Here is a 72,089-nt window from a genome sequence, read left to right as displayed (position 1 = left end):
TTATATGTAAAGATTACAACATCAATATTTTAGAACCTAAAGAGTGAATATACATTTATTAGATTGAAGCGTTCATGTAAATCTATTTTTACAAATAAAAAATTGAATGAGAAAGGCTGGGTCTGACCGCTAGGTGCATTAATTTAGGTTTTTTATTTATATCCGTGCTTGTGTGTGAGAGTTACCCTTTCATTTCGAGCTTACTGCACTACTATACCGAGCCTCTTTTCTATCCTACCAATATCGCCAAATTACAATTCCCTGAACTGAGGCTACACCTAACGTTCCTCTCTGACCAGGTTTATTCTAAGAGGGACTTATTTTGTCAAGAGGAAGGAGTCTTATCGAAACCTCGTTCCTCCAGCCAAAACCGCGTCATAGTTACAATTCCCTGAAGAGAACTATTATACGTTACTCAGAACAGTTTTATTATAAGAGGGACTTTTTTGTTAGAATGAAAGTTAGCAAGGGTACTATAGAATTCAGCTTGAAGGAAGTGTATGTTGTGGAGAGCTTGAGAATAAACCCATGTTAAAATCCGTTGACAGCCAAATGGCCTGATTCTACTAAGATTCGAACCCACGACCACTCGCTTATCAAAGCGGACTCTGTAACCTTGCGGCTACCCTATATCACCCTATATCTTTGATTTTGTGTGATTCCAAGAATGACCAAAAATTTTCAAATCGTTCCAAATCGCTTGGTCGCAGCCCTAGCAACAATATTGGTTTTATCATAGATTTATAGCCTAGGTGGCCACAGCAAAATTCTCACGAACTTGTTTGTAGAAACCTGAACCTGGAAAATAAGCAAGGACCCAACCCCGAAGCTCCTGAGAATAGAAAGATGCCGTCCAATAAAGTTGAAGATGAGGTTTTTTCTCATTTTATATTTTTTGTTATGCTTTATCTTCTTATTTTAACCAAAATTTTTTTTCGTTTTGGTATCATGATCAATTTTTTTTAGATTTTGTATATTTCTTATGCAAGCCAAAAATTTTCAAAATGGGTCGAAACGCTCGGTAACAGATGATCACATCTGCGTTGTTTTGAAATGGTTAGCACACACCTGATATTTGAGAAAAAACCTAAAGGGTGAACCAAAGACGACCATTGAATTAAAGCTTGACGTGGTTTTCGCAAATATTATGGATGTTGTCACTGGAGTATGTGAGTCTTATTTTTTCGATCCAAAACCAGCTGGCTAGAAGCAACTTAATTTTTTTGAAATGATCGAACGTGGTGAAACAGTAATAGATAACAATGATGCTGATTTCATTATAGAACAGCAAATATGTATGTTAGTTCGAGGCTGTTCTAATTTTTCAATTCCCCATAGTCCAGGTTTGAATACCACATTCGCATTATTTTCAGAATTCGCAGGACCTAGAATTATGAATCAGCATCAGGTATTTGATTGAAAAGATTTTGATTGAGAAATCGAACATTGACAAAAGTTTGCCAATTTTCAGAGTGTAATCGAGAACATTATTCTTTTCGAAGGCCTAAGCTGTATTATAAAATCCAAAATAGAGACTTTATAAAACTTCCTGCGATAACGAGAAGTGGAATAACATGTTTGAACTTTGTCTGAAATTAGAAAGCAATATTCATATCTTACATGAGCATAGTGTATCATATCATAGAGATAAGATACTTTTCACCTGCGCACACTAGTAAACGTCATGTCTAAAATAAACTTTGGTCAAAACTATACAGTTCAGGCAACCAATAAATAATCGTACTCAGTATGATCTTCAAAGAGCTCTGGGGCTTTCATTGGAGCAAGCGAACATCACAATCGGAATATGCATTTTGTAAAAAGAGTGTTTTTTGTTATTTTTATTGGTTCGATTCGGATATCCCGGACGAACACATACGATTCGCATACATTCTCTAGGATTCCTCACATTGGATTCGTGAGCGTCCTTGAAAAGGATTCCTGAAAAAAGAATCCTCAGGAAAACCCTGTATATGGCACTAGGATTCTTGAATAAGAATCCTGAGTGGGAATCCTCCGGATCGTGTTTGCGATTCCTTTCACGATTCCGTCACCGAGTTAAAGGTATCCTGGGGATTCTTACTTAGGATTCTCTGCGTGTTAGTAAGGGATACTACACATATAAACAACATATGGTCAGTTGAATTCAAAACTGGCACAACTCAAAATTTCGCAGTTTTGAGTTATTGATGGCAAACGATGCCAAATACTATGAAGTTTCATCTCACAAAGACCCGTTTCAAAATTCAAAATATTTCCAGAAATATAAGTAGATGTGCCTTTATTGCACAAATTTAAAATATTCCTTAAAAGACAGAAAAATGAGGTTGAAATTCTTATAACTTGCTTATTAAATGCACATGATATACCCAAACAAGTTCAATAAATATGGGAAATTTTAAAATTGGAATTTTTCACGAAAATGAAAAAAAGAAATTTCCGACGCAAATTTTCAAACGCGTTTTTCTCGAAACTATGAATTTTGAGTTGTGCCAGTATTGAATTCAACTGACGATATTTACACATACATACGTACAGGCACACATACACAAACATACATAAATTGTTCAATTCGTCGATCTGAGTTGATTGATATACAACACATGGCCCTCCGTGCCATAAATTTTGCCTTCAAAGTTAAATGTCTCATATAAAAAATACTCTTTGATCAATATTTTAAAATCTAAACCACTTATCAAAAATCCGCTCTGTAGCGTTCTGGGAGAGCACAGTAGCTTTCGTTTGCGTATAAGACCATCGAAATCGAATATTGCATTCTGTAAGAAAGGTGCGTTACTATTTTGCAACACATACATACAGACAACACACATACACACGAACAGACATTGCTCAGTTCTACGAGCTGAGTCGAATGGTATACAGTAACTGTTCGCTTACTGGGTGCTGTTTAACTGGGCTGCTTTTTAACTGGGCGTTCGCTAACTGGGCTGTAGCCCAGTTAAAAAGCAGATGAACGTCAAAAATTGGCGTTTGGCATGTTGCTGTCAAAGCGAGATAGGGGCACATGAATAGTAAATTGAGATTAATTTTTTCAGTTCAATGGATTTTGGTTGTCATCACACATGCGATCCATTAGATATTCATCTATTCGTTTCCAGGTGAAATAAATGTTTTATGAAAAGAACATGTTTCCAGGCAACAGTTAGTGCAAATAAAGCACACGCAAGGCTAACAATTTATTTTTTCTCATTATACGTTCAGTGATCAGGATTTTTAGTGTATTTGTTTAAAACATTTTCCAATTTTTGCTGAGAGTTTTGCCTAGCGCCATTACATCGAAACCCCCCTCGATATTTGACGACATTTGAAACGTCAGCCCAGTTAGCGAGCGACATTTGTTAACTGGGCTTGGCCCTAAGTCCAGTTAGCGAACGAACAGTGTACTCGGTTTTGCCCTCCGGGTCTACGATCTATTTTGCGTTTTTCGACCGATTTTATAGCCTTTGTTTAGTATAACAAAGGTAAAAAACAAGGGCCCGGGAATTTCCTGGAGTCATATTTTAAACGCTTGGTCGCGGGTGGTCGCAGCTAAATTTCTTTGATACTGTTTGTAGATACCTGAAACTCAGAAAAAACAAAGGCCCAGGAGCTCCTGGGAGTAAAATAGTGCCGACCAACAAAGTTAAAAATAATGATTTTTTTTTTCTCATTTTCTTCTTTCTTTCATCCATAAAACAACCTAACCACATGTTTCGACGTAGAATTACGTCTTACGGCAACATATACAGAGTCCAATTTAAATACAGGGATCCAATTTCAAAAAACCGAAAACAGCGAGAGCGTCACGAAAATTATCCTAATTCAGACGTTTTAAATTCAGTCAGTTTCCAACCGATTTCCGTCATTTTTGCAGTAATCGATTGGAAAGTCATCAAGCACCCGTCCATATCTAGAAAATTGTAATCTGATTATTTGAACTATTGTACAATTGAAAATTGTCGAGCCTCGTCGAAACGCAAATGTCAACGTCTGATTGGTCGCTTAACCCTTAAATGCGCAATGTTGCTTTAAAACAACACTACTAAAAAAGTTTTAAAATATACGTATTTTTGTATTTTTTAAAAATATAATTCATTAGACCAGCTCTCTTGACTCTAACGAAGAAAACTCAACAGCTGGAAGTACTGTATTTGAATGTTTTGTTTTTATTTTTGCTGTCAAAATCTCGTAAACGAAAAAAAACATGGCGAGATTCCCGACTGGTGCTGACTGTCTTTGTAAATAAATTTTAAAATAAGGTTAGTGGTTAGTGGAAATGTCTGAATTATCAGTAATTATACTAACAAAAGGTCAATTTTAAAGTTACTGTTAACAAAAGTAATTGTTTCGACTTTATTCTGCGATAAAGTCACAGTGTTGTTTAAAAACAACATGGTAATATTTGCACATTAAAAAGTAAATCTTTCAATTTTTTTATGCATATTGGTTAGTTTTAGAGCAGTTAACCTGTTAAACAAAGATTTTATGTTTTTAGATGATTTTTTTTACGTCGTGCGCATTTAAGGGTTAATGCTTCTTTCCCTAACAAAGTCGACAAAATATACCTAGATGACTAGGAATACGCGCTTTGTGTTTTTTTGTATAATTCATTTCATGGCTGCACCAATACCACACGAACGTTGAATGCTAATCGTGGCGAAGAAAGAGAAGCAGGGCTTCAATTTCTGACTGATAGCGCTGAGCGCGTATATTTCCGTAAAGACAGACAGGAAACACCCCCTCTTGTGGTGAAAAAGGTAACTAAACTCATTGCACAGTGGTACAGTAAGGCAATTTATGCGGACATAAGCTTTTCGTTGCGATTTTTGTTTGCGGTTTAAATCCATAGTTTTTGTAAAAAATTGTTTCTTATACTTAGTCCTCTATTTATTTGCGAATGAAAATTAGGGTTGTCGTAAAATCAACGAAATAAAAACAAACTAACTTGTTTTTATTTGCATAAATAATTGTAAACATTCTTTGGCAAACTTGTAGACCAACTAATTCTAAGTTACTTTGTCAAAAAACTTTTTTGTAGACATTAAATTTGGTTTCCAAAAACAGCCTTTTCGCTCTATTTTTTCAATTCAAATTTAAAAACAAAGTTTTCTTCGGTAACTTTAATCAAAAATACGCCAATTTTGACGAAAAAACATTGTCGATATATTGTACAGATGGACTCTTCACTATTTCTATTTTAAAAATAGGCCCTTTTGATAGATTGATGTTTCCGTTTAGGGCAAATATAAATAATTTTTTTTTGTATCATATGAAAGAACAAATATTGTATAAATATTGTAAAGAAATACCGAAATTTGCTCAGAATTAGTTGATCTACAACTGTGCCGATGAATGTATACATTTATTTCTGCAAATAAAAAAGTTAGTATTTTTTTTAGTCGATTTCAGGACCACTCTAATTTTCATTTGCACATAAAAAATAGACTAAATATCAGAAACAAGTTCTTAGAAAAAATTTTACTCTAAAACCACAAAATCGCATCGAAAAACTCATGTCCGCCTACATTGCCTTACTGTACCACTGTGCATTGTTGTTGAATTTCTGTGAGCGTGTGACATATTCACACACAAAACTGAATTTACTCAATTTTAGATTTAGTTGACTCAATTTCATACTTTCACAGAAAAAAAATATGTTGCAGATTTCGTGCGTATATTGTTGGTATGTAAAACTAACGCTATTCCAGGAGTTAAATATTGATAATATAATGTGATGTAGCTTATCGAGGCACTAAGAAGAAATATTCGAGTAATCAGGCCATGACGTGTAAATGGTAAACTAATCCCAAGTTGCTATATACATGGTTCCCTGTGTAACTTCACTAGCTCAGATCCATCATGGGAAGCAACTACGAAATGTGCGGCCGTCGAGCTCAAGCTCAATGATCAGGCCGCGAAGTGTACAATTAAATAAATGTTTCAATTACCTCGTGGGAAAGATAAAAGTAGAAACCAAGTGCAACTTTCAGCTTAGATAACACTTAAATGTTCTGTCAATTTAACAATTTAAGTATGGATACATATAATGATGTAATTGGTTTTAAAGCTTTATTATATTATATATAAAAGATGTTCAACAAAACAAACATAATTAGTGATAACAACTGTTATGCAAAAACTATTATTTAATGTTTAGTTTTCTTCGCTTTGAAAGTTTTTTTTATCCATCCAAATTTTTTGCTTTCGAGTTCTAATCTTCGTACTAATCACTTGCAGCTTTGCTTTAACCAGCATATATATGTATTTACTAGCTGACCCGGCAAACTTCGTCCCGCCTATTTTTGTGTTTAATTTAATAATTTTCAACATTCCAAATTCATTGATTTCTTGCGATTTGTTTATATCGTTTGAAATTATTGGTCGTAGTATTCGGCTGTTTTCCAGAAGTTGCCATCTTACAATTCAAAATGGTGTCTGAGATCAATTTTTAGCTCCATGCATCATTCTGGTTAAAGAAACACTCATATTGGGTGGTATTTGGTCACTTAAGGCTATTTTCCAGAAACCGGAAGTCACCACCCTGGATTTTAAAATGGCATTTGGAGACAATTTCTGGCCCCTGAGCGTCATTCTGGTTTAAGAAACACCAATAATAGGTGTTATTTAGTCATTTTCGGCTGTTTTCCAGAAACCGGGAGTCACCATCTTAGAATTTAAAATGGTGTCTGTGGTCGATTCTAGCTCCTGCGTTTCATTCTGGTATCGAAGCATCTCACATTGGATGGAAATCGGCCGGTTGAAAAAATACCCATATTGGGTGGTATTTGGTCATTTCCGGCAGTTTCCCATTCACCGGAGGTTGTCATCTTACAATTCATAATGTTGTCTGAGGTCGATTTGTAGCTTCAGTGCATCATAACAATCCCGGAAATACCCATAATGAGTGTTATTTGGTCTTCTGCCACTGTTGTTTAGGAACCGGAAGTCGCCATATTGGATTTCAAAATGGCATTTGGAGACAATTTCTGGCCTCTGAGCATCATTTTGGTCAAAGAAACACCCATATTTGGTTGTTTTTGGGTCATTTTCGGCAGTTTTCCAGTCACCAAAAGTCGCCATTTTACAATTCAAAATGTTGTCTGAGGTCGATTTGTGGTTTCAGTGCATCATCACGATTTCAGAAATACCCATATTGGGTGGTATTTGGTCATATCTCACTGTTTCTTAGAAACCGGAAGTCGCCATCTTGGATTTCAAAATGGTATTCAGAGACAATTTCTGGCCTCTGAGCGTCATTCTGGTTAAAGAAACATCCATATTAGGTGGTATTTGATCATTTTCGTCTCTTTCCAGTCACTGGAAGTCGCCATCTCACAATTCAAAATGTTGTCTGAGGTCGATTTGTGGCTTCAGTGCATCATAACAATCGCGGAAATACCCATATTTGGTCATTTGCCGCTGTTTTTCAGAAACCGGAAGTCGCCATCTTGGATTTCCAACTGGCATTTGGAGACAATTTCTGGCCTCTGAGCGTCATTCTAGTTAAAAACACTCATATTAGGTGGTATTTGGTCATTTTCGGCAGTTTTCCAGACACCGGAAGTCGCCATTTTACAACTCAAAATATTGTCGGAGGTCGACAAACGTGCAAACCGTGGAACACCTTCCATGGATTGCCTCATACATAGGCGAACTTTATTATTATAAAATATTCGGCCGAGTCCACTTCAGAATAAAATGTGCATTTTTTTCAGTGTACCCATTAGGGTAATATTATTGTTAAAAGTTACTCTTTTTCGCATGTCGTGTAGAACAAAATCAGAAGTGGCGCACCTAGCGGTCGAAAAGGTGACTAACGCTTCTGTCATCTTCAATTTGTCTTCATAATTTCACGTAAGTGAACTATGTTGGTATTTAAGATATTTGGCACCTGTCTATCTGGCGGCTGTTATGGAGTTTTATTTGAACAAACTTGCCAGTGTTGTTACTGTTATTAAAATAATAGCACCTTGCTTAATAATTCTGTGATTTAAGTAGTTCAGATTTTTCATCGTGTGTAACAAACGTAAAACTGCACATTTCAGCAAGAAAAATTTAAAATTGCCACAAGAACGTGTTGGGGGCCTTGCGAAGGGCCGGTTGTAATTTATACTTGTTCTCGAGCTGGATGGCAGCTGATAATAGAAATGTAGCACTTACGCTAATGCGTTTTAAAACAAAACGGTCATAATTTGACATCACAGCAGAATTTCGACCTTCATACTCATGTCCACCGTCGGTAATATCAAACACGCAACAACCTGCTTCCATTCGACACGGGAACGGGAACCTTGTCTCCTTGCAAGCCGCAACACGACACGATTCAATGTTATTTTGTTGCCTTTATGAGAGCACTTTCGGTCCGGCTCGACAGAATGTCCACAAAAAATCATTTTTCGTACATCCGTATTACGAAAATGAGACAAACTGTGGGAATTTGAAATTAAGGCGAGGCTATCAGAATATAGCCTTAAACCAGGATAAAATAAGATTCATTTTTCGTACATTAGTATTGCGACATATGAAGAAAATTTTTTCGAACGTTGGAGAATGGTATGACTGGAAATAAAGGAGTGACTGATTTATTATATCAGTGCGGATACCGTACGCGATTTTTCGCAATTTTTCGAACATTGGAGAAAGATATAACTGAAAATAAAGATGTCATGCCTCTATTCCCAGTTATATCATTCTCCTACGTTCGAAAAAATTATTATGTCAGAGCGGATATCGCACGCGATCTGACCATGAAGCATTTATGCGATAATTGAATGAAAATTGAAATTGCAGTATCCAAATACATGGCAAGAGCATAATGAATGGTTATTATTAACTGCAACTTCGTTTTGATGTTGCTGCAAATGCATAGCAGTGGGATGTTTATTAGGATTCGTTGATACTGTGCATAACCGGTGGTATATACGAAACAAATCCGATTTCAAACAGAAAAGATCGGCACGTTTTGCTCACGGTGCTGAGTCCGTTTAAGAAAATTCACAATACTTCATTAACAAGGATGTAACGTTTAGAATAAGACGGCTATAGATTGACATCACAGCAGAGTTTCGACCTCCATACTCATGTCTACCATCGGCAATATTAAACACGCCACAATATGCTTCCATTCGGGAACATTGTCTCCTTTCAAACTGCAACACGACACGATACGTGTTATTTTGTTGCCTTTATGAGAGCTCTATCGGTCCGGCTCGACAGATCTGACTTGATTTTTATCAGAGAGCCTTTAATCTGAGGGGTCATTCAGCTGCATCCGTATTTTGTGCATCCGTATTACAAAACTTGGACTAACTGTGGGATATTGAAATTAAGGCGGGGTTATTCAGAAGATAGCTCTAAACCAGAATAAAATGAGATTCATTATGCCAGAGCGGAGTCATTTTATTTTCTTTTGATTTTTCATTTTTCTTTCAACAGAGTCAACTTAAGCACATCGATAAGTGTGCTTTTGACGTAGAATTACGGCTTATGGCAACATATATAGGGGTACAAATTGTGAAACCGAAAACATCGAGAGCGTCACGAAAATTGCTCACTTTTAAACGTTTTGAACTCAGTCAGTTTCGTTTTTTTGAAGCAAAAATGGTATAGAAAAAAAATACGAAAAATATATACTAAAAAATATACCGCTTTACACCATTCGATTGATTAACCCCAATTTAGTGTATTTCCGAACCTATTGTAAAAAACTTAATTGACATGATATAGGCTGTCGTAATTCTACGTTAACCTTGCGGTCGTGTCTTATAAACAACCTCATCAACTATTTTTCAAGAATCAATAACTTTTGAAAAAATATAATACACTTAATACTTATTCTGTTATTATGATCGAAAAATATTTTTAAAATTTTGTTTTTCTCAAAAAAAGTGCAATTTTACACCATTTTTCATCTTCATTTCTCGATATCTCAGGTATGGTACCTGATACAGTCCTGAGAGTTGGAACTTGTCCTAGTTGAAGTGTCTACTTTCTATTAAAAAAATATAAGAAAATAGATAAGCGGCAGTCACTTTTCCGTTTTTTGTTCGTCTGAAATCCTATAGTGGGTGTTTGTCTAGCAAGGAGCTGCAGGAAGCCGAATTGACCTTCGGGCGTCTTTTACAGCAGGAAACTTCTGAGCAAGATGTTAAATACACTAAGGTCGCTTTTTACGCGGCTTTTTTACGCGGATTCCGGAATTTACGCGGCACGTATCCCCCGTGTAAAAAGCGACTTTGGAGTAGAAGAGAGCGAAGCAGCTGGTCAAACTGCGCGAATTAAATTGTGTTTTTAGTTTTAAGACTTTATCGTTATATCAGTTTACCAGTTTGTAATAAGAACCCAAGAACTGACCCATTATGAGCCCATGGTTCATATTTGCTTTTGTACATTTTCCGTATAGAACTTCTGTGGCTTCACTGGTATGATGAAATTTACTTTGAATGAATTTAATTTAATTTTAATGCCTAGAGATATTTTATTCTCTTAGTGGACCTGAAACATTCCGCTCTGATCCTGTTATGTATTTCGCATTTTGAGGATTTTACCTAGGATTTTATCCTAAATTTAGCACAATTGATTTTCAGTACAGCTTTGTCCTGCTTCCGAAATGTAACGTTCACTCTGCCATTGTCGTTATCTGAGTCAAGTATTAACCCTCAAATTAATTTTTAGACGGACTTCGAAAAAATCACTATGAAGCTTTATAAACATTTTTTAAGTTCTTATTAAAGCTTTTTAGAGGTTCAACTGAAGACCGTCTAAAGACGGCACTGGGCACTAGAGGATTAAGGGGTTATTTACCTTTTTAGTTTTCAAAAAACCGAAAATATTTTAATTGTATTATCTTCAAATACAACATCTTGAGAACGTTTTCACAAATTTTGATAAAGATCTGAGCAATAGGAAGAAAGTTAGAGCGATTTGCAGCGCGCTTCGCCACGGCCGCATAGGCTAAACTTGAACCTTCACACGCGATTATCTCGGAACTGTGTTTTCCGAAAAATGACTTTGCCGTGATCCTGATTGCGGGAAAACTACTGAACCGATTTCCTTCATCTTTTTTTTTTTTTTTAAATTTTCGTTATTAAATTCGCCGGTCCTTGAACGATCGCTTTTTGAAACATACAGTTAAATTTTGCCGCAAAAAAATTTTCAATGCAATTTTTAGCGCTCAAAACGTGCATTTTTTGGGAAAAACGTTCCCATTTGCACTGAAAACAAAATACTCATAAAAGCGATCGTTCAAGGACCCGGCACACTTCTAAACTAATGAAATAATATGAGTTTTTTGATTTCGGTTGAACCGCTGAGTCTCTATCAGGATCACCGCAAGCCTCTGCAAAAAAATAGCGTTCCGGGGAAACGGCCATTACTCCAGTAATAATTGGTATATCTCAAAATCAAACGTATTTTTTTGTTGTTGATAAACTGTACTTTTAGAAAAATACCCCTTTGATGCAATGAAAATGGTGCTATGCACTTAAAAATAGATTCGAACTTCCCTAATTTTTCTCGACCAAAAAGGTATATAACCCCTTAAGGACGATATAGGTGCGCCCTTTTTAGTTAGAAATCTTTGTTTAAAAAAAGAATGCTTATCTGACACATCACGTTTGCTCCTGCACTCTTTCTCACTTGGCCTGATGGTGTTAGATCAATACAAACAATCTTCTTCGTCCGATTTATAACTCTTTATAATCATGTGGTTATATTGTTCACTGAAAATGAATGATGACTGGATGGCTCTCACTCTCCTCCACTTCTTGCCATCCACTTTGATTTGAGCAATTCTCGCTGAAACTAGGCCACTAGGTGCACAAGGTCTTTCAAATTTTATATAAATGCACATAGTTATTATAAATAGAGAAAAAATGATAATGCCATTTTTGTTTGATCGAATTTGTTGACCCCTTTGGAAAAGTTGAAATTTTAGCAATTCTTGATGTATTATTTGAGCTATATCTCTAAAATTCGTTATGTAAAGTACTACAAGTAGCACTTTTCTGTAAAGAAGAATGATATGGCTTTCATTTGAAGTGATCAGAATTTGGGCCGCCATCTTGAATTTGGACGCCATCTTGGAATATATCAGAAAAATGCAATTTTGACCGTGTTCGCAACTACCGATTTTCGATCTGAGACCAACATTGGAAAGCTGAGAAAAAATGCTATAAGATGCAAGAAAAAAATTTGGTGAGCATCAGTGTTAACCCATCAATTGAACCTATTTTCCAAGTTGAGTTTCAAAATATTCATCGTACAACGCGCGATCAACGTAGTAACCTGTCTACTTCTTGCATCTTATTGCATTTTTTCTCAGCTTTCCAGTGCTGGTCTCAGATCGAAGATTGGTAGTTGCGAACACGGCCAAAATTGCATTTTTCTGATATAATCCAAGATGGCAGCCAAATTCAAGATGGCGGCCCAAATTCTGATCACTTCAAATGAAAGCCATATCATTCTTCTTTACAGAAAAGTGCTACTTGTAGTACCTTACATAACGAATTTCTGAGATATAGCTCAAATAATACATCAAGAATTGCTAAAGTTTCAACTTTTCTGAAAACTGTTCCGCCCCTTGGTGACCAAGGGGTCAACAAATTCGATCAAACAAAAATGGCATTATCATTTTTTCTCTATTTATAATAACTATGTGCATTTATATAAAATTTGAAAGACCTTGTGCACCTAGTGGCCTAGTTTCAGCGAGAATTGCTCATTTCTACTTTTAGTCTGACTACATTTTTATTGCCTTCTTGGATTACGTTTTTTCAACTCGTTCTTTTCGATAGAAAAGCGTATTTCCTTCTTACAGTACTCTACTTGTTCTGTAAACTACGGCGTTAAGAGCCAGTTCGCGAAGACCGCAACTAGGTCTTGTTTCGAAGTTCTCCGATCGGACTGAAACTTCCAGGGTTTGTTTATCTATATAATAGAACAATGTTTTGCATAATGTCAGATTTTTTTCAAAAGGGGTAAGTGGGGTAAAAAAGCACGTCAAAAATTGATGTCCAAAAATTGCTAAGAACTTAAAATTGATATAACTTTGTGAAAACTGAATTGATTTTCATGAAAATTGGCATGTTTATTCTACTTTATAAAGGGAACAAAATGAAAGTCATTGGAAGTTGCTATCGAGAATACATGATGAGATATTCCCATTTTTCTAAAAAATAAAGTGATTTTCACAGCAGTTTTTCTCTTGCCAACAGATCTAGGATTGAAATCCAAATAATACGTTTTGTAGTGCAACTCAAGAGCTTTCATTAGATATATTTCAAAAATGCGCTGCTATGAAGATGCCTGAGAAAATCCAGTTTTTCTATAACATGGTATTGACCATCATTTCGAACCCATTGTGCGAGAGGCGAAACTCCGTTTTGTGTCGTTGTTCTTCCATTGGGCTATAGTTTTCAGGTTATGTTTGTTTATGGACTAATGCAATAGTTTGAAGAATTTGAGGTTTTTGGAAAAGGGGTTAGTGGGGTAAACAGGCTCTTCAAAATCTTGTTCTGAATACACTGCTCAATCCGCAAAATCGGCTTATTCTTGAAGCAAAGATAACTAGAAAAAGTAAAAATCGGGTGCCCCGGCGAACCTGACCATATGCACAATGGTTCTAAAACCTGGCTTGCGACATATCAAACTTTAAGTTTTAGTAGAATGTAACCTGAAAATAAATATAACCCCTCAATATAAACCCCCACTCTGACAGTCAATTTCACACTTTTCTTTCGTACTTTGAAATGCAAAAAATATGGCAATAGCATTATGTGCAGAAAATGACAATATCATTAATCTGCATGTTATCTTAAGCTACACCTGCTACACCTTTTTCATATACAATCTTGAACAGGTCAACGATCGATGACGGACTATACACGATAAATCGGTTTTGCTCATTTTATGAGAATTTAAGTCATCAGTTGGCAGCACTAACCGTCGGAAATCGGTCGTGTTCAAAATGTATGAAAAATATGGAAGTTAGGTACCTTGTTCTAGTTATCTTTGCCTGAAGTTACACGATGAAATGAGAGGTTAGTTCTGGTTATTTGTTCTACCAATAAATACATTTCCGGTTTGAATTGCCTTATTCCTGCAGAAGGGTGTACTTTTGACCTCATTCCTTCATGAGCATCTTCCGGTGAAGCTTTTTTCTTATGGTAATTTAATTTTTAAAAAGCACATTTAAAAAAAAGTTCAACAAAAAGTATCGCGTGGCATTGTTGACATTCGTTCATTCTCTTGTTGGCTTCAAAATAACCTCTCATTCCATCGTGTAACTTCGAGTGTAAGCCGAGAGTAATTATTTTACGATTTGAGCAGTTTCTGAATATAAAATTTTGAAGAGCCTGTTTACCCCACTAACCCCTTTTCCAAAAACCTCAAATTCTTCAAACTATTGCATTAATCCATAAACAAACAATACCTGAAAACTATAGCTCATTGGAAGAACAATGACGCAAAACGGAGTTTCGCTTCTCGCACAATGGGTTAGAAATGATAGTCAATGACATGTTATAGAAAAATTGGATTTTCTCAGGCATCTTTATAACGGCGCATTTTTCGAATATACCTTATGAAAGCTCTTGAGTTGCACTACAAAACATATTATTTGGATTTTAATCCTAGATCTGTTGGCAAGAGAAAAACTGCTGTGAAAATCACTTTATTTTTTAGAAAAATGCGAATATCTCATCATGTATTCTCGATAGCAACTTCCAATGACTTTCATTTTGTTCCCTTTATAAAGTAGAATAAACATGCCAATTTTCATGAAAATCAATTCAGTTTTCACAAAGTTATATCAATTTTAAGTTTTCAGCAATTTTTGGACAACAATTTTTGACGTGCTTTTTTAACCCACTTACCCCTTTTCAAAAAATCTGACATTATGCAAAACATTGTTCTATTATATGCATAAACAAACCCTGAAAGTTTCAGTCCGATCGGAGAACCTCGATACAACCTCCCTTGTAAAGGTGGTTGCGGTTCTCGCGAACTGGCTCTTAAGATTTGGCCAATAATGTTGTCCCAAATGGAATCATTTTTAATGGATGATTCACGAAAAACTTAACGAGCTGTCCAAATCGCTGAGTGACGTAATTCACTATTGGTAAAAAAATCTTTCCGATATGAACTTGGAATTGTTTTAAGTTATGTATAGAATTTTAAATTACTGCTTACGATTCTCTGAATCCTAAAAGACTCTTTTCATTTAGTGTCACTACTTCCCATTTTGTACTGTCGGATTACGGATTCTTTTTCGAATGTTTATGAATTAGAAACATCAATTTTGTTTTCAACCTTTGGGGATTTCATGTTTTGATTTAAAATCTGAGATTTTAGAATTTTGTTAGAATATTCTACTATAAATAGATTAGGTTTTAGATATAGGTTTAGATAACAGATTTCCAATAACGAATAACGCAATGTTGGGTTTTCAATTCCGATTTTTAAATAAGTGGCAATTTTTCATGGAACCAACGAATTTCAATGTTCCATGTTGGATTCCAGTTTGCGAATTTTGTAACTCTGGTATTTCGTTAACTGAAACATTCCCCAGCTAGGAAACTAAATTCTCTTCTGCGGTGGGGATGTACAAAAACAAATTACACATAAAGTGATAAGATTCGAAAACCTTAGGGAATGACTCATGATTAGTCAAGTAACGTGTGCTCGAAAAATTTTCCAACTTGCCACCCATGGAAAACATTCTCCCCTAGCGACTGACGCTGGATTTTCTCAGCTGAGTTTTTCTCAAATATCGAAAGCTTTTCCGAGAAAAGTTGTGTGTGTGTGTGAAGACGATTCATCTTTAGCTTCGATTTGTATTGATACGCAGCTTCACCACAGACGGGAAAATGCTTCCGAAAAGCATGAGAAACTTGTGGAAAATACAATTGTCCTAGCTTATTTCGATGACTTATACTGCTTTGACGAAATATAACTTTAGAGGAACCTGGAGAAAACTTCTGTATCTCATAATTTCCATCCGAAATTTCTAGTCAACAGATGTTTTGTTGTCCAGCCAGTCGGACCGTTGTAAGCCCGATTCTCACATTTCCATCGGAGAAGTTGGCAACGCTGAACAGAGGAATTTCCAATGCGCATGTCGGTTTTCACAGAATTTTCTTCCGTTTTTGGTGTGTCTCTAGCACCACTGCTGAAAAACAGATTTTCATTATAATCGAACAATTTGAAAACTAATCTCTATAAAAATTGGTGGAAATCAATCAACCGGCCTTCCACGAGGAAACCAAATTCGCTTCTGTGGGAGGAATTCCAAAAAGCTTTTAAAAAATTCCAATAAGTTACATCATGCATTAAAAAAACACACAGATATAACTATTATGCTAGGCAATATATACCATGTACTTTCTTCTTGTAACTCGGGCCAATCGGAACGGAAGATAGGGATGCAGATTGGGAACCTTCCATTAGCGATGGTTAGCCGGTGCTTTCGACCTGGAATACCGATGGTTTAAGCTGTGGTGGTGGGCCTAGCCGATGATAAGGGAGGCTTGGCAGCAGCATCAATGAAGTTGAGCGGAGTTTGCGCAGATTGGAAAAGTTACTGTAAAACTTCACAGTACTTTTTGCAGCTTTTCTCGCATGCAAGACCTTATGTTACTTGCATAAAACATGAAAGTTTACTCTCTCTCTCTCTCTCTCTCTCTCTCTCTCTCTCTCCTTATATCGTCAGTTGAATTCAAAACTGGCACAACTCAAAATTTTGCAGTGTTGAGTTATTGATGGCAAACGATGCCAAATACTATGGAGTTTCATCTCACAAAGACCCGTTTCAAAATTCACAATATTTCCAGATATATAAGTAGATGTGCCTTTATTGCACAAATCTAAAATATCCCTAAAAAGACAGGAAAATGAGGTTATAATTCTTATAACTTGCTTATTACATGCACATGATAGACCCAAACAAGTTCAGTAAGTATGGGAAATCTTAAAATTGGATTTTTCCACGAAAATGAAAAAAGAAATTTTTGACGCAAAGTTTTGAGTTTTGAGTTATGCCAGTATTGAATTCAACTGACGATACACTTCTTCTCTCTTCTCATCTACCTCTATATGTGTCTTATTTTTTGTTTTCTGGAATTACTGACTCATTTTTCCAAAATAATTTGTTTATTTTGCTAGATTTTTACTGAACTAAAAACTTTTTGTTGAAGTAGAATACTTCTCTCAGGATGTGCCGTGGATACCAGCGATGGCGGATAGCGGCCACAGCTGTGGCGTAGCACTGGATAGCGCTCTAGTTGCAGCGGATCTCAGCATCGATAGCAGCTGATGCAGGGACAGCGGATACCAATGGCAGCGTACAGCGGCCACAACTGTGACATGGCTACGAATAGCGTAGCAGTTGCAGCGGGTATATCTGACCATGAAGCATTTATGCAATAATTGAATGAAAATTGCAATTGCAGCAATCGGACTTTTTCAAGGCTACTAAATACTTTTGGAAGAGGTTTCTGGCAGTACGGCCATTGGTAGGCGTGTTAAAAATTACTCCGTAATATTCTCGCGTAATTCAAGTGTATTCCGCTGGATTTATGAAAAGAGTCTGCAGTTTAAATTAACATAATAGTTCAAGTTTGTATTGTGTGAAGTTGGCATGAAAAAAGAACGATATCAAGTGAAAATCGCCCGGCAAAATGTGTTTTATTTTTCTGTTTTTTTTTGTAAGCCAACATCCAACGAAAAAAAAAAAATGTCAAAGTGTTACGTCATACAGTGGCAAGTGCTATAGTAAATGTCGAACGAAGGCGGAAAAGGGGAAGAACCTATGTAAAGCTAAGTATTCTGCTTTTATTCGTTCAATTATTGTTTCATATGACTAGCGCCAGTTAAAAAAAAATTGTTCCAATGAGAAAGCGCTAGAAAGATAATTCTAATTGGAAAATTTTGCTGTAACACCTGCATTGTCTGTCTGTAGGGATGCGCAAGTTGTTACGTGTTAATCGATATTTCTTCGATATACACACAGGAAAAAAAATTATTTTAATTTTAAAAGTGAAATAAATCTACGAGCAGTAAGTGTTATGTTTAGTTTTTGCGTTTCATTCGTCTCGTGTGAGCAGTGCACTGACGTCGGCAGGAATACTTTAAACACCCTGCCTGCGTTGTCAATTAGCCGTTTTGAAAATAATTGGTCTATTTATTTGTTTATTTTTTTGGTAGATGCCAATCTGGGTGCGTTGCTTACAATATGTCGAGTTTTATTTTAGCGTGGTTTTGTGGAGTTGTTTCATTTGCTAAAGCTCTGATTGAATAATCAGAATTGCCCCAATGGGTGAGAGCTTTAAACCTTTGTACACGCTGGCTCTCACAACACGGAACTGGTAGCATTAGAATATAACTTATTGCGGCCTGACCGAACGGTTACGAATATTTGGCCCAGTTAAGGGTATAATGATCTTTCTAGCTTTATGATTTTTCTAGCTTTTGAACAAATATTGAAACACATAGACAATTTTTATTAATTATGTGAAAATCTTGTTGGTCGGAATAGCAACAAAATTTTGATTGCGTTTGCTTTGGCATTTTATCAATAAGCATAGAATTCTGTCTTGTTCGATATGCATATTGCATTTTTTTTTAATTTTTTAGCTATGAGTGCATGAAACTTTGCCAGTTTTTATACTCAATAGGTATCTTAATTTAAATACAAAACAAAAGATTATCGGGGCGGAGCACCGTGTCCTCTCGCGTATGCGCCGGTGAGAGGGAATAAAGCGGTCGTACATAATGCTCCGGTGTAAACGTGTCTTCTGCCTTGGTGAGCTTTGCTCATCTAACGATTATCGGTGTATTGTGATTTCCGAGATGTACCAAATCATTATTTCGGAGACTGTACGCCCGTTGGTTCTTTTTTAGCACGTTACGATTCGGTGTCGGAATAGGTTTCGCTCGTTCGATAAATATTGTAAATTTTCAAGCGCGACAAAATCAAACCCTGCATTGATGCCAAATCTATTCCTGTTTTGCCGGTTCCCTTTTTTTCCTTTTTATTCTTTTTAAAAAAACCGGGTGTTTTGGCTTTTCCGTCATACCACGCTCTTGTTTGCTTTCGGAGAAGGCAGTTCAGTTTCGCGCGCGGTATTTTGACTGCGCTCAATGTGACTAACTTAATACAGCGCTCTATCGGTTATTTGAGCTGGTACCATTAGTTTGCGTTCCGCGTGCGGTTGTTGCGTTTTACAAAATCCATTCGTTTCTAGGTCAATTTGAATTAAGTTCACGGCATCAAACGCGAAGTTTGGTGTGATACAGACTGTTAACGATTGGTAGGTTGCCGAAGATAACTAGATCGTGGCGCGGTTCTATTTATAACGTCTCCTGGTGCCCGGTTGCCCAGAGACCGAGAAGTAACCATATCGTGCGCGACTTTGTGTGGAAAAGATCGCACCATCAACCTCGATGGATCCAGATCACTTCCTTTCCACTAACACTAATTCCTTCCTTTGATACTTGTGGATGATGCAGAGGATTCCCCGGTCTCTAGTAGCAACAAGTATTAAATTAACACTCCCGATATCCCTTCCTCTATTGATCTGCATTGGGCGTGGCCAGCCTCGTTATTGACCAGTGAAAAGAAAAATCACCAGGAATTGTACACTGAGAATGGCTTGCTACTCCTAGACACCATTTTGACGGTTCTTTGTGCAATTTCAGCTGATTCTGGTCAATCGCGGGCAACACACGGGCGATCAAATATGCTATGCTATGCTATGCCCTTAAATACTTTTGGAAGAGCATAATGAATAGTTATTAATAAACTGCAACTGAGGTTTGATGCTGCTGCAAATGCAAAGCAGCGTGATATTTGTTACGATTTGTCGATACTGTACATAACAAGCGGTATATACGGAACAAATCCGATTTCAAACAGAAAAGCTCGGCACGTTCTGCTCACGATGCTGAGTCTGTTTTAGAAAACTTTCAACACTTCATTGAGAAGGATGTAACGCCTTGAAGAAGACGGTTATGGTTAGACATAACAGCAGAATTTCGACCTTCATACTCATGTCTACCATCGGCAATATCAAACACGCAACAATTTGCTTCCATGCGACACGGGAACGGGAACTTTTTTTTCCAAGCCGCACAACACGACACAATACATATTATTTTGTTGCCTAAATGAGAGCTCTAACAGTCCGGCTCGACAGAATGTCCACAAGAAATCGTTTTTGTACATCCGTGTTACGAAACTGAGAAAATATGTACGAAATGAAAATAAAGGCGAATCCAGAATGAATGAGATGTATTTTTCGTACATGAATATTACATACGAAATAAAAAATTAGTATTACATAGGAAATAAAATTTTTCGAGCGTTGTAGAATGGTATAACTGGAAATAATTTAGCCACACCTATTTTTCCAGTTAGATCATTCCACAACGTTCGAAAAATTTATTATGTCAGAACGGATATCGCACGCTATCTGACCATGAAGCATTTATGCAATAATTGAATGGAAATCGCAATTGCAACAATCGGCCTTTTTTAAGGCTACTCAATATTTTTAAAAGAGCATAATGAATGGTTATTAATAAACTGCAACTGAGGTTCGATGCTGCTGCAAATGCACAGCAGTGTGATGTTTATTACGATTTGTTGATACTGTGCTTAACAAGCGGTATATACACGCAAAAGTTCAAGCTTACATCATCCGATGTGTCTGCTTGTGCTTTTACACAACAAACGTGTCAAAAGGATAACACAACAGTTGCGTAATGAATACATTGACAGAGATTGAAATCAGAATTTGTATCATACACACAAAATCGTGGTGTTTCGGTAGACTTCGGTTTTGGGCAAACGATCAGTTTTGGGGCTCTCAAAAAACCGCTGGTTACTTTCGTGAGTCGGTGCGTATGAAAAGCTCGTGCATCCCTAATCACCGTCAGCAACCGAAACAGCCAACAGCGAGCCTCGTTGCAGAGGAATTTACTGACGCTGGTGCCAGTAACGTGGAATCGAATGCATATGAATAAAACCAGAATCGTCGTTCAATACAAAATGTTTGAAACAAATCCAATGTCTTTTTAAATGTTATTGATTCGATGATGTTTTTGAATGACCGGATTCATGATAGTGAATCGATCAACTCATATATACGTTAACCTAGTCAGTACCAAAATCATCAGTATTGATTACTGCTTGCACTGCTTTAACGATAGCAGCATTCTGGAAAATATTACCAATACCAGTACGAATCCAAGGCTTTGCTTTGCTTTTACCAGTACGAATCCTCATGGCAATACTAGCACCGGTTAATACTTCAAAAGTGTTTTGATTTTGAGCCGTCCAATACATTGAACATTCGCTAGAGCACCAAATGCGTTATGAACAACACACTTTCGTTGTACTGGTTCCGAAACAGTACAGAAATTGCTTTGAAAAGACGCAATATTGATGTGGTTACGCACAGTACAACTTTTGCGTGTACGAAACCAATCCGATTTCAAAATGACTGACACGCAAGCAGCCGGCTTATCTGTCTTGTAAAAGTATTCTACTTCAACCTTGCGGTCGTGGCTTTGCACACAACCCTCCTGTGATTTTTTTTATTTTTTTTTTCAACTCCAAATTTCAACCCAATCTGAATATTATGGAATAGATTTATCTAGTTAATCAACTGACCACCTGAATATTACTCATTCCGTTACACTCGATCAGTCTTAAATGTCGCGAGAACAAAACCCGACCACGGAATGAGTTATCACATCGGGCTTAAGTGAGACAAAAAGTCACCAAGAGTGCTGCAATTTCTCGGCGAAATCATTAATGATGACAGGGGTGTGATTCTTTCTTCATTTTATTTCGTTTCTGTTGGCAGGAAATCGCCCAATGATTAATGTCCCCGTCGGTCGTTGTTTTTTTGTTTCTACTGCGAGATGAAACGTACACTTGCGTTTCTGCGCCAACTGAGATGACAAAGCAACGCTTCGTTATGTGAAATGAGAGTACGCGAACGAGGACTAGTAGGCCACGAAGATTTTAGTTCTAGCTGCTTCAAGGGTATGGCAGTCTAAATAAATATTTGAGGTTGATTGGTTCGGGCGTGTTTATTGGTTCACGTTTCGAAATATTTTCCGCGCAGATTCCGACTGGCAGCTGGATGCTTCCTGTGAGATAATTGAACATGTCTTTCGCTCGCGGTTCTTTGACCTGATCGAACAGGTGTGCTGTTATGGTTCGAGCTGAGCTCTACTGGCATGGTGGGATCGAACGAGGAATTTTGCGTAATAATTTGTAAATTTATAGAAACATTCAAACCCACTTTGAGCCGAATCTGTTTTCACCGTGTGAGCAAGAAGGAAAGCAAAGCGGTTGATGGTCAGTGAAATGTGACTCTCAAAATAAATTTTAACGCTTGCCGAGCGGCAATAGCTGCCTGCAATCGATTGAGTCAGTCAACAGATGCGAAGAAAATGCGGCCAATATTTTCGAACAAGTTTTGAAGCAGTAGAAGCACAAATCAATGTTCTGATGCAAAAAAAGAAACCTCTAATTCGCTGGCAAGGTTCTTCAAAGCAAATTTTTTACGGGTTTTCACGGTCTGCTTGAGACCATCAATTTTCGGAATATTTTTCAAGTTTGTTCTCGGCGGATATTATTTTGCACAAACCGTCAGCTAAACACACAATAAATTAGTCCCCGAATGCCAGCCGAGAAATGCAGCGGCGTCAAAATTTTGTTTGCTTGCCTGCCTAAACGTTTAGTGTAGCGCCATTTACTATCTTTTGAAGTACAATTCCGACTATTCAAGCGAACATAATTGCCGCAAATTAAGTGAATTTTCGTCACATTTGTTCACACCTTTTTTCTCAAGCGCGGTAAAATCAAGACTATGTCAAGCATGCAATTAAATTGCTCTTGGAAGATTTAGAAGAACAACGCCTTAATCTTCGCAGCACGATTAGGCGACTAAAACGCGTGGCCAGCCTCATCCGAATCACTAATTGCTCGAAATCAGTCCCTCGCGGCTTTTAATTACCAATAAAAAAAGTTTTGATTCTCCCACATATAATAACAACGTCGCCTCCGGTTGTCATTTTCCCCTGTACCCAAAACTGATACCGCACATTTGTTTATACATTTTTAAACTCGAAACACGGCCTAAAAATAAACCCATTTCCGTTCCGAGTGACTCGAATGCCACGCACGGCTCAGATTGTTTATCGACGCTGTTCGTGCTGTGTTCAGATGAATGAAAGAAAAAATCTGCGCTTTTCCGACAGTATAAACAATCACAGCAAGCTGTGCGCGGAATTTTTAATTGGTGTGTTGGGATGGGGGGTTTCGTTTGATAATATTGCTAACAATCTATTCGGAACTTCGTAATCGATAGATCATTTTGGGAGACGTATCACCGAAAATATAAAATCTGATTGTTGATGCTCTGTCCGAAACTATCGACTATATCTTTGTTTTTATTCAGCTCTTTGCAGCTTTTACTTTTTGGTCATGTGCACTCAAAACAATGTTCACATTCGCTATGCATTAAAATTCTTAGTCACTGATTGACACAGTTGTGACATTTTTAACATTTTTGACTTTTTTGGTAACTTTCAAATTTTTGACCTTTGTGACATTTTTGACATCAATTTTTGTCATTTTTGGTAATTATGGCGCAATATGCGAACGTGCCTCCATTTACAACTGAATCCCCATTGGGAATCGGCACCACTGATCAAAAGTATTGGAGTGGTGTAGAACGAGAATTAGAACAACCACTTTATTATTGTCTCGAAATGCTTTGTAGTGTACAGATGCATGACGAGTTTTTGCAGTAAATTTCAAAAAGCAATTTCTCGTGCACGCGGAACAAGATTCAAGAATGTCTGGCAGCACTAGATAGCTTATACTGTCAGGTGTCAGATGTAAACAAAGAGAGTAATCGGTCAGCGTTAATGTGTCCAGAACAGTGCTGATAAAAGTCATTTTCCCCAGCAAAATTCTTCGAAAATTACAGACAATCATTTTCAATTTTCACTTCCAATGATCGCAGTACTCTTTCAGATACACTAGATTTTCGTCCTAGTAACGTGCTGTTATACTCAGATGAAATAGATCGCGCGCATCGTTCACGGTTACGGAATAAAATTTGACGACAAATCCAACCAAATGATCTTCACTTCAAAGCGAAAAAGAAAAACAAACAGTCCACTCAACCAAAATGAACCTCACCGAAACACTTTTTCACTGACACTGACCGATGCCTTGACAATCTTCGTAAACTGATAAACTGATTTTGTTGTCTTGCTTTCATCGCATGAAGTATAATGAGGTGTTTTGACAGTTCACTTCCATACGAAAAGCGGGAAAGGAGAACTCCGAAAGAATTGTAAAAAAATAACGTTTATGGATGCTCTTTTTCACTTTCACTCAAGAGCGTCAACAAATATAAACCCTGGTCCAGAAAGAACAGTGTATTATATGAAGATAGCTTGGGAAAGTTATCATACGGTCAACAAGGCCGATTGTTTGTGCGCGTTTTTATCTCCACGTAATTTCTTCATTACAAGTGTGTTTTGCGCGAAAATAAATGGTGGAATCAACTAAATTTACTAGTGTTGGTGTTCCAAATAATAGAACTATCGGAATATGCAGCCTAAGGAGGATTTCGTGCTAGATAAGTGATATTATTTATTAAGATTTTTTTCTGTTCGAGTTGTTTGTGTTGGCATACTATATGCTCAACTGCAATTGCTTTTTGACATGTAGGCGGCGTTGTATTTTTTTTGCTTTGATCATCGACGTGTAGAGGTAGATTCATACAGATCTGTTTCGTATTTATTTTTGGTTGAGGGTAGAGAAAAAATAAACTTATTATTTACTAAAATGTTTGTGAATAAACAGAGGATGTCTTGTTCATACGAATACGTCACTTAGCACATATTTTTAGTGTTTCGGGCTTATGTGTCGGAGAACAGTGGACTTTGTTCGCGTAGGTCTTATTTGACAATGTTCAACTAAGAGGTGAAGCCCCTTTAGGCTGGCTGACTAAAGATTGATTTGCTACTAATGAAAGTTACGTCAAACCGGTGGATAAAAATAAGCGTATAACGAAATTATTAAGAGTCTAAGCTCTACGTATTTATTCACCCACAACCACAAAACATAAAACAGTAAAATTGCTTTTTAAATTCAAACTGAACTGATAAAATACAAATTAAACTAAAAAGTCGATAAATCACAATAGCTTCAGCTCTTCGCAGCTCTCAAAATTCATACCTATAATAATTACCGACCCGCAACATCTAACAGATGAATCCCAGGGTCTCCCTTGCCTACTAAAATTTCCCATCTCACGTAACATTTATGAGGGCACGTAGAGTTCTCTGCGGTTCTCTTAAGTAAATGTTGGACTAACATTCCTTTTCCGTTCCCCAACAGTTGCAAGGACGTTGCCAGGGCGGTAACATTTCTCTGGAGACATCTGACCTTTGTGTAGCAACATTTGATTAGATCCCAAATTTCATGTTGCTGCTCACAAACGAGGGTAATTTGTTCTCGTAAACAGAGTATTGTTGCTGACACCACCTACGAAGTTGTGCAGCTGTTTATGCTATGCTATGCTATGCTATAGCTTGGGAAAGTTATCATACGTACCTACCTGAAAGAAATACGAGTGCCGATCCAATATCGCTGAACGGAGCAGGGTCTGAAAAGTGGAAATAAATGTGGGTCATTCCATGTCAAGTGTCCGAGGAAATGCATCGACCATCTCCGATTTCGATCAAAATTTGTGAGTCGATGTATTCTGGGCCGGAACTTATCAGTACAAAGTATTGTACCGATTGGTGGACTCCTCGGCCAACGGGACTGCCTCCACTTTTTGCGAATTTAGCAAAACACCTTTTTTATTTTGTGAATATCTCGGGACCCTGAAGAGCTACAGGTGATATTGGCATATAATTTTGAAGGGTTTGAGATGTAGAATCGAACTACGTGATAAATTTTTTTCTACAGTGTTGCCAACAATGCACTTTTTTCGATTAAAAACTTAATTTGCAATTTCCTCAAAATACACCCTCTTCGATTTTTATTTTGACCACGCCAATGTGTTTAGGAGACGATTTTACATCGGAATCACTTATCAGCAAAAAAACAAAGTGTAGCGTTTCAGAGATACAGAATTTTCAAAATTGCAAGATTTTGGATTTTGTCTACGCACGAAAGCGCTTCTACATAAATTGCTGCATTCTTAATGGTATCCTAGCAGGCGTTTGTTATAATACTACGTAATTATCTTTAGGGGTCTGACTTTGTGACGAAATGCTACGATGGGAGAGGGGGAAGGGGATAAAAAGCTAATAAATCTCATCGCGTAAGCTGCTGTGATAACCAATACCGTTTTCCAGCGACACAAATCTAAAACCCTTCAAAATGATATGTCTCTCTTCAGGGTCCCGAGATATTCACAAAATAAGAGAAGTGTTTTGCTAAATTCGCAAAGAATGGAGGCAGTCCCATTGGCCGAGGGGTCCACCAATCGGTACAACACTTTGTACTTATAAGTTCCGGCCCAAAATACATCGACTCACAAATTTTGGTCGAAATCGGAGATGGTCGATGCATTTCCTCGGACACTTGACATGGAATGACCCATGTTAAAAAAGTATCCAGCCAAGCTGGATTATTTTGAATGGGTCATCGTTGAGTGGTATACCAATAGAACGTCTCACACCACACTTAGTGTTGTTAGCGTCTAACAACAATGATCGAAAAGGGAGGCGAAAAGAAAACAAACCGGACTTGTTAGATAAACCTCGGCAAGCCAACAAGGGTTCCGTCACCTATCAACCAGGAGGTTCGTGGGTCAGTACCAAGCAGGCTTTGTGAGGGCTCGCACCTTCACTTGCTACTGGTTATTTTGTTTACCTTTGGGCGATGAACTTTTGGTCTCAATTATAGCAGATCATTACAATTCTGACCAAAATGCCCTTTATATGTTGTGCGTGAGGTGCCAGCACATAAAAAACAACTATAAATCGAGCAGCATTTCCACAACGTACACGATTGCTCCACCAGAAAAAATGCAAGCAAAGTTACCACTAGCTGTCAGAAAAGTGAGGTTATAGAGATTCGGTGAGATGGTCTATTGCTGTATTTTTCTCGTCACTGTCGGTAGTGGTGGCTACGGGATCTTCCACAACGGGTTAGTCTTACCAAAGTGGAACAATCTTCGCTCTACGCACAAAATACAACACAAACTGTAAAATAACAACAGTTGAGACTGCGCTTAGTAACTGAGCGAAAATGACGCGTATCCTTTACTGCGATCGTAGCTAGACTGAGTTATCCACTGCCGACCAAAACGAACCGCCGAGACATTGAAGTTAGCACCACTAGTTATAGTTGTAGTGTGCAGAAACCAGCACGTGGCCGACTTCGATTTTTCTAAACCATGCGACTCATTAATAGTTAAAGCATCACCTGTGAAAATTCGTAGTTGGCCACCTGATGGCTCCAACACAATTCAAACTTATGCTAACTTTCGTGAACGATATGGGAATGGTGCGAAAGAGGTGGCCAGCGAGAATGTAAATTATTTTTTCGCAAGACGATAGCACATTTGCAAATGTGCGGAATGCATTTGATATTTTGAAACTTCGTTCGGAAAATTCGTTCAATTGGTAGGTTAACACTGATGCTCTACTAACTTTTTTCTTGCATCTTATAGCATTCTTTCTCAGCTTTCCAATGCTAGTCTCAGATCGAAAATCGGTAGTTGCAAACACGGCCAAATTGCATTTTTCTGATATAATCTAAGATGGCGGCCAAATTAAAGATGGCGGCCAAAATTCTGATTACTTCAAATGAAAGCCCTATCATTCCACTTTACAGAAAACTACTACTTGTAGTAGGTTCCATAACGAATTTCAGAGATATAGCTCAAATAAAACATCAAGAATTGTTAAATTTTCCACTTTTCTAGGAACAATTTCACCCCTTGGTAACCGAGGGGTCAACATATTCAATCAAACGCAAATGGCATAATCATTTTTTCTCTATTCCTAACTAATATGTGCATTTATATCAAATTCGAAAGACCTTGAGCATCTAGTGGCCTGGTTTCAGCGAGAATTGCTCAAATAGGAAAAGATTCAGTGAACCTCATGCAATTGATACTTTTTGCCTTCTCTGATACTTACTACATTGTATGCCGCCCTTATTATCTGAGTCGTTTACAAAGGACTTTAGCTATCTTAACCTCGGTATTTTTAGAAGCGCATACTTACTTTTATGGCGATAGATCGTTGAGATCCTGTGCCGAACCCAAAATACGCCTCCACAAACCCGGTCTTGGGCTGCTCCTCTCCAATCTACCCTTTCACCCGCTGCTCTGGCATCCTCGTCGACAGCACACATCCAGCGCGTGCGAGGTCTGCCTCGAAGTCGTCGACCTCTATCCGGTTCTCTGCTAAATATTATCTTTACCGGTCGCTCATCCGCCATCCGTGCTACGTGGCCAGCCCACTGTAACCTGCCGTGTTTCATCTGCTTGACAATATCAGCGTGTTTGTGTACTTCGTACAGCTCGTGATTTATGCGCCTGCGCCACACCCCATTTTCTAGTTTGCCTCCAAGCTCGCAGACCCCAAGCTCTCGTCGATCGGCCTCCTTCCACGTCCACGACTCATGTCCATAGAGCGCTACCGGCATGATCAGAGTCCTACAGAGCGCGAATTTTGTACGGATCTGTAGCTTACGGGACCTAAGCTGGCTAAGCAATCCGTAATAAGCCCTATTCGCTATCGCAATCCGTCTCTTCACCTCACGGCTCACCTCGTTGTCGCATGTCACGAGAACACCAAGATAAACAAATTCGTCGACCACTTCGAAAGTATTCCCATCCCACCGCAGCACCAGCACCTGCAGAACTACCATACTCTCTGCCAGCCACCCCGTACATCGTTTTGGCAGTGTTTATGGTGAGTCCAATCCTCGCAGCTTCCCTTTTGAGAGCTGTGAAGGCCTTCTCAATTGCTCTACGGTTTACATCAATTGTGCCAATGTCGTCCGCGAAGCCTAGAAGCATGTGGGACTTCGTGATGATGGTGCCACACCTCTGCACACCTGCCCATCTTCTAAAGCTATGTTGAATAGCAAGTTCGAGAGCCCGTCACCTTGCTTCAGACCATCTAACGTCACGAACGCGTCCGAAAATTCGCCCGCTATCCTGACGCATAATGTGAACCCGTTGAGGCTCGCACGTAACAGTTTAAACAGTTTTGTTGAAAAAACAAGTTCTAGCATTATTGGACACAGCTCGTTGCGTTTTACTGCATCGTACACCGCCTCAAAGTCAATAAACAGATGATGTGTGTGCAAGTTGTGTTCTCGAAACTTGTCGAGCATCTGTCTCAAGGTAAACATCTTGTCCGTTGTGGATCGTCCCACTTGAAAACCGCATTAGTATACTCCAACAAAAGTTTCCTGCAACGGCCTCAGTTGAACAGGATACGGGAGGGATTTATAAGCGGAATTGAGGAGGGTTATGTCTCGATAGTTATTACAGGCGAGTTCTTTCTTGACGATAGGGCAAATGAATCCTTCCAACCAGTTCGTAAGTATTTGTTCCTCAGACCATACCCTTAGGATTATCTGGTGAATTGCACTACACAACTGCTCACTCCCGACTTTGAAAAATTCGTCCGGTAAGCCGTCCTTTCCAGCGGCTTTGTGGTTCTTCGGCTCTTTGCAAGCATTCTTCACCTCGTCCAACGTTGGCAGGTCCACAGCTTGTCCGTCCTCCCCAATTTCTATCCTGTTCCCCTCGATGACTCTCCTACCGTCCTCATCGTTCAACACATCTTCAAAATGTTGCTTGCAACTCCTGGCCACCTGCGATTTATCAGTAATCAGGCTCCCATCCCTGTCATGACAGATACTGGCACAGTCCGGTTCCTGATTCCGTTAATCGTTGTATAGAATCTCGTCGTGTCGTGCCTGGTGAAGCAATTCTCCATCTCCGCGAGAACGCGATCGTAGTGCTCACGTTACTTACGGCGGTAAGCGTAGCCGCAAGGTTACAGAGTCCGCTTTGTCAAGCGGGTGGTCGTGGGCTCGAATCTTAGTAGAATCAGGCCATTCGATGTCAGAAAGGGACTTTAAGCATGAGTTTATTCTCAGGCTCCCCACCAGTTACCCTTCCTTTATGCTGAAATCTACAATACCTTTGCGTGACTTCCTCCTAACAAAAATGAGTCCCTCTTATCAATAAAACTGGCCAGAAGGACGCACGACGAAACTTCTCCAGGAAATTATAATTGGTGATATTTGGCAGGAGTGAACGAGGCTGGGTATAGGAGAACAGTAGGCATGTAAAAGGAAAGGTAGCACATTACACGCAAGCACTGATAAAAAATAATAATAAGCATGCCACTTTTCAATAGTGGTATTGCTAATAATAGAAGTCCGCATCATGGATGTGCTTCCACTGTTCGTTCAGGCCCACTCCAGCTGGTTCACCGATCCGTTTATCAACTTTCCGAGTATGCTCTGCAGCAACTCCTTCCGCTGATAACTTCTGGATTTCCAGACTTATCTTCCTCACCGTTCTCGATTTAAATTCGTTGGACAACCGGGCGCGGATCTTGCCCACCATGAGATAGTGATCCGTGTCGATGTTTGGTCTCGATTAGCATGTGGTCGATCTGGGAGCAGGCCTCTCCTTTGGGGTGTCTCCAGGTGTGCTTCCGAATGTTCAGACGTGCAAAATGGGAACTATAGATGGCCATTCTCCTGGCCACGGCGAAGTTAACTAGCCTCAAGCCGTTGTCGTTGGTGGTAAAGTGAAGGCTTTCCCTACCAATAATGGGATGAAAGAACATGAATTCCCTACCAATAATGGAATGAAAGAACACCTCGTCTGACTTGTGCGTTCATATTTCCGATCATGGGCGTAGCCAGAATTTCGATAAGAGGGGGGGGGGGGTGCAAGTTCTTCAAAATTTTAAAAATAAAAAAATGGTATTTTGAAAAATAGAAATAAATACTAGTAGTTAGTGCTCAACACGGATTTGCCAGGTACTTTTGCAACTGCAATGTCCTTAGTCAACTGAACAACCTGTGCAATTCCACGCAACATAGACCAAGCATTTCAATCAATTATTTTTGATCTGGCTGATACTTTACAGAGATGTTTCAATGGGCTAAAAATGTCGTTTTGTGCTAACGTATGTGTTAAAATAATGGACTTTTTTCGCATGGTGGTAAAAAAATAAATAAGACAGATAATTGAGTTTCATAAATTTCCTATGGAAGGTAATTATGTTAGCTTACTTGCAAAAAAATCTACGATCTTGCGTGCGGCCTTCCGGCAGTTAACCGGAACATTCGCCATGGCGGATGAAAACATGCGTGTAGGAATGTTTTTTGATTCTTTTTTCGTTTAATGTATCAATTCCTCCTGAAATTCGCGGCAAAATTGTTGAATTAAAACACACGCTTCAGGCTCACCAGAAATCCTCGATGAGACGCAGCTTGGGAACGTTGGGCGGGTTCGTCGATTTGGGTACCACATCGACATTCAGCCGTTTCATCTCCTCGAACGATCGCCTCTAAAAGTGAGCCGACTCCAGATCCGGCCAAAACGGCAAGTCTTCGGCCTTATAGTATTTTTTGGTGAACGACGCAACTTTCGGCAGGTACTTCGTACTATAAATTCCCCCGTTCACGGCCAGTCCGGAGCGAAAGAAGAACAGCTTCGACATCCCCTTCTAGCTGATTGTCAGCCACAGCAGCACCGTCTTGGGAAATTTGGTGTGTGAAAGAAATTTCACCTTAGTGCTTACTTCATTCGTGGTGGAAGTGAAATACAAAGTGCCCTACCAGTCGTTGCCATCCATGGTGAGACAGCTCTCGTCGTCCATCACCACCGCCACGTCGTGAATTGCCGGAAAAATCGATTTGACCATCTTATTCAGGCGCTGCCGCTGCTTCATTGCCTGCAGCTCCGAGACTAGTGAACAGGTATCGGCCGTCCATGTTCGCCTGACATGTATGTCCATGTTCGCCAAACACTGTTTGATCGGTTGCACAGACCTCCAGGCCAAGCGCACGCAGTGATGTAGCCGCTTTTCCCTCGGACTTCCTCTTCAGTATCCTTTGGAGCTTCTTGTCGCCCAGGTTCGTCAGCCATCCGGAACCGCGTTTCTTTCAATGCTCTGATTGGTGTCCAAAACTGCCAAGATGTTGTAGATGCCGGAACGGGCGTATCTGGTCTCCACGAACTGCCGCACGATGTCCGTTTCTGACGCGGCGGGGTACCGTTATTTAAACGCGCAAATCAATTTTTTTATGACTTATGGGTGAATATGATTGTTGCTGCATGCGTAGTTTCGTCAGTGGGTGTGAAGGTAAACCCATGAAAAATTGAGATTTTTTGTCCTTTTTTTAGCGCAAACGTGATTAGAGTTATTGAAAACAAAATTCTGCACCAATATCAACAATAAGGAGAGGGGCTCAACGCCCCCCCCCCCTGCCCCCCTCTGGCTACGCCTGTGTTTCCGATGACGATCTATATGTCATGTTGTGGGCACGTTCACTCCTTCAAGAAGCTCAAAGAACTCCTCCTTTACGTCATCGGTTTTATCGATTGTCGGTGCGTACACGTTGATAATGCTGTAATTAATAAATCTGCCCTTGACCCTCAATAGGCATAGACGGTCATTAAAAGGCGTCCATTTTAGTGCGTCTTGAACTGTCCTACAGATCAGACGTTTTTTCGGTTGCTTGTGGACTGGTCTTCGACAGCCTATAGCTTCAAAGTTTGTGTTTTGTCAGTGTGTCTTTTAAAGACTACCTGAAAGTTAATTCCCATCAGTCTTTCTCAAGACTACCTACTTTTGAATTTAACATTTGTTTTAACTTTTTTCGTATCACCTGAAATGGCAGGACGAAAAAAGAAACCACTCATCGCTGCGGGGAGGAAAAGAGAGGCATCTCTTTCTGACTCTTCGAGTGTCTGTAGTGACGATCCTTTTGATATTTTGCCTGAGCAAGAAGCTGGTGAAATGGAAGTTATTAGTAATGAAACTATACAAAATGTAAAATATTTAAAAAAGGAGAAAGTTGATTTCTTCTGAATTTATTATTTTCAAAAAGGAACTTTCAACGTTTCTTTCTGACGTTAAAGTTACGTATCAAATTGATCGTAGAGGCGAATGCCACTTATTAGCCGACTCTATAAAGCGTCGTAATCGTTTTATTCAGTATTCAACAGAAAAGATGTATAAATTTTTTACATATCATACGAAGAGCGCCAAGCCGTTCAAGGTCGTATTGAAAGGTCTCACCAACGATCAAACCGTTGATGAGATCAAACTTACTTTAACAGAATTACTTGGCATAGCCCCTACCCAAGTAATTCTAATGAAACAAAAATCACGAGGCGAAAACAGTCAGCGCACTGGAAGTTCCCTTGTTAATTATTTAATTCATTTTAACCGCAGTGAGGTTAATAACTTAAAATTTTTTGAAAAAGCACATGCTTTATATAACGTAGGAAGTTTATAGGAAGTTTGGCGGAGGTGAAAAGCATAACACACAATGCCGTATTTGCCAACGTTATGGCCATGTTTCAAAGTTCTGTAACATGGACCAAAAATGCCTCATTTGTGGAGACTCTTCTCACAAAAAGGACACATGTCCTGTGAAAGAGAGTAAAAATTTTCGCTGTGCGAATTGTAACAGCAACCATATGTCAAATTATTACCAATGCCCAGTCCGTTTAGTAATTGTTAAGGCAAGGCAAGGTAAACAAAATACAATTTCCCAATCAAAACAAAATTCTACAAGCGTACAAATGACGCCCACTTCTACTACCCCTTTGCATATTCGTTTAACATATGCACAGGTTACAGGTAGTTCGAACATTTTACCACCTAATGTTGGTAATTCGAAAATGACCGCTAATATGGGTAAGCAAAACACGCTAGAAAATAATTGTATACCTATTACCCCAGCTAATATTGCTACCGAAAATATTTTTTCTAATGTTAACTGCCTGGGGCCTATTACGCATAGCATAGCATAGCATATTTGATCGCCCGTGTGTTGCCCGCGATTGACCAGAATCAGCTGAAATTTCACAAAGAACCGTCAAAATGGTGCTTAGGAGTAGCAAGCCATTTTCAGTGTACAATTCCTGGTGATCTTTCTTTCCACTGATCAAAAACGTAGCTGGCCACGCTCAATGCAGATCAATCAAGGAAGGGATATCGGGAATGTTAGTTTGATACTTGTTGCTACCTGAGACCGAGGAATCCTCTGCATCATCCACAAGTATCAAAGGAAGGAATTAGTGTTAGTGGAAAGGAATTGATCTGGATCCATCGAGGTTGATGGTGCGATCTTTCCTACACAAATTCGCGCACGATATGGTTTCTTCTCGGTCTCTGGGCAACCGGCCACCAGGAGACGATATAAATAGAACCACGCCACGATCGCTGTATCGGCATACAGGAGAATTGAAGTTTCTAGTTATCTTCGGCAACCTACCAATCGTTAACAGTTTGTATCACACTAAACTTCGCGTTTCATCCTGTGAGCTTTTTAAATTTACCTTGAAACGAATGGATTTCGTAAAACGCAACAACCGCACGCCAAACGCAAACTAAGCAAACTACTGGTACCAGTGAAAAATATCATACCGCGTTGTTTCGTGACATGATGGATAAGCGCTCAAATAACCGATAAAGCGAGTAAGGGGGAAAAGTCTCTGACCAAAGAGCCAATACGAGGCACACCTGAGCTTTGTACGATGTAAGATCATTGATGCGTGGTTATTGGACTTCGAAACCGATGTATGAGGATAGTCACACTAAGGCTACTGACATACTGGAGCGTCAAATGAAGCGAAGCAAAAAGCGTCGCAAAGGCGTCTGAGCTGCTTCTTCGGACGTCTATATGAAACGCTCGAACCGGTCATACTGGAGCGGCAACGACGCGTCACTAGAAGCGGCGAAACTGAACGAGAAGTGTTTTGACGCGCGTACACGCACGTAGTAATACTTTGTTCAGACTAATTCTGATTCTTGTCACCGCCAGGTTTTTTATATTTGCTTTCTTTTGCTTGATAAACGAAACAAAGAAAAAGAACCAATTTCCGCTTAATTTTTCAGGTCTTCGAGAAAATGACATTAAATGTTTTTGATTAATTTGATAAACTAGGTTAACGTTGCTTGGAATTAAAATGAAAAAAAAAAAAAACGAGACACTGTTACTTCTTGGTTTATTTTAAACTTAGTTTCGATTCTACACATCACTTCAAATACAGATTCTACACATCACTATAAATTTTAATACAGTTTTATAAACCTGGAAGAACGGCCAAAGGATCTGGGTCTTGTATCCGTATCAATCACGAGACTAATTACACAAACCGTAACACGACATTGAAACCTATTTTTCTTAAGTTTGTAATACTTATAGACTTGAAAAAAAGCCGTTACTAGGGGAAACTAGAAGCTCGATTGGCATCGCATCCGGATTTACCTCATGCAGGACCATCTGAACAGGTGCAGCATACAGTACCTGTAAAAATAATTGTTCAATTCATTATCTTTCATATATAAATTATGTACATTGAAATCTAACCTTTGCATTCGAGTCCGACATTCGATTAGATGATGATTGTGGTGTATCCTCTTTCGTAACCGTCTCCAAATCGGCACTGTCGACCTGCTGGTTCATTTCCAACAGATTCTGGATCGTGTTTTGTCCGGGAAGTGTTGGTAGCTGGATAACAGGCAACGATGAGGTGGCAGTAGCAATAAAGGTTTGATCGGTGTAAATTTTTGTCATTAAACAATATTTTTGTTTCTCATAAGCTTGTGCTAGCTTGGTTAGATCACTATACTACCGTACTTTATGCTCCATTGACTGTTTAATTTGTTTCTATGTATTGTTCGTATTGTAACGAAACTGCTGGTTTAAAGGTACGTTTTTAGGGTAATTTTTCGACCGATAAGACATTACAGGATACATTTTGCTGTGTCTGCTAAAGTTCCAATCGCAGCCGTCGTAATTTTTCTGTTGTTACTGCAGCACAGCAATATCGAATTTTAAGTTTTCGATGGTTTTTGGACAGCGACCATTTTCACTATATCCCCTACTCCTTATTTAGTTTCACCTAAGTGACCGTCTGAAACATGAGATAAAATCAACTTATATAAACATCATTGCATTCGACCTTAACTTACCTCACACCACCAATTTTGCAGAACAAATTTACCAGCACACCTCAGTACCGCCTGCTTGGTTTATAAAAAAAAAACACAAGTTCTATGATACTATAGTTGATGCGGGTGTTTGGTTGTCTCAGTTCATGCTATATAAGTGTCGTTTGTACTTGGTTTCTCGATAGCAAGTAGTATCGATATCGAATTCGAATTGATATTTAATAATATGCAAATAAATATGTTATGAGTTATGTTCTGTGAAACAAACATTATTTCAAATAACGATGTTTGTGTTTTTCTAAGTGCTTTGCGCGGTCAAACAATTTGGCTTGTGGTCATCTTATCCGATCTTGTAAGCCAAAATGTTTTCGAAAATATAAGGAATTTCAAACTGTTAAAAAAAATATAAGGAATTTCAAACTGTTAAAAAATGCTAGTTGTAAAAAAAGTGAGCAGTTGTAGAGTGGTTCCGCTTTTTACGAAAATGTGTTAAATCTTTGTCTTTTCGAAGTCATTTTCGCGAGCGTGTGTGTAAAAATGTATACTACAATGGGTTTTTTACTCTAATCGTGTAAGTCTGTTTACATCAGAATGGAGAGTGAAAACGAAAATTTAATTGCGCTAGTTTTTGCAAGAAAACCGTTATGGGACAAAACTCTCAAGCAGTTCAGGAATCGCATAATGGTGGAGAAACTTTGGAGGCAAGTGGCCAATGAACTAGGAGGTGATCTAACAAGTAAGTTGAAAAACAAAATAAACAGAGTGTTTGATACATCAATTTATTCTCTGGTTTTAGCGGATGCAGTTCGTAAAAAGTGGAAATCGCTTCGCGACACATTCGCAAAAGAGCTCAAAAAGGTTCCGATAGGAAGATCGGGCGATCCGGGGCCATCTAACTATGAAGTGTATTCGTCTTGGCCTTATTTCCAAACAATGCTATTTATCAAAGATCAGGTGAAGCCTCGTAAAGCAGGTGGAAACCTGATGGTCAACGATACTGATATTATGGAGTTTGCTAAAGATTCTCAGCCAACATACCCTGAGTCGAATGAGGAAGTTCTCGTCTAGGATATCAATATGAGCAACTTGGAAGTTCCCGACATGTCGTCAAAACAGAAAAACCAGAAAAAAGGAGTACAACAACAGCTGATAGACATCGAGGCGCAGAAGCTAAAGCTACTAGAAAAAAAATCACCAAAAATCGCCATTGCTGTGACGATGAAGATGAAGCATTTTTTAAAAGTCTCCTACCTCATGTTCGAAAATTGAGAGCGGAAGAGAAATTCGACCTTCGCATGGATTTAGAGAAGGTGGTCCAAGACCATGTCTATAAGAGAAACAGATTTCTGAATGATACTAATATCATTGATTTGAACCATCATTCTACGCCTACACGTCCTGCAGAAGATTCTTTTCTCGAGGTACTAGGAACACTTCAGCCATGTAATATCAGCTATCAACATTCCGACGAACCAAACGTTGTTATTGTGCAATACAACAATGATGAGGAGAGTAGCACTTCAAAGCGACAATATTATTCCGTGATAACATCTCCCATCTCTAGTGTTCGATAAATTCAAGTACTTTCTAATTTTAATAACGTTTTATTTAAAGTAATCTTCAACGCAAAACTAAATAAATCCTGTTTTCTAAAATTAATTTAGTTTATTTTTGTTCACAAAAACATCAAAATAGTTTCGCACGAAACGTCCAGTTTTAGTACAAATTTTATTGGATCCGCAACCTTGATTTTTTTTACCCTGCACTCTATTTATGTCAACATTTTCGTCCAGAATGGAATCAAGTCCTTCATGATCTAATATGACGTTATGTAGTACACATATAGCTTTCACGATCTCATCCGCGAATTCTATTTCCACCTCAATTGGTTTCCAAAGGAGTCTCCACTTTGCAGTCATAATGCCGAATGCACATTCCACACACTTTCTGGCCCTGGACAACCGTGAATTGAAGTACTCCTTTTCCGAATCGAGTAGTGAACGGGGATATGGGCGGAGCAAGTTTCTAATTAAAGGATATGCTTCATCTCCGACGAAAACGTGCGGCATATCCAAGCTGAACTCTTCATCTGGTAATGGGGTGTCCGGAGGGATGTTCAATTGGCCATTTTCCAGTAGTTTGTACAAATCGGAACTACTAAAAGTTCCTCCATCACTCTGTTTTCCATATCCTCCCACTTCTATCACCAAAAATTTTGCATTGGCATCTGCTACTGCTTGTAGAACTATTGAATGGAAACCTTTGTAGTTATAGCATAACGATCCAGTTCCTTTTGGGCATTTTATTCGTATGTGTTTCCCATCAATAGCTCCAATACAATTTGGAAAATTCCATTTTAGCCAGTATTCTTCGGCTACAGCTCTATACATTTGTTCCGTTGGTGCAGGCATATAAATAGGCTGTAGAACTTCCCACAAAGCATTACACGTTTCTAGCACTATTTGTGCTACCGTAGAGCGGCCCATACGGAAAGAAAAGCTGAGTGTTGTGAACGATGAGCCCGTTGCAAGATACCTGGGAAAAAGATCGCTCAGGTAAATATTGTACAGGTCAGAAAAGATTGTCAAATTTTCGGTACAGCATGCAAATCGTACTAACTGTATATCATGGTGACTCCAAAAACATTCATTTTTGCTACACCATGATTCCGAAATATTTGTATGAAACCAATTTAATATGAATCAAAAATTAATGTTTTCAAATATGTGTACAGGTATAATTATGAATTTTGTAGTCTATCGTGGAACGTATGTAAGTGAAAATGTCGAGTTTCTCGATCACTTTAATGTTGAACTCAAATAAATAAATGCCTGGTTCAATTTACAATAAAATTTAAATATTCAATCATATATTACCTTAGAGTAATCACTAATCGTTCACAAGGAAAAATTGGTTCACTATTGCAATTTGTCCAGTTTTTTGTTAGTCTATTCTGCACCAAATTTATAACGTATCGAAAGTTTCCATGGTCATCCTAGTGTATGAACGAAACTTGTCCGGGTTTTTTCGGAGCTCTTCATAAATTCGGTGGTGTTCTCCATCATTCCTTCTATTTCGGTTTATTGGGTGTACCGAAAAATCTTTTTGTTTGCCAAAAACGAAATTTATCGTGCTTGAAGAAGCAAAAAATTCTTCATCGGACGAATCCATCTTTACTTCATACGAAACCGCTACTAAATATCAACGATAATGACAGCACAACAAAATTGCGAACGCGCGTAACGACGCTCCAGTATGTCATAGGAAGCTTTACCCAACGCTTCTATTTATTTCGCTTCTTATACGCTCGACGCTTCGCTTAATTTGACGCTCCAGTATGTCAGTAGCCTAAGCGCGGTCAAAATACCGCGCGCAAATCCTAATGTAAAACTAGGTTACTCATGCACCATTCTTGTCTTGAGTAATAATGCGGTTCGGGGAAGAAAACCGACCAGGGTTACCGGCTAAGAATATTTGCCTAAAAACGTGGACTTCGCGGAAAATTTTATATAAACTATAATACCTCCTGAGTATAAAAACTGGCAGAGTTGCATTCCTTCAAAGCAAGAAAACTTAGAAAAATGCCAATATGCATATCAAACAAAACAGAGTTAGAAGTTCATTTACAAAATGCCAAAACAATCGCTATCAACATTCAGTCGCATGGTATGATGTTATACCGACCAACGAGATTTTCAAAATAGATTTAAAAAATGTTGTTCAGGTTTTGCAACATTCGTCCAAAAGCTAGTTAAATCATAAAATTGGAGCGTATCATCGAATATAAATACCCGTAAAGACTTGGAATGGATCAGATAGCTTAAATTTGAGCTGGATCTACTGAGCTTGAGCTACTGATCAGAATCAGTCGCAATTGTACATCAGATAATAATTTATTCGCGCCTGCATGCTAATCAATACTGACACCTGGCGGTCAAATAAAGGAAGCAAATGTTAGATCAATGCTAGTTACTACTAGTTATACAAGTTTATAAAAAGGCAAATATGGATACGAAACAAAGTAGAGTTCTAAGTTTATTTGCAAAATACCAAACTGATCACAATTGAAATGCGGTTATCATGGACGGCGTGTTGTATGTTTCCAACTTAACTATTTAAAAAAGTGTATATGTACAAATATTTTTTGACCGAACTAAGCAAAGCTTTTTGACAAAATGTTAAACTAATAACGATTAGTTGGTGTGGACAGTGTGGACTCATGTTGGCCCGACTCACACGAATTGAACATAATCATCCAAGAGTACACTATTTGTTCAAAAGCTACGAAATCATAAATTGAATTTTAGTTTCAGGTTCATGAAAAATGAAAATAATGAGCAATCCTACTGCGCACGCATGCCGAGCAAATTGTTGAAAACACGGCATCACTTCGCATCGACTTCTTCATGTTTCGACACACACACACACACAAGCAAACTTCAATCCAAGCAACCATCATCTCACTCCACGCCTCACACGCAGCCAACACAAATGTACACGAATGCACTAATCACCACGCAGCACAAAAGGCAGAAAAAAACAAATTCTCTCTCGCTATGCTGTTCAAATCGAATGGAAGAAAAGTTGTGTGCTTTAACATAGGTAGTCAGGCCTGAAACACGTCGTCTGTTCACCAACCTACGGCAAAAATCCTACCGGACCGCCCGCGCCAGCGTCCAGCATGTTTCAGGCCTCACAGTTTCACTGTAAATGTAAAATATTATCAACACCAATACTAAGCTTCTGATTCCTGTCTCTCCAGTTGCATTTTACGAGCCAGCTGAAGCAAAAAGGTTTGCTCTTTGCTGCGTACAAAGCTCAATGGGGGATAAAAAGAAATAAACAAACACAATCCTATAATCGATGTCAGGAGAGGACGTATGATAGAGCCCATTTCTTCTCAATTTACGGCTTCCACTTCACTCTCAATTCACTAACACTACCGTTCACTTGGTAGAAATGAAAGCGTACACGAATGGCGAGCGAACTATATCTTCTGTGCCAATTTATACTGCATAATCAATTCCATTTTTGATCTTCTAATTTTCACTCCACTATAATTAATTTGTATCTTACACACGCGACACTCCATAAACTAGAGATTTTTCAACTTTTTATAACTTCCAGAGCGAAAATACAAGTGAATTTTATGAAAAATTTACGGACCGATTTAATGTGCGTTTGTTTTGTTAGCCATGTTGCCAGTCTCCCCCTTAACTGCCTGGAGCCTATTACGGCAGGTAAACTTTCTTTTTTGCAACAGGCAATGTTCGATCTAATGAACGCCATGTTGCAGGCAAAATCAATGTTTGAAGCCATTCAAATAGGTACAAATTTTACAATTAGAATTGTTTCTAATTTAAAATTTAGCAATGATTTTAAATAAACCGATCAAAATTTAAAATTGGAATGCTCGCTCAGTGAAGGCCAATGAGAATGAGCTTTTTAATTTTTTAACAGTAAATAATGTGCATATTGCAATTATTACCGAAACATTTTTGAAACCTAACATGAAATTAAAATATGATCCCAATTACGTGGTTCATAGATATGATAGGATTCAGGGTTCCGGCGGTGGAGTTGCAATTGTTATTCATCGCCGAATCAAACATCGTGCTCTTCCCCATCTTGAGACGAAAGTTATTGAAACTTTGGGAATTGAAGTTCAAACTGAACTTGGGATTTTATTTATTGCCGCAGCATATTTACCATTTCAATGCACACGCGAGCTCAAAAATTATTTTAAAGGTGATTTACAAAAACTCACCAGAAATCGTTCGAAATTTTTCATAATCGGCGATTTTAACGCTAAACATCGTTCATGGAATAATTCTCAAAGTAATTCCAATGGCAAAATTTTATTCAATGATTATTCTTCAGGATACTATTCTATTTTGTCTCCGAATAGTCCTACATGCTTTTCTTCTGTAAGAAACCCTTCAACAATTGATTTGGTGCTTACAGATCAAAGTCATGTATATAGTGATTTGATCACACATGCTGACTTTGATTCTGACCATCTTCCAATAAATTTTTCTTCCTCACATGAATCATCTCGTGACCCTGTTTTTAAAACTATTTATAAAGATTTACAGAAAGAGATTAAATATAGATTTACTCTTCTGAGAAATCAAAATTTTGAGACTAAAGTTGAAAAATTGAAACCATATTCAAAACCTTTTTGGAAGCTGTCGAAGATTCTTAAGAAACCTTCAAAGCCTATTCCAGTTTTAAAAGATGGTGAACGTTTTCTTGTATCCAATGAACAAAGGGCTCAAAGACTTGCTCAGCAGTTTGAGAGTGTTCATAACTCAAATTTGAATTTTGTGAGTCCAATTGAAAATGAAGTCACACGTCAATTTGATTTAATTTCTTCCCAGAATTTTTTACCTGCAGAAATAATTGAAACTAACTTGAATGAGATTAAATCAATTATTAAAAATTTCAAAAATATGAAAGCACCTGGTGACGATGGAATCTTTAATATATTAATCAAACATCTCCCTGAGAGCACAAAGAAATTTTTAGTGAAAATTTTCAATTGCTGCTTCAAAATTGCATATTTTCCCAAATTATGGAAAAATGCAAAAATTACTCCAATTTTGAAACCGGATAAGAATCCAGCTAATGTTTCAAGTTATCGACCAATCAGTTTGTTTTCTTCAATGAGTAAACTGTTTGAGAGAATTATTCTTTTTCCACTGGAGCTGCTTTTTTAGACATAGAAAAAGCATTCGACAGTGTTTGGCATAAAGGTTTGATTGCGAAATTGCAAACTTTTAATTTTCCAATTTTCCTAATCCAAATTTTAAAAAATTATCTTACTGATCGAGGTTGCAGGCAGGTTGTCTATCAGAATTCAAAATCTGATAGATTTCCTGTCAGAGCAGGTATGCCTCAAGGTTCAGTCTTGGGTCTAGTCCTGTACAACATATTCACTTCAGATCTTCCTGATTTGCATCCAGGATGCAAGTCAAGTCAAAGTCATTGTTCTGCGATGACACAAGCATTTCCGTAAAAGGAAAAAGCCTTCGTGTCATATGCAGTCGATTGCAGAAAAGTTTAGATATTTTATCTTCCTACTTGCAAAAGTGGAAAATCTCTCCCAATGCTACTAAAATTCAAATGATAATTTTTCCGCATAAGCCTAGGGCTTCTTTCCTCAAGCCAAACAATAATCACGTTGTCAAGATGAATGGGGTTATTTTAAGTTGGTCTGACAAGGTTAAGTACTTGGGACTAAGTTATGATAAAAAACTTATTTTCAAAAAGCACATTCAGAGTATACATGCCAAGTGCATCAAATATACGAGATGTTTATATCCTCTCATTAACAGGAATTCTAAACTTTGTTTAAAGAACAAACTTTTGAGTTACAAACAAATTTTAGACCAGCAATGCTTTATGCAGTACCGATCTGGTCAAGTTGCTGTTCAACAAGGAAGAAAACGCTCCAAAGGATTCAGAATAAAATTCTAAAAATGATTTTGAAGCGTCCTCCTTGGTTTGGTACACTAGAATTACATAGACTTACTGGTGTTGAACCATTAGAAACTATGTCAAATAAAATTATTAACAATTTTCGACAAAAATCGTTGCAATCCTCAATTGCTACGATAAGCTCTCTTTATAGTCAATAAGTTAGCATTTAAATTAGTTGTAAGTTTACTTTCTTTTCTTGACAAGTGGGTTTAAATCCCTACGAATGATAAGTTCCAATTGCGAAAGCAAACAAATCCTAACAATTAAAATTACAAATTACTAACAGTGTTGAGAAGTCACCATTTGTGATTGGACACACATACTCATTATTTACTAATATTTATCATAAATACTTAAGCTACTAACAAATCCCCCCCTTAAAAAAAATACTACAAGGTATACAGCCCTAGGGTTGTATGAAATGGTGACGTGGGGCTGAACACTGTAATTAGGGGATTTTTTGTTACAAAATTTACAAAATCTGCAGACAGAATCAATGTGTTTGCACAGCGACTGTACGTATTTTTATTTTCAGCTCCCCCAGCAAATCAATTTTTGAAATATATTCAACAACTCTCGAAAGAATATCGTTTATATTTGGCGATAATATGCCTGTAGTATTTTTTTGTCAAAGTCAGAATTAACTCTATATCATCAAAAACTAAATCCAATAATACTTACGTTATCATAATGAATGGTTTTGTCTTATTTAACTCTGATTAAATCAAATCTATAATATGGATCTTACTTTCAAAATAATATGGAAGCCCTTACAAAGGTTCATTAATTGGCAAACATAAGCAAAATATCGTAGCAATCCACAACTACATTTTTGTTTATTACTAGACAATTTTTTCATTTGCCTACAACTACATTCGCTGTATGAAGAAGAAAGCTAATATACGTTTATAATGGTAAAGCATAGAATAATAATATATCATCTAACAATTTTGAAATGCAAAAAGAGATTCTGAATGAATCTTAGTAAATAAACAAAAAATTCACAAGCATTCGCAGGCTCTCACTCTTCTATAAATGTATATATTTAGGAATTTACTCTTTCGATACTATCCGGTCACGATTATTAAGTGAATATCGAAGATAAAATTAAATAAATATCAGTGGTGGGCACCATTACGCTAATTCGCTAATTCGCTAATTAGCGACGCTAAAAATCAGTTAGCGATTTAGCGATTTCGCTAATTTTTGAGCTGGTTAGCAAAACTGTTAGCGTCGCTAAAATTTTGGCCTTCGAAACGCTAATCACTAATTCGCTAAATTTTGTAGAGAAGCGACAATAGAAATATTTAGAAAAACTGTGAATTGCTGATGGCGTACGTAAATTGCTTCGAAAGATGAACATACTTTACTGCGAAAGTAACTTTTGTCAGTTTTTTTTACCCTAGAATGGAGTTCCAGTTATAGTACAAGCCACAGGAGCATTTTAAAGAACAAGCACAAGGTCTAGATTGAATTTTCGCCACACCAAGAACTTTGGTAAATTGCAATGAGCTTGAAATTATGACAACTTTGGTTCTACTTTTTCGATTCAGATAATAATTGAATTTTTATGAAAACATTCCTAAGAGCATCTATTTTCAATGCAAGCTCAATAACTTTTGTTATTCTTGTAAGTAATTGTTTTCGTTTGTTTAACCAAAACAGATCAAAGTGGTCCAAATCTTACAAAACACGAGCAATAAATATTGCGATATGACTATTTACATATTAGAAAGTTAGCGATTAGCGAAAGTTCCGTTAATGTGGGTTTAGCGTTTAGCGTTTAGCGATTATCGAGCTAAATTTTCCGGTTAGTGACTTAGCGATTAGCGTCGCTAAATTTTCGGTTAGCGGTGCCCACCACTGATAAATATCCGATGCTAAATTTACAATTCTTGTTAAGTAATTTATGGTAATCCTATTTATGAGATAAACTTTCAATCACCATCAACAGCAGCATTGCAAACGAATAGAAACGAACGAACAAAAGTGTACCGCTGCAGTACGAATAAAAGTGTACTGCTGAAATGTACGAATAGAAGAGTACCGCTGCAATCATAGACGACGAGAGACCTGCGGTTCTTAACTCTTATGGTACTGTTGCTTATACCGGCATGTTTTCTTTCAAGACATCAGTTTTTATAAGGTTCTGAAAGCAGGTTTAGTAATTGTTCTAGAATGGGGATTGTTTCAAACTTTTCGGAAAACTTTTGCCTTCGAGACATCATATTAGTCTAAGCTCATGGAAGCAAAAATAAATTCACTTATTGGGACGGGGGGACTCCGTCAACTTTTATTTCAATATTGATACAGAAAATTTCGCAGGGAACGGATTATGTCCATTCACGTCGTCTGTGCTAGGAACTCTCGCATGTAATTGGTTCGTTATTCGCGTAAATTTGTCATTGAAACTTTTTATCAGTTTCACCGCCTAGCAATGAAATTAGAGGGATAACTAGCATATTACTAAATTGTTCTACATTTTATCTATCCAACAACATATTGGTTATTGTTTTCCATCATGCGGTTATGCTGTTATTAACGTTTGAAATCTGACGCAACATTTGCCAGTTTCATTTCCAATTTTACAGAATGCATCCCAGTATAGTGAACAAAGACGTAGTCCCACGTCAAAAAAAGGCGTCCACCTAATGACACGCTTCATTTGGTTTCCGAATTGCACGAAACCGACTCCCTGTTCCCTTCTGTCGCCGCCACTGTAGTAGATGCGGTACTTGAAAGAAATACCCGGTCGAATCAACCGCCCGGAATTCACGTTCTCCGTTTTTAGGCCAACGCACCTCTTGGGTGGCTGCCACCTCCGCTTTTGCTTTTGGCCAAGAATCCCGCACGTGCCGGTTCGAGCAGAGTCCTAACATCCAAAGTGCCAAGTTCCTAATCGTTGTTCTATTTCATTTGCATAGGTCTATACCGATTGTTCCGATTCGTATACGATGCTACCATTGTTATCCAACAGTGCTAAGATGTTTTTTTTTTATTCTCGCTTATTTTCCGTCGGTCTAGTTCCGCCACTGTTGTGGCCAATCACCGACGCCCAGGGAGGCGGCTCCACACCCAGGACCCTCACTCACGAAACCGTTTGTTAACGGACCGGCGCCAACGGCTTTACTTCCTCATGCGATGGAAGGCGTGATCCCAGAGATTTTTCGCCTCAGAAAATCTCCCGGTGTCGGCTAGGATTGAATCTAGACCAGTTGGGTTGGTTGTGAGTGGATCACGCCACCTCACAACCACCGACACCTATGTCGGCGGTGGGATTCGAACCCAGGCGTCGAGCGTGGTTGGCGGAGACGTTACCAACCGCACTAGGCCCCCGCTCGGTGCTAAGATGTAGATGCCGGATCGGGCATATCCCGACGTCCGTTGCAGCGCGGTGTGGTACCGTTTCTTGAACGCGTAGGGTATTTTGGGGTAATTTGGACCCCCTAAGGAAAACTTCTGTTATTTCGTAGCCTGTGTTTTCTTTCCCATAAACGTAGTGTATTACAGTAATAATGATCTGTTTTCTATGTTTTTACACGAAAAAATCATGATATTGAGGTCAAAAGAAAATAAAACTAACTGAATTAAAAATAATGATTTTCGTACATGAAAAAATCGTTTGGAGTGAAATGGACCAGCTGTTGGGAAAATATGGACAGTGTTTGGGGTAATGTGGACAGGGTAAAAAATGTGAGTTTACACAGTAGAAGGTGGCATTAGGATTACGGAATGATAGTTGCAGTTCTTAGGCATTGCACAGTGATTACACCATAGGCAAAAAAACATTACCCTTTCCCAATTATTCAAACTAGAAACTGAGTATGGGTTCGTGCGTCGAGCGTGCGTGTGTGTGTCAGTGTTTATGTGTGAGTCAGTGTGTGTGGCAATGTATGTGATTTATTTCTTTTCCCAAAATTTCATGAGAAATTTTCATCAAAAGGCCTATCAAATACCTTCAATTTTCCATTAAATCTTTTAATCGTTCAAACGGCTCAACAGCTACAAATTTTTGAAAAATTATTGTCGATTTTTGGCAACTTTAATCCAAAAAAATCACCCTAGGGACCAAACGAAAAACAATACGGGTATGAAGTTTTTCGATAAAGAACAAGTATACCAATGTTGAGCATGATATGAACAAAAAATAAATATGATAACAAGAGGAGTTTAACGACATTTCAGGTGAATAACATTTTCTGACATCAGAAATAAGTTCAGCACCCCAAAATTGGCATTCTACGTTATTTTCAATCATTTTAGAAAGACTTTTGGTTTTTTTTCCAACTTTTGTCCTGAAACTCGCCACTGTTGCAAAATCAACTTTTAATGTTTCCTTTGTTTACATTGGCACTGCGGTGCACCTATCACAGCAAACCATGAAATTTTTATGTTAGGTGGGGTTTGGTAGTTCAAGGAAAGGATTAGGTAGTACCTGGAACCCAAAAAAGTAATACTTTCCAAGATAAAGCACCTGTCCATTTCACCCCAGGGGTCCAAATTAACCCAAACTACCCTACACTTCTGAACGGGGAAGCTTCACTGTTTCCGGCATAACGGTTAGAGTTCGACTGATAGAGCTGTTAATTTCTTTCTGTTGCGTCTTGGATTACTATGATTGGTGCTGCATGGGAAGTTTCTTCAGTGCATGTGAAAATAAACAGTTTTAACAGTTCTGCTCAAATTACGGAAGTATTCTCTACATAAGAAATAACAGGTCACGACTCAGCGTTTGGTATGTTTCTCTACAGATAAAAATTTTGAAACTTTCCAAAATAAGTAACATCATACCGTTGTGATAGGGTATCGAACGTCTTCGGTTTTCTTCGGCAGCTGTTGTGCAGCAATCTTATGCAAAAACCTGCCGAAGAAAACCACTGACGAAGACGTTCGATACCCTACATAAAATCCTGAACAGTGTTGACAAATGAACTGTTTATTAGCTGTTCAGGATAATAAAACTATCAGCATATATTGAAATAATTCGATTTATCTGCGAAATAAACACGGAAGTCGCTACCAAATATGGATGGGATTCTTATCTAGATGCATCGTAATTGGTCGCTATCGCAAGTCCGCAGTAGATAGGCGAGCGTTAAGAGTGAAGATGTTAAAAAGAATAATAACATAAAAACTGTAAATCCTATCCAAATGACATTCTTTTTTTATGTTTCAATGTTTTCCTAAATTCTAAATTTTGCATTATTTCAAACTTATTTCTGAAAACCAACTATTGCATTTGGAAAATAAAAAACCCTATTGAAGATCGTGTTTCATCCCCGGTGGAAGTTTGGGTCGTACGCTAACCGAGAATTGTTTTCGTACGCATCTGTAACCATTGAGATCAACGCATACAGATTTAAAGGCGACGTACGACTTAGTAACGCGCAACGAATTATGGCACATTAAGCGTGAACAGACAGGAAGAGCAGGCATCTAAAAACTGTGATATCATAGTGTCGTTTTTTATCATGCTAGATAAGCACGCTCCGAAAAAAAAATCTACACCATTTTTTGTGTTTGTAGTTGATTCGAGTTCATATATTTCAGAAAGATTACGGTAATATTTACAACTCAAATCGGTTTAAAGTTTAACCAAAGCCCGCCAGCAGCCACGGTTAGTAACTGTTTCGGATCAATTTGTAGCGGCTGCTTGGTCTTCGGGTCAACAGTAACTTCAAAATTTCTTATAATTTCGTACAGTCCCCGTTTGACTTGCACTCGTGCGAATCGCATTCCAAGACACTGCCGGGGACCGTCACCAAAAGGAATGAAACACCCCTTCTCACGGTACGGAGCAGTGCCGCCTGTGGCGGGATCGAAGCGATCCGGATTGAAGGTAAGAGGATCATCGAAGTTATCCGAATCCCGATGCAATGACCATAGCGAGATGTAAGCACAAACGTTCTCCTCTATGCGTACAGTTTGGTTAGACGTTAAATTCAATTCGATTGGTTCAACACATCGTTTAGATATAAATGAAACTGGGGGCCAAAGACGAAGAACTTCGTTGAGCACCTGATCCAGATATGGTAATTCTGTCAACACGTCAAACGCGATAAGACCATTGTCCGTTGCTGCTTGTGTCAGTTCCTCTCGAAGTCGTGTTTGAACTTCAGGGTTCTTCGCCAGTTCATACAGCGCAAAACCCATTGTAACGCTGGATGTTTCGAAACCATCGATAAAAAATGTCACACCGTGTGCCGCCATGTCCAGGTCTGATATCACTTTTTTCTTCCGTAAGCTTATCAGATAGTCGAGGTAGTCAAGCCTTTTGATTGTACTAGCTTCACGAATGGTAATCGCCTCCGACATCAAATTTAAGAAAAAATCTTGCACCGATTTAGATATGAAACCAATTTTCAGTTTTCTCGCAATAGTCGGAAACATTTCCATGAAAACCAGACAAGCGAACGAGAAAAATGAAAAATCCATCAGCTTGCTACCCATTTCTCGGATTTTTGGCTTTTCACTGGTGAATGATTGGGCATCGGCAGCAAATATGCAGCTGGAAACGACATCGGTTGTAAATTTTGCCGACAGTTCTCTGGCCTCTAGAGGAGAGCCCGTGTGTGTTTTAATGTAAGTCGTCATTCGAGATCCTACATCTTCGACGATGGAAAATAACGCTTTAATCTGTGAATAGTTAAACAAATTTAGAACCAATGTTCATATGTTTTACAAGAGGTATTTTACCCTGGATGTGGTGAACGCCGGTGTTATCTCAGCGCGTTTTTCTTTCCACTCAGCGCCATCTAAGATGAATGGATTTCGGCCCAAGATCGGGTCAGCTTCTTTATTTACGCTTTCACTAAACTCATTGTCGTGAAAATGTTTGAAATCTTTGGTTAGAATATTTTTCGCCAAAGCTGATGAGAGAACAAATATCCGAGGCGAACGGATTGCAAACACTCCGATAAAGTTGTATGCACTTTTGTATCGTCTAAAAACGCTTGTGACGTTATTAACTTATAATTGATATAACGAAAATTTCAAACCTGTAAACTTCATCCATCTCATCCTGAAAAGGTCTATTACGAAGTAAAACCGATGGGAAACTTCCCAACAATGGCTTAGGGTCGGGTCCAGGAACATTTCGGTCCTTCCAGTAATTGAATTTCCACACTAAGTAAACGTAAAGCGTCCCGAGGGCACCCAAGACTAGACTAACTGTAAGCAACATTCTGAACCTTGACCGTGAGTCGACTGAGCGGCAACTTAATCGGGTCACTTGTTTTCAAAGACTATAAATATATTGCGTTGAGCATTACGGTGTGATGAGAAACGTATACATATACATACATCTACACTAGAGCTGTGCGCCGCGCTTGTTTATATACTGCCGGCCGATGCCATCAGCCTGTTATATTTTTTACACACCGGTTATGAGCTGTTGATCTTACGTTCTGGGCGTCTCCATGTCAAATGACCTAATGGTTGTAATTCCATTTTTCATTTGAATCAAACTGCAAACTGCGTATTTCTCACAGGTGAAGAAATTTTGACGTAGAACTACGTTTTACTTTAGCATACCACACAGGGATGCAAACTGAAAAACTGGGACGAAATTTGTCCCTTTTCAAATGCTTATAGGTCGGTTGGTTTTCAACCGATTTTCCTTATTCTTGCAGCAACCGATTTGAAAATTATACACGCATCCATCTGCTCAAATGCAGAAAAATGTTGTTTGAATCTAAGAACTATTGCACTATTGAAAATTGTCAAGCCTTGTTGAAATAAAAATAACGTCCTCTGGTTGGTCGCTTGCTTGCTGTGTGTGTATGATATGGTATGATGTGTGTATGATATTGTGTGATGTGCAGCGATGGAAGAAAATCGTTTCTAGCGATTTTTGAATACATATAAATCTCCTTTCCTGCATTAACATCTCTGTCAGTGTGCGATACACATTTACTCTTCTCACATTTGCAAGCAGATCTATGTGTAAGAAGAGCTACGAGGATTGCAAAGGAGCACCATGTATATTAGAGTGACCATTGTTGTAACATCATGCGATTTCGATGAGCGCCGGGCGGAAAAAGTTTCCTTTTTACTCCAAAAATAAGCCATGAAAATTCGAAGTAGATCCGAGTTCATTTAATGGGCCCACAAAACGCTTATATTAAAAAAAATAATAGATTCTCATAAGAACTGTTGTTTTTTATCTCTTTTTGAAGTTTTTCGCCTCAGTTTCTTAAAAAAGTTGTATATTTTGCGTCGAAATGCTCTTTAATTATAAAATCATATCATTAGGGATATTCACATATTACGTAACGCTAAATTATAGCAATTTTGAACACCTCCCACCCCTAAATAACGCAATTTTGCATGGGGCCTCGCGCAATGGAGCTCTTCGTTGAATATCCCCTTCTCTCTAGTACGTTACGTAATAAATGAATGACTTCTCATATTCGTTAGAGGTTTTGAAACTGCCATTCAGTGATTATATCCTTAACCGTACTTCATTGCAGCAACTGCGTGAAGTGAACCGCCACAATCGGATTGGTGAAGAAAAATTATTAAAATTATCAAGAACTTTTTTTATAGATTCAATATTATTTTTAGTATTATTATTATTATTATTTTCTATGAAACAGTTCAGCACTAGTGATCTGAATGTACTAAGATGGTGATTTTATCAAATACGGTCGGTAGATCTCCTGTTGATCGAATAGCAATCCTCATGAGTTTCGATGGAAGTGCAAAGTTCTTGGGCGCGCTTAAAATTGATTCAAGCTACGGCAAAAATATCGCCTAAGAAGTTCATAATACGCTAGTGGTTTGAAATATTTCGGAAGAAGACCTTAAACACTTTTCTTTAACCGTTTTACAAGAGCATCAAACGAAATCAACTCATTCTCAGCCAAACAACTCACTCACAGCTTCAATGATCCAAAAGTTCTGATCATTGACCATAAATTGCATTCAAGACATGTCCCTGTTGGTAATTAAACTTCACATTCAGGTGTTTTTCGGATGTACGAGTGCTGTCTAATGTATTATTCAAGTTATGAATTCTCTACGTGATTCTTTCGCTTATGCCGAAATTGATAGTCGTCTCAGACGCTGTAACTGAAAAGATGAAGAATCGCTTGTGGTATTTAAGCCTTTTTGGATTGGCTGATACCTTACCAGTCAGCTCCAGGCCGAAGTGTCCCTTGCTGTTCGAAGAAGTCGTCTCCATTGGCTGATATCTCGTTTGAAATTAAACAAAAAATTATCAGGCGATTAAAAGCGAATGGTCCTTAAGGTGAAACGGTAAACAGCCAATTTAGAATCACCACTGCGAATTTTCAGAAGCACAAGACTCGGAAATAGATAAAACAAAAATGTTTGCTTCACCGCAGCAAACATGAAATAGCGTTTTCACAGGTGACGCATTAACTGTTACCGAGTCTTGTGCCTTTGAAAATTCAAAATGGTGGTTGGAAGCCGGTCATTTTTTTTTTTGGTTTCAACACCTAATGTTAAACTTATGAAAAATTCTAACCGTGTTTCAACACATAATTAAGACGAATTTCAGTTTATATTGCATGTTGTTGATTTATACCGAAAAAATACACACCTCATTCAATATACGAACTTTTTAACAAACACCAAAAGTTATAGATTTTTTTAAACTTAAATTATAGGGTGATAATATTACTGTTTCATGAAAATACAAGTGCATTTAAATAAGTTTATCGAGAGATATATGTTAAAAAAAGAAAAAAAAAACTCCGTACAATTTTCATGTAAATCGATTTCTCAAACATAAGCACTTTGTGGGTCCATTGAATAAACTCCGATGAACTTCAAATTTTCGTGGCTTATTGTAAAGGTCAAAAGGAAACTTTTTCAGCCCGGTGCTCATTAAGATCGATAGTTTCAAAAACGGCCATATAAAATATGGCCATTCTAATGTATATAGTATCCCTGCTGGCGTACTCTCTTTCTCTTCCTTCGCCCAACGCACAACATCTGTATCTAAATGTGCACAGCTGAGTATATGGGGTTAGTCGCAATATGTACATATGATAAACAAAGATCATTCATGATCATTCAGCCAATGATTGAGATTTTTGTCAAAAAGAGAGTGAAAAAAAAGTGTGTTGTCTCCTACTCCCATAATGAGATTGTTTTGGTGGCAGGTTCAAGTTCCCAGTTGGTTTAGAGATCTTGCTCGTATAAAACGTGTTTAAGGATGGACAAAAAGGTAGAAAAAGTTAACAAATCCGCAAAAAGTTCGGCAAGTTTTCGCAGTAGAGAATGGCGGTTTCAGATGCGGAAGGCGGAGTTCAAAATATTAAGAAATTATTTAATGAAATTGATCGCTAGTCTTTCGAAATAACCTGTATAATGATATACACTATAACTAGCATCGAAAACATTATGTTTCATTAGGGTGGTTCATTTATTTGACATAGAGTGGTTTATAATATTGTGTAAAAATGAGTATAAAAAGAAAAAAATCACTTTTCACTCAATACCAATAGAAAAATTCCTGAAAATATAATATTTGCTACATCATTGTCGTTAGGGTGGCAATGTTGAATTGAAAAAAATACCATGTAAAATGGCAAGATATATCAAAACAAATTTACAAAATGTTTCAAAAAACTACTTTGTGCAAAAAAATATAACTCAACCAAAATTAAGATTGTGTCTCGCGGAAAATGTTGAATGCTTCCATGTCATTTACAAAATCACACACGGGAGGTGCACGGAATTTGAATAATGTTTTCTATTCCAAGTGTCTTGAAAATACATGAAACGGTGGATACTGATGGAATATGTTTTTTTGATTTTGTTTGAAAAATATACTCTCTAGGACACTTGTACTTGTTTATGCGAATGCTGTACCAGACAATTTATTCGTTTTATTTAGGGGCCGTCCACATACCACGTGGACAGATTTTTAACGATTTTGACATATTAACGGACCGGCGCCAACGGCTTTACTTCCTCATGCCATGGAAGGCGTGATCCCAGAGATTTTTCGCCTCAGAAAATCTCCCGGTGTCGGCTAGGATTGAATCTAGACCAGTTGGGTTGGTTGTGAGTGGATCACGCCACCTCACAACCACCGACACCTATGTCGGCGGTGGGATTCGAACCCAGGCGTCGAGTGTGGTTGGCGGAGACGTTACCAACCACACTAGGCCCCCGCTCTTCGGCAAAGTTGTAACTCATAGTTTTGTCTTCCAAAAAAATATAGATTGTAAAAACATATTATTGATTTTTTTAAAACAAATTAAAAGAAAATTAAAAATTAATTATCCAAAACAACCCATTTGAAAAAAAATCGTTTTTTTTTATAAAAACTTCGAAAGATTACCTGAACAACGAAACCGGTCATGGAGGAATCAGAAAAAAAGCTATTTTTTTTTCGCGGGGTACATCTTTTTTGGAAGCACAAAGTTATTATTTACAACTTTGCCAGGTACTGACATACTGACTGACAATCAAATAAACCTTTTTGACCGTAAAAATATTCTTAATTCCTCATACAGTGCTCTATTGGAAATTAAAAATATGTCTACAGTCGAAACGGTTTGTTTGATTGACATAGTGTCTTCGGCAAAGTTGTAGATAATATTTTGTCCTTTCAAAAGAAAAATATTCCTTTTGAAAAAACGATTCAAACAATTTGTTTTTTCAAAAAAATATTTTTTTTTTTCAAAAAACGATAACTTTTTTTTCTTAACTTCTAAATGGTCGGACTGGTTTCATTGTTTTGGCAATCTTTTGTAGGTTTTATTAAAAAATCAGATTTTTAAAAAATGAGCTCATTTGAATACATAATTGTTTTTTAATTTTTCGTCTTATTTTTTTTTTTCAATAAATGTTTTTTTTAAATGTATTTTTTTGGAAAGACAGAATTATTATCTACAACTTTGTCGAAGCGTCACACCAATCAAACGAACCGAAGTGGTTTTTTATTTTATACTCATTTTTCACAATATTATGAATTATGATGTATTCGATGCTACTTATAGTATATATCATTATACAGGCTATTTCGAGAGACTAGCAATCAATTTCATTAAATAAATTCTAAATGTTTTAAACTCCGCCTTCCACAATTGAAAAAAACGATTAAGTCCCAGAGAGTCGATTTTTGCAATTTTTTTTTCAGATGACACCAATTCTCGACGTTTCATGCGTTTCTAAGTCATTTGGCATCAAAAACCATCGAAAACCGATTTTTTTTTGGATATGAAAATACAGTAATCACCCGATTATATCAGTACCCGATTTTATCTGCCCCCGATTTTATCACCTTTTTCGCCCAATTTTATCATCATATAACATTGTATGTCCACCATCACCGAATCTCGCAATTATTTACAAGTGCCAGTTCCACTGTCAATTAAGATACAAACTTTCGTCTTTTAATGTCTGTAGACAGTATCCTCGAATAATTTTTATTTTTAAAATCATTGGTGTTGTTTCAACTACTTCATCGATTTTTTTCCCTCTCTAGTTTTGCTCAGGCTTATCGGTCCAAAAAGCCAGGGATTGTGACTGTTAGATACGTTACGTACGTCATCGATTTGTTTCTGCTTCTGGGTGAATGAAGAAAAAGTACAAAAAGTCTCAATTTTCATGTGTTTTGAAATGTATTGAAGAGATATTTTGTGAAAGGGCTATCAGTAAACCACATAAACACATTTTGGGTCATTTCTGATCCCTCTTCCGTAACCTTAGAAAATAGCTGAAACTAATTTTTTGAGCTGCTTGAGATATGTATGACACTAAGAGAACAACTTCACAGCTTTATGCAAACACTAGTACCTATCCTACGAACTAGTAGTGAAATTTATGTTTTACTTATATGAGAGCCCTCCCTCTTCCAGAGGAGGGAGGGGTTTCAAGTGACCATTGACATATTTCTTACTAAGGCTGTGCGAGATTTCGAATGATTTCGTATAATTTCGCAAAACTCGGAATTTCCCGAAATTTCGCGAAATTTCGGTCTCACGAAATTGCCGAAAAATTTCGTTGAATTTCGCTAAATTCCGCCTAAAATTTCGCGAAATTTAACTTCCAATTTCGACAATTACGAAATTTTGCGAAATTTCGTACCAAATTTCCGATGCACATTATTACATAATTTTGGTTTGTGCTCATTGCGACTATAAATTAAATTGAATATATCTCAACAGATATCTGGTATACTTAGTCAGACATAGAAGAATAAACTCTCAGCCGGTAATTTTAGTTTTTTTTAAGACAAAACCGTAATATCATGCGGGAGGTATTTTTCATTCACGCAGAGCATAAAATTCGTGTCATCACTGAAGTCATATTCGAGGAATATGAAGCCGTCCAAATGCGCTACAAGATGTCTAGTAATTTGTTTGTAGGAATAAATTTTACGCATCTTTTACGTACATCAAAATGTGGTTATATTTGCAGTGCACAAGGTTAAAGAGTTAACTTTTTGTCTTTCGTTCAGGAGGGCATAGCAATTTCTGTCAAAACTATAGCTCTGAAGTAGAGATGGTCGGGTATGGGAAATTTGTTACCCGTACCCGACCCGTACCCGACTCATCGAGAATTTTCAAACCCGTACCCGACCCGAACCCGAAGTCGGATTTGTTTAAAAAACCCGTACCCGCGCCAACCCGTAAATTTTTTTTCCAACTACCCGTACCCGACCCGTACCCGAAAGAAAATACCCCGAAATTGCCGGTACCCGACCCGTACCCGACCCGTCCTGGATTTTTCCTTATTTTATTTTATTTCATTATTATTTTTTTTTTTAAATACCTGGCTACCTCGCACATTTTATGCACTGATTGTCATATGTGGTTTTTTCAAGATGATGACCGGAGTAAGGCTAGAACTGAGTGTTCATGTGAACGAATGTTAATGAACCCAGAGTTCCAGGCGATATATTGGTTCTCCTAGAAACCAGCATAGCATCTGTCACTGAGAACGTCCGCTCGTCTGATGTTGAAAAATTTGACCATTTTCTTTCACGCAGCAAAATATCTATTCATAAATGTGTACGGAGAATTTGAGTTCTCTTTTTCGTGTTAATTACCTCAGATTAAAATTGATCAGGGATTTCAATTATTTATTTTGTACGCATACGTATGATTCATATAAACTGCTGAAAAATTTTATTTTGTTTTCGAGAGATTATTAAAAATTCAATAGATTTTTTTTAAAGATTCATGATAACTTCATGATGAACCAGATCGAAACAACAAGAAGGATAGGGTAAATTAACCTATAGTGGACCCCTTTATTTTATTAGTCTTTGTTTGTGATGCAGACTGGCTGGACAAGATGTTCTTCGATGGAAGTTTTCGGAAAATCGCTCGAGTTTTCACATAAATTGAATTAATCTGGCGGGTGGTCCACTATAGGGAAGGTGTCCACTGGTGAATTTTGCATGTCTGGTAGAGTTTAAAATAAACGACGAGTTTTATGTGCACATCTTAGCAATCTAGAATCTAAAATTCGGTATAACACAGATATTTCTGTACATGCGGACCAAGACCAAGACATGCGGTACCAAGACCTGGGACGGAGAAACGAATACTACACCAGAAATTGATCGAAACAGATGACATACACATTCGTCGGTTTTTGATAGCATGTAACTCTCCTTCTGCTGTGACCCGAGCATGACTCGAACTAAGTTTTTAGTAACATCAAGAATACTAAATGTGCAAATTCGTTTGTAAAACACAGATTTCTCGAGTCAGTTTCTTCAGATTTTTAAGATTGTATATACATATTTACGCACTATTTTGTGAAACGAAAATCAACTTTCAACCGTCATGAAGTGTATAGTTCGAAATTGTTACCAAACGACATTTTTTTTTATACCCGAGTAATAATTACGTAGGAGGTTGTAGAACATTTCGCTGGATTTATCAGCTGTTGAGTTCTCGGCAATTAAATCTAAGTGCACACTTAGATTTGATTGCCGAGAACTCAACAGCTGATAAATTCAGCAACTTTTCGGCAGAATTTTCAAGAACTTCGGCAAACAAAATGTCAATACATGCTGGTTTACGGTAGATCGATATATTTGCTGAATGTTCGTCGAAATATATTGTTGACATTTGTTAAAAACTTCGCCGAGCTCGTTCAGCTGTTGGGAAGTTTGCCGAGATAAATTAAGTGTGTGTGTAAAACTGAAGTTGGTTAAGCAATTCCTCAAATTTCAAAAGGCAGCAAGCTTGGACCGTAAATCCAGAAAGCGCAAGTTTACTAATCGAAATACGCTTGTAGGATTATTACTGAAAATTTATGAAATTTATTATTTTACGTAAAATTGAACCCAAATATTTTGTGTAACCACACTGAATAGAAAAAATGCTTACGTTGTATATTTTTTCAAGTAAGACGATACTTTCAAGTCATTACAATACCTGCTACTAAAAGATGCTTTTTTTCTCCTGGTGCAAATTGACAGCTCACTCTGGTTTACTAACACTCCCACAGCTTCGTATCCGTTTCTCCCTCCCAGACCAAGACTATGCTAGAAAAGCTAGGCTTGAAAAGTTAATAATTAAATTCTAATAATCCACGAAAATCGAATTACCCGTACCCGACCCGCACCCGACCAGTTGAGAATTTTTCAAACCCGTACCCGACCCGAACCCGAAGACTTGGTTTTTAAATTACCCGTACCCGACCCGAACCCGAAAAATATTTTTTGGCGTTACCCGAAACCCGACCCGAACCCGTCGGGTACGGGTCGGGTACGGGTATCGGGTAAAAATACCCGTACCCGACCATCTCTACTCTGAAGCTCTATCTTACAGGCCAAATGTTCTATGCTACTCGACTTGTAAAAATTTTCAAGCGTTTTTACGGATTTCTCTGTGTTAGAGAACTCCTCTTCGCACACCGTAGTGTATTTAAATGTGTTTTTTCAGATAGCTCATTGCTATCACTAGACTGACCAGATATCATGCCTTATAGTGTGCAGACAGAATGATCGATGTGTCAAGCAGAAAAAGTTGTAATTGCCTGAATGTTTAGTATTGTTTCAAAACACTCTGACTTCAAAGGCAGCATTGTTTTCAAAATTGCCAGGTACCTTATCAAAAATATTTCAAACGTGTTAACAAAAAAGTATACTTTATCACTGAATAAATAAAAAGTACATGGTTCGCTCTCGTTGAACACATAACTGAGAAATGTTACTCTTGTTTTAGGGGACACAAAATTTTACAATGTCAAAAACAAGTTCAGATTATAGCATAAAAGTGATTCTGACTTTGCACTTGATGAATATACAAGGTAGAAGAAAAGAAAGGTTAGAAAGAATGATAAATAAGAGAACGAGGATGATTACGAACAACTCAATTGAGTAGAAAGAAAACCATTTGTTTGTTGCATTACAACATTCCATTCTAACTGTTGATTGGTTGAAAGAAAAAAAGAAAAATAATTTTTGGTTCGTTTCAAATGGGCCGTTCCCAAACCACGTAGTCATATATAGGGAAACCGGGGGGGGGGGGGGGGGTGGCTTATCAAAAGACCACGAAAAATTACGCGGGGGGTTGTGGGGGTTAACGAATAGACCACGTAGTCTTTTTTCTGACTTATAATTTATTATTGCCACTAAGTCAAGACGAAGCTTTCGCAATTTTTTACTTAAATTTATTTGACACGACTCGATAATTAATAAGTGTCACGGAAAGTTTGAGAGTTGCCAGCAATTGACTGTAATCAAATTTTTGAAACATATATCAAATTTATCCGAACGAAGAATTTTTTTTTGTTTTAAACAGGCTTTGCCTTATATAGCATTTACTTCTTTAGAATAATAGTTCTATTCTGCAATGCGTCGGGATTTATGCCATTTTTCCTGGAATTTCAATACTCAACGACCGGTAAAAAAAATCAACGTTTTGGTCTTAAAAACAATATATAAGGCCTGGATGTTCGTGAACTGAGGGAAGAAAGAAAGATGTTTATATTTTGTTCGACATTCAAAAACTTTGTTATTTATTAAAAACTAAGTTACAAATCCGATACCTGAAAATCACTAAAAGTAAGGTTTCACTTATTATCAACTAAATATTTTTCTAGATGATTTCTAGATGAGTATACAATTTACCATAACTATAAGCGAAAAATTTATCGTAGATGATCAAATTGCTTAAACAAATTTTATTTATTTTGATACTCAACAACAAATTAAAAATCATTTTGAATATACTCAACAGAATAGCGTATTTTAAACTACTTGCAGGTAAGGAAATCATTATATTTGTTAAAGACAATAAAATATTATTAAAAATTAAACAACCATTATCTATTTGTTATTTTGGTTTTGAGAAAATGATATTACTGAAAATTCTATTTACAATTTGCGCAATAACTTATAATCAGTTTTCTTAAACCTTCATTTTTTATAAATTTTTCATACTTTATTGTACATATATTTGCAGAATAAGATCACAAAACAAAAGACCCGAAAGACCACGGGGGAGTAGGAGGGTATAAAAGGGATCAAAATATGACCACGTAGTTTAGGAATGGTCCCAAATGCATTTTATTATTTTTGGTGTCGCAGAAACTCACAGGGCATATTTTTTAGGACAAAACTATTGTCTACAACCTTACCAGAGACACTAGTTATGCCAGTCAAACAAACCGATTTAGCTGAAAAAAATAATTCAATCTCCAATTGGGCACTCTGTGGGTAATTAAAATATTTTTATAATCGAAACAGTTGGTTTGATTGGCATAGTGCTTTTAGCAAAGTTGTAGATAAAAATAAACCTGTTGTAATTTTTTTTTTTTTTGAAAAAATATAACTTTTTTTTTGATTTCTTCATTGCTTCGGTAATTTTTTTTCTAATTTTTATACAAAAAAAATAAGAGTTTTTGAAAATAAGCTTTTTTATATTAATTTTAATGTTTCTTTTACATTAAAAAAATGAATTTTTTGAGTTTTTTTTTATCGGAAAGATAAAATTACCATCTAAAACTTTTCCAGAGACGTCACACTGAACAAAAAACTTTTGGCTCTGAAAATATTTATAATCACAATAATCCTCCCAAAATAGCATTTTAAATAGCTTCTCAGCCTATAGAAACGTTTATGCAATGTTTAAGCCAAATCGAAAATTACAAAAAATATTGAAACTGGGACATTTTTTGTGGAACTGCTCAGTTAAAAAGTAATTTTAAGTTATATTAAAAAAATGTGCAAACATATTGAAAACTTCAAAGTTCACAGAATAGTTAACTTAAATTATGTTTTCCTCGAATTGGTAAAGATGTCACTTAGTCCAGTCTGACTAAACGGTGTTAGAAAAAATTCAATGACACTGGTCGACAAAAACGAAAAAAAATTGCCCTAAAGCTCAAAATGGTTGCCCTCCAAAGGTTTTACAGCTTTTTAACCATTCCTGTGAATTTTGCTGCTTTTAGAGAATGCAGAAATGCATCAGAAGGCCGCCGAGGAATTGCTTATCGGATTCGTCGCTTTTACGTTTGCATAGGGAAAAACTCTTTGCAAAAGTTATCTTTGCTAGGGACACCAAAACTCACAGGAATGGTTAAAAAACCTACCTACCATCTCTCATGTTTTCCAGTTCGAGCTCTAGGACAAAACTTTGATTTTAAATGATGAAAGTGCTATGAAAGAAGGATTACTATTTTAAACATAGTTGCATTCAAACCAAAAAAATTAGTTCAGAAGATTATTAAATTATTATTTACAAAGACATTTCGAGTTTGACCTTTATATCATTTGTATCTATCGCGCTACTATTACCTGCAATATAATCTGTATAACTGAATGCATCAAGATTTTAGTTTTTAACATTTTTGATTTTCTCGTCATTGTCGGTTTATCGATATCTGAATACCTACGTTACTCTTCGTCGACCAGGTAAGCACCTTGCGATCAGCTGCTGAAGGGTACTTCGTTAGCGTACGCTCCAACGTTACAAATCATTGTTATGCTATGTTTCAGAAACATTTATTCTATTTTCCGAAATTTCGTGAAATTTCGCGAAATTTAGAGACCAATTTCGTTTCGTCTCGAGAACTCGAAATTCACCTTGATTTCGTTTCGACTAATTTGGCGAAACCGAAATTAAGGGTTAATTTCGTTTCGTTTCGTTTCGACACTAGAAAAGCCAGTTTCGCACACCCCTATTTCTTACTCCTAATAACCTCACCATGTCAAATCTGGTTCCATTTGCTTGATTAGTTTTTAAGTTACGTAGAAGTTTGTGTTATATTTGTATGGAAGCCCTCCCTTTAAGAAGAGGAAGGGGTCTCGAGCTACTCTAATAACCTTTTCCGGCCTCAAAAGCCCCTACATAAAATTTTTCACGCCGATTAGTACAGTAGTTCCCACGTCTATAAGGATCAGAGAAGCAGACAGACGGATAGAACTGCTTTTTCATATGATTCGATTTCTTGTAGTAATCAAAATCGCTAATTTTACGTGTTAAATTATTGGTTTACCATCTTTTATAACAAAATAATAATAAAAAAAAATTCCCGATTTTATCACTTTCCCTATTTTATCACTCCAAACATCATCAAGGGGGTGATATAATCGGGTGATCACTGTATTTGCAATGGTCGACTAAATTGATTGCCCGGTTTTGTGATGGAATTGCTCTGATATGAAACATGATGGTGCAACATCGACGTGTTATATTACAAATTACGTAACGCTGAAAATCTAGATTTCAGACCCCCCCCCTCCTATGTAACGATAGGTAGCGTTCGACATGACTTCCCCCCCCCCCCCTAAAATTACTTACCACTAATCAGTCTGACTCCTCTCCGAAATTTTCAATTTCGAGCAAACATGATAGTTACGTAACTGTCTCTACTACCCCCCCCCTCCCTCCCTTCCTCCCTCCTACGTAACAATAAGTAACGCAGTGATTCTTTGTAAAAAGTCAATCCGAAAGAAAACGATAAAAAAAAATTTTTTTTCACGTAGGTACCCTGAAACTTATTGTTGCTTGAAAAGAATTATTGTTATGTTTACTAAAAATCTTAGTTCAATACGACTAAAAAGAATTTAGTTTTAGGAGATAGGTTCAAGCATTTGAATTTGTACTATCAATCACGCAAACTATGCCAAGCTTGCGTTTTTTAAATTTATTTATATCACCTTCTCTCTCTCTCTCTCCTCTTAGCACTACCTCTGAAATTAATATGAGGAAAATGTTCCATTCACCAAACCATAACCAAAACGAGAGATAGATAAATTCTTCGGCATAACCGCAAGCTTAACGTAGGATAATTCGGTTAATTGAATAATAGCAAAGTTTGGTACCTATTAATTTCTGTATTACCTGCTTGAGCAGCCTTTTTTTTTAATGAATAAAACAAAAAAATATTATATAATATCATGTTTCACACTACTCCCGCAGTTTTTCATTAATTGGTGTAGCAAACCTGCTGAAAACAATCGTTGCCCAAGCAGTCCGATAGCCTAAAATAACTCTCCCTCCCGCCGTCACCATACCACATCATTGCTACTGCGTCACTGTGATGCGAAGGGGACAAGTCAAGTTTATTATTCTCTTTTGCTATCGTTTTTCCTCGTGCGACGAGCCACGTACGGAGAAAAAAACACAACGAGTTGCGCGGATCATTCTCTTCTAAGGTATATAGTCTAGTTATGTATTTATTATTTCCGAGTGAGCAATGCATCAACATTTTGTTACGTACTGAGAGGATTCAAGTTTATTCATTACTTGAACACATCGCAATCTGTACAGTTTGGGACAAAACGACAATCGGGTCATAGTCGTTTCGTTTCCATCGCTGGTGATGTGTGTATGATATGGTATGATGTGTGTATGTGTGTATGATATGGTATGATGTGTGTATGGTATAATGATATGGTATGATGTGTATGTGTTTGTATGATATGGTATGATGTGTGTGTGTTTGTGATATGGTATGATTTGTGTGTTTGTGCTGTGTATGGTTTTTAACTCGGCACGTTCTGCTCAATACAGCCAAAAAGCGCTATAAAACTTTGATAAAACCAGTTGTGTTACTAGGGTAATGAAACACTCAATGCATTTGTTAATAGTGTACGTAGTTCTACGTCATTTATGCGGTCGTGTCTTGGATACAACCTCCTACTTTTTCAGACTCAAAGGTAATTTTCTAAAAGGGCGTATGAATTCTGGCATAGGTTATGACTTGAAAGCATTATAGCTCAGGAACCTTCGGAACTTGAATACGATTTATTTTATTAATTTAACAAAAGTTATAACAAAACATCAGTTTTCTCTAAAAATATCTTCAAAAAATTTAGGAAAAATATAATCCTTTTTTTTATTGTTGCATTTAGAAACAATGCTTTGAAATGAAAACCAAAAATGCAAGGGCGCTAGAAAATTACTTTTGAGTCAAAAAAAATCCTTCACGTGTGAAAATTACGCAGTTTGCTGAACCAAATACGTTTGCAAATTTTTCTTCAATTCAAAAATAGTGGAATAAATTTTTGGGAATTTCTAGATCATTTGGCATGGAAACGCTCTTCTATCGAATTTGCTTCAATATTTTTACGCTTACAACCATGTGCACCTAGAGAGGCGGCTCTTGTTAAGACCATTCTACGACCTTTTTTTATGAGTGAATCAAACATCAATATTATAGAACCAACCCATTTCTTATTTATTCCGTATTTGGTAGTGTAGAAGAATCGAATTATTTCATTATATGCTGATAATTTTGTTATCACAGACAGTCAACAAATTATTCCTTGCAAAGTGGGCAGCGCACAGTGGTACAGGTCGGACTCGATTATATTGAGACTCCATTATATATTGACTCGATTATATGTGATTCGGTTATATATAATTTTAGACTCGATTATATATAGAAGCACAAAAATATTTTTTTCTTAAATTTCAAATATGACTTATCTAGAGCTAATATATCGTAAGAGAATATCTACAAAATACTTAACGCTTGGTAATAAAGGAAAAAAATAGAAAAAAAAATTTAAAAAAAAATTTGAAAATTGTTTAAAAAAATTTAAAATTAAAAAAAACTAAAAATTCTCAAATAAAAATTCCTGAATAAAGATAAGTTCAAAAATAAAAAAAAAAAAATGAAAAAAAGAAAACATAAAAAAAATAAAAAAATAAAGAAAAATAAAAAAAATAAAAAAAAATTGTTTATAAATTTGAGAAATTAAATACAAACAAGTTGACAAATCTACATATACTTTTATAATTTTTTTGAATAATTTTTTCTTAACATTTGACTGCAATAACATTAGGAATAACTACAAGATATGTATTTTTTTTGTGAGAAATGTGTTTTCTGACTTTTGGTTATACCGCATTAAAAGATTAGATAAGATATATTCATACTAAACGCGGTATACAAACCATCTTTCGAATCGAGTAAAAATAATCCGCATTATTGTAGAAATATCGCGTTCAAAAAAACGCATAAAAACCACCCGCGTAAAAAGCGACCCCAGTGTACGTAACGCTTGATTAGGAGGGAAAAAATAGAAAAAAAATTTTCAAAAATAAATTTTGAAAATTGTCTCAAAAAATTTAAAAATAAAAAACTAAAAAAACTTAAACAAAAATACCTGAATAAAAATAACTTCAAAAATAAAAAAAATGAAAAAAAAAATTTAATTTTTTAAAATTTGAGAAATTAAATACCAACAAGTTGACAAATCTACATTTTCTTTTATAATTTTTTTTGATAGATTTCCTTTACATTTGACTGCAATTTTTGAAAGAAATGTGTTTTCTGACTTTAAGGTGGATGAATCAAAAATAAGATTCTTCTTATTTATACGAAAACAACAAACATTTTATGAAAAATAAATATAAAACATTTTTTATTCTGATTCGATAATTAATAAAATTCGATTATATATAGTGATAAAAAATCGGAGACTATATATAATCGAGTCCGACCTGTAATATAAAATTCGATTATATATTGGGTATCGAACGTATTCGTCAGTGGTTTTCTTCGGCAGTTTTTCTGCAGCAATCTTATGCAAAAGGGGGCCGAAGAAAACCACTGACGAAGACGTTCGATACCCTAGGAAAAAAAAATCCGACCTGTACTTATTTCCTTAACATACTATCTTCAGAAGATATTTAGTATATATAAAGTCCTAAAGGATGAAAATAAGTTTTAGTTTAAAACTACGGTGAAGTGACGCTGCAAAATCGAACTTCTCTTACTTACAGTTATTGTGAAAATATGTAAAAAATGCTTTATATCTCAGTAAACAGATGTCACATAAATTTTTTTTTGTAAAGTTTCATAATTTTCTATGTTCTGCAGAAGAAACTTGTCATGTACTGCCGCCATATCAAAAGTTGAATTTTTTATTTTTATGATAGTAAGCCATGATCAAAAATTTTTCTTATAAATATTTTGGTTATATTATTTTAAACAATTGTATTGGTCAGACATCAACAATTTAAGCACAAATGAATTGTCAAATTACCTTTTACGACCACTGTGCGCCTGTTATCTGCGCTACCAAATACGGAACGGTCGTTACCAAATATGGATGGACTTCTTATCTAGATGCATCGTTATCTGTCACTATCGCATGCCTGTATCAGATATACGTGCCTTCTAAGCGTTAACCATATTTGTGTATTGAGCAAACAACGATGACAATACTTAGTTGGTGTGCAGCCAAACCAAACCAAGCGCCAAAAACATTATTTTGAGTAATCAGCATTTAGAGTTTAATCACCCCGTACGTTTTTTGCAAGTTGCTACAGAGAGTTTTTGTTGTCATATTATTATGAACTATTCAAATTATTTCGTTTGTTCATGGAATACCCGAACAGTCCAAAATACCTGGATGTTAGCAAATTTTGATATTTTGTTACGAACTTCTTTGTATCAACATGTGTTCTAAACGGGGACGGGACACGAGGCCTGATCTACTGGTTTGCTAGGTCTACTCAAACAGAGTTTTCTTCCCTTAGTTAAGTCCGAACGAGCGGTAGCGAGTAAGGACAGCATTCGCTCGAACAGCGAGTCGGCCGAAGGCCACGAGTGTATTGCTTTCCAAATGACACTTTGAAACGAAATACATGTTATTAAATGCTGTGATGATGATGACGATAATAAAATATTCCGCATCAATTCCCCTTGGCCTTGTGTCCTTTCGGCCTTGTATCCATTCGGCCTCGCGACCATTCGGCCTCGCGTTCATTCGGCCTCGCGTCCATCCGGCCTTGCGTCCATTCGGCCTCGCGTCCATTCGGCCTCGCGTCCATTCGGCCTCGCGTCCATTCGGCCTCGCGTCCATTCGGCCTCGCGTCCATTCGGCCTCGCGTCCATTCGGCTTCGGGTCCATTCGGCCTCGCGTCCATATGCATCGTGTCCGTATGCCTGCCGTCCATTATGCCTAGCGTACTATGCCTCGCGTCCGTATGCCTCGCGTCTGTATGCTCAACGGGGTGTCATCGTTCTAAACTAGGTCTTGTTAATAGTTAAAATATCAAAATTTCTATCAAAATTGCTTGCTGATTATTACAAATTATAGCAAGTTTTGTAAGGTTTTTGGCAGAAAAATATCAGAATTAGTTAGAATGTACAATATTTTAATATTTGAATTACAAATTTTGTTATAAATATGCTTTAAAAACACACTTTTTTTTCTTCATCTATAGTTTATTTGACACGGCATAAATACAATTCAATGTTTAACGGCGCCAATTATTTCTGGTAGCTTACTTTCTAAAGTATCTTAATAACTAAAAGCAAATTTTTTATCCTCGCTGCCGACTACGAGCTGAAACTAAATCTAACTTAAAGCTAGAATATTTTGCAATAAAAGCACAGGTTTGCTGTTTGATGGTTTTTATTGCCATAGGTAAGCAGCATATTAAATTTGTTCCGCTGCTGGGCCAAGATATTACGGACTGGCATATTGGGTTGTTTCCATCGGGCCTTAAGAGTATCGTGCGGGTCTGATTGCTGTTTCCGGATCCGGGGTCTTAACGTGTTCTTGTCGTTTGGTTGGATGTAGGCGAAAGGGGATAGGATTAAACTGGGGCGTGGATGGATTTCAGGAAAACGTATATAAGGGACATGTAGGATAGGTCACGGCTAGCCAAGACATCACGAACAGGAACAGCCGGCTGCCTACCTTCGGCCTGCAGGGAAGCTATTTATCTAGACCTGGCGTCACGGTGTACAGGGCATGACCAAGCAACGTGCTCTATGTCGTGATAACCTTCACCACAGGCACAGATACCACTTTCCACGAGCCCAACACGACGGAGATGCGCGTCAAATCTATAGTGATTGGACATAAGCCGGGACATCACGCAAATGAAATTCCGACCTACATCCAACCCCTTGAACCACGGGTTCGTCGATACCTTGGGGATTATGGAATGTAACCACCTTCCCAGCTCCCCCTTGGTCCAAGAATTTTGCCAACTGATGATCGTATTCTGACGTACAAATGCGAAAAATTCAATAAAGGCAATTGGTCTTTCATAAATATCACCGTTTGTTGCGCCCACCTTAGCCAAAGAGTCCGCTTTCTCATTACCCGGTATCGAGCAGTGAGAAGAGACCCAAGCTAGGGTAATCTGAGTAGATTTTTCGGATAAAGCACTCAGATGTTCCCGTATTTTCCCCAGGAAATACGGAGAGTGCTTAACATCTTTCATCGATCGGAGAGCCTCAATGGAACTGAGACTGTCCGTAAAGATGAAATAATGGTCCGTGGGCATTTTTCCGATAATCCCTAGGGTGTACTGAATTGCAGCTAATTCTGCGACGTAAACAGAAGCAGGATTATCGAGCTTATGGGAGACGGTTAAATTGTTATCGAAAATACCGAAGCCAGTGGACCCATCAAGAAGTGATTCGTCAGTGTAGAACATATTGTCGCAGTTGATGTTTCGATATTTATTGGAAAAAATTTTGGGGATCTGCTGCACGCGTAAATGATCCGGGATTCCACGAGTTTCTTCTATCATGGATGTATCGAAAAACACAGTAGAATCAGAAGTATTTGATAAGTCGACACGATTTGAAATATTCGAAGAAGGGTTAATATTTTGGGACATGTGATTGAAATACAATGTCATAAAACGGGTTTGAGAATTGAGTTCGATTAACCTTTCAAAATTTTCAATCACAGGACGGTTCAAGACCTCACATTTGATAAGAATACGAAAAGACAGGCTCCAGAAGCGGTTTTTCAATGGTAGTACTCTAGCTAAAATCTCCAAACTCATCGTATGGGTCGATTGCATGCAACCCAAGGCGATACGCAAACAACGATATTGTATTCGCTCCAGTTTGATCAAATGTGTGTTTGCTGCGGAGCGGAAGCAGAAACACCCGTACTCAATAACAGACAGTATCGTTGTTTGGTAAAGCCTTATAAGGTCTCCTGGGTGGGCTCCCCACCATTGTCCGGTTATTGTACGAAGAAAATTCACTCTTTGTTGACGTTTTTTCATCAGATACCTCACGTGACAACCCCAGGTGCTTTTAGAGTCGAACCAGACACCAAGATATTTGTGTACCAAAACCTGAGAAATCGTTTTACCCATTAATTGTGTTTGAAGCTGAACAGGTTCATGCTTCCTAGAAAAAACTACTATCTCAGTCTTCTCCGGAGAGAATTCGATACCTAGCTGTAAAGCCCAAGCAGACAAATTGTCCAAGGTATCTTGCAATGGTCCTTGCAAATCGGCAGCTTTGGCTCCTGTAACAGAGATTACACTGTCGTCTGCAAGTTGTCTTATCGTGCATGAATTTGCCAGACATTCGTCGATGTCATTTACATAAAAGTTGTAAAGAAGGGGGCTTAAACATGAGCCCTGGGGAAGACCCATGTAGCTAATGCGAAAAGTTGCCAAATCGCCGTGCGTAAAATGCATGTGCTTTTCGGACAGCAAATTGTGCAGAAAATTGTTCAAAATTGGAGAAAATCCTTGTCGGTGAAGTTTACCTGAAAGAATGTCAATAGAAACGGAATCAAAAGCCCCCTTAATGTCCAAGAACGCAGACGCCATTTGTTCTTTGCGAGCATACGCCAGCTGAATATCTGTTGAAAGCAACGCAAGACAATCATTCGTCCCTTTGGCGCGGCGGAAGCCAAATTGAGTATCTGATAGTAGACCATTTGATTCGACCCAGTGGTCTAAACGACGGAGTATCATTTTTTCCATCAATTTCCGGATACAGGATAGCATTGCAATCGGCCTATAAGAGTTGTGATCAGAAGCTGGTTTCCCTGGTTCTTGGATGGCGATCACCTTCACTTGCCTCCAATCCTGCGGTACAATGTTTTGCTCCAGGAACTTATTGAACAAGTTCAACAAGCGCCTCTTGGCATTGCCGGGAAGATTCTTCAACAAGTTGAATTTGATGCTATCTAACCCAGGCGCATTATTGTTACAGGACAGGAGGGCAACTGAAAATTCTGCCATCGTAAAAGGTGATTCTATCGCGTCGTGGCCCGGAGACGCATCGCGAACAATGTTTTGCTCAGGAACAGAGTCCGGACATACTTTCCTAGCAAAATCAAATATCCACCGACTTGAAGACTCCTCGCTTTCGTTGACCGTTACGCGATTCCGCATTCTTCGGGCTGTGTTCCAAAGAGTGCTCATCGATGTCTCCCTCGACGTCTCGTTCACGAACCGACGCCAATATCCGCGTTTCTTTGCTTTAGCCAGGCTTTTAAGCTTGGTATTAAGCTCCGAATACCGTATATAGTCGTCGGGTATACCTCCCTTCTGGAAGGCCAAAAATGCGTCGGATCTTTGCGTGTAGACATCGGAGCACTCTTGGTCCCACCACGGAGTGGGAGGCCGTTCTTTAATCGTTACGCCAGGATATTTCTTCGTTTGGGCTTGCAACGCGGCGTCGAGAATCAAGCCCGCAAGGAGGTTGTATTCTTCAAGTACTGGATGATGTTGAATCGACTCGACCGCTTTTGAACTCATTTCCTCGTATAACTTCCAATCGACATTCCGTGTGAGGTCATACGGAATGTCAATTGGTCGCATGCGAGTTGACCCGTTTGTAATTGAAATAAGAATAGGCAGATGGTCGCTACCGTGAGGATCGAGGATTACCTTCCATGTGCAATCCAACCGTAGCGACGTCGAACATAAGGATAGATCCTAAGCGCTTGGGCGCGCTGGAGGTTTCGGGATACGTGTCATTTCACCGTTGTTTAAAATAGTCATGTCGAAGTCATCGCAAAGGTTATAGATTAAAGAGGAGCGGTTATCATTGTAAGGGGAACCCCAAGCCACACCATGAGAGCTGAAGTCTCCCAAAATCAAACGTGGCGAGGGAAGAAGTTCTTTTAAATCAAAGAGCAGCCGTTGCCCAACCTGTGCTCTGGGAGGAATATATATTGAGGCAATACAAAGCTCTTTACC

At 37.7% G+C, this 72,089-nt stretch overlaps 3 protein-coding genes across 3 annotated transcripts; all 3 read right to left on the bottom strand.

Moving 5' to 3' along the window:
• Window positions 1–35,288: 35,288 nt before the first annotated feature.
• On the bottom strand, window positions 35,289–36,488 carry LOC129720790 (uncharacterized). The gene is made up of 2 exons (XM_055672541.1): window positions 35,642–36,488; window positions 35,289–35,578 (listed from the first exon to the last, which is right to left on the bottom strand). Exons 1-2 carry the CDS (start codon window positions 35,846–35,848, stop codon window positions 35,471–35,473), a joined length of 315 nt encoding a protein of 104 aa, XP_055528516.1. The 5' UTR covers window positions 35,849–36,488; the 3' UTR covers window positions 35,289–35,470.
• Window positions 36,489–37,789: 1,301 nt separating this feature from the next.
• Window positions 37,790–38,711, bottom strand: LOC129720508 (uncharacterized). Its single transcript, XM_055671990.1, has one exon. The coding sequence runs from the start codon at window positions 38,709–38,711 to the stop codon at window positions 37,881–37,883; it is 831 nt and encodes a 276-aa protein (XP_055527965.1). The 3' UTR covers window positions 37,790–37,880.
• Window positions 38,712–49,223: 10,512 nt separating this feature from the next.
• LOC129720784 (probable cytochrome P450 28a5) lies at window positions 49,224–51,146 on the bottom strand. The gene is made up of 4 exons (XM_055672528.1): window positions 51,010–51,146; window positions 50,706–50,951; window positions 50,404–50,650; window positions 49,224–50,343 (listed from the first exon to the last, which is right to left on the bottom strand). Exons 2-4 carry the CDS (start codon window positions 50,888–50,890, stop codon window positions 49,282–49,284), a joined length of 1,494 nt encoding a protein of 497 aa, XP_055528503.1. The 5' UTR covers window positions 50,891–50,951; window positions 51,010–51,146; the 3' UTR covers window positions 49,224–49,281.
• Between the last annotated feature and the right edge of the window lie 20,943 nt (window positions 51,147–72,089).

Source organism: Wyeomyia smithii, chromosome 2 (assembly GCF_029784165.1).
Source record: "Wyeomyia smithii strain HCP4-BCI-WySm-NY-G18 chromosome 2, ASM2978416v1, whole genome shotgun sequence".
Lineage (NCBI taxonomy): Eukaryota > Metazoa > Arthropoda > Insecta > Diptera > Culicidae > Wyeomyia > Wyeomyia smithii.
This window is presented reverse-complemented; position numbering and strand designations above follow the sequence as displayed.

Excerpts from the sequence above, each read along its gene's own strand:
- LOC129720790 (XM_055672541.1), bottom strand. The coding sequence starts at position 35,848 with ATGACAAAAATTTACACCGATCAAACCTTTATTGCTACTGCCACCTCA. Across the intron at positions 35,579-35,641 it reads TGTCGGACTCGAATGCAAAG|GTACTGTATGCTGCACCTGT; the intron begins GTTAGATTTCAA and ends TTATTTTTACAG.
- LOC129720508 (XM_055671990.1), bottom strand. The coding sequence starts at position 38,711 with ATGGGCCGCTCTACGGTAGCACAAATAGTGCTAGAAACGTGTAATGCT.
- LOC129720784 (XM_055672528.1), bottom strand. The coding sequence starts at position 50,890 with ATGTTGCTTACAGTTAGTCTAGTCTTGGGTGCCCTCGGGACGCTTTAC. Across the intron at positions 50,651-50,705 it reads GAGATGGATGAAGTTTACAG|ACGATACAAAAGTGCATACA; the intron begins GTTTGAAATTTT and ends AAGCGTTTTTAG. Across the intron at positions 50,344-50,403 it reads CGGCGTTCACCACATCCAGG|ATTAAAGCGTTATTTTCCAT; the intron begins GTAAAATACCTC and ends AACTATTCACAG.